Source organism: Vanellus vanellus, assembly GCF_965231255.1.
Source record: "Vanellus vanellus genome assembly, chromosome: 6".
Lineage (NCBI taxonomy): Eukaryota > Metazoa > Chordata > Aves > Charadriiformes > Charadriidae > Vanellus > Vanellus vanellus.
Genome location: NC_138911.1, coordinates 26,603,289 through 26,675,377, shown reverse-complemented (window position 1 = coordinate 26,675,377; position 72,089 = coordinate 26,603,289). Strand labels below are relative to the sequence as shown.

The 72,089-nt window shown below is 42.2% G+C and overlaps 1 protein-coding gene across 1 annotated transcript; it reads right to left on the bottom strand.

Moving 5' to 3' along the window:
- Positions 1 to 51,640: 51,640 nt before the first annotated feature.
- Positions 51,641 to 64,460, bottom strand: LOC309673326 (astacin-like metalloendopeptidase; the record flags this gene model as incomplete). The annotated part of the gene is made up of 12 exons (XM_082485069.1): positions 51,641 to 51,750; positions 53,738 to 53,963; positions 54,356 to 54,471; positions 56,395 to 56,522; positions 56,923 to 57,007; positions 57,134 to 57,312; positions 58,105 to 58,222; positions 58,885 to 59,019; positions 60,048 to 60,119; positions 61,767 to 61,838; positions 64,135 to 64,159; positions 64,392 to 64,460. 12 exons carry the CDS (start codon positions 64,458 to 64,460, stop codon positions 51,641 to 51,643), a joined length of 1,335 nt encoding a protein of 444 aa, XP_082341195.1.
- Positions 64,461 to 72,089: the final 7,629 nt, after the last annotated feature.

The following is a 72,089-nucleotide window of genomic DNA, read 5'->3' as shown; positions in this document are numbered from 1 at the left end:
TATGTTCATACTGCAATTAAAGGAAGAAGCAGTTCTGCCTGCAATGTATGAGTCTACCTCTGGAGATCCTTGGTGACTTTACAAAAGCAGCACTGGAGGTGGCTAGAAGCAGTTTTAATCCTTTTCATTGCACTGCTGCTGTTGCTAATGCCTTCTGGCTGCTGCTGTAAAGAATTGTGCCTCCTTCAGGGGATTCTTCAAGATTGATGAGGAGTGCTCTGGAGTCTTGTGGGAGGGTAGGTAGATCAGAAAAGGGAAATACGCCTCTGACCTTTTTAATTACAGCAAACAGATGTTCCTGAGGTAGTCCATATAGCTACTGTGTTCCTTGCCAGTCTGAACACAGGAAAGTTGATCTGCTGGAACTTTCTGTTTAATTTCTGTCACACAAGTGTGAAAAGAAAGAAATCTGAAGCCCATTTTAGGGATCACCCCATGAGGGAAGTACATTGCCATCTGGTCTCTGGCAAAGGAGTTCAAATCACATTCTTTCAGACATTTACAGGGAAATGGCAGAAGATGGGTCTCAGTCACATTTGCCTAGTTGCATTCCCAAATTATGTGGTCCAGACTGGTGAGGTTTGGGACTCCAAGTACAAAAATGATTCAGGAAATTGCACTTGTCTTTACTGAGCCATTGTCCCACCGTGGTCATCTAGCAGAAGGAATTCATTCTCTGCTAGAAGTACTGTACATGACATGTAATAAGAGTTTCTGACTAGTCATAGCAATTAAAAATCAGCAAAGGCATCACATCAGCTTCAGTACCTTCCATTCTTCTCTGCAAACCAGGAATACCGTTCTGTGATTTCAAGTGTTTACACTATCTACACTACTTTTTACTAAGAACTGCAATTTAGGGGTACTGGCTTACCAATCTTCCCCAGTTTAGTACAAATGCAGTTAACTTTAATTATGGGTACAGGAATATCTGCAATTTCATGTAATTCCAAGGCTCTTTAGATTCCTTTAGGATGAAAATGTGTGGGGTGCAAGTGCTGTTTGTTAACAATCACAAATTTCACAGATGCCACAGAAAAAAAACAAAAAAAACCCAAAACATATTTTACAGTATTCTGTAAGCTCACACTTCCCCCATTTTTCACCTAATTACATAATTATTCTTTCATTGATATAAGCTTTGCACAAAGGGTACTGAATGGGGCTACATAAAGGTGATACCAATTAATTACTAACAGTAACTGTCATTTCATAATCATGTTAAATTTTAATTTGCTGCTGCCGGCTTGTTGAAGTGTCAATCACCCGTCTCCCTTTTCATTTATTGAGAAAAAGAGTAATCATGCATTTACTGCTTTTATGATTCCTAAGTTGATTCTGCAGCAGCTTGAGGTATGTCTTCAGTACTCTGCAGCCATGCTGAGCTCTTTGAAGAGTCCAGTGAATGGGAAATTAACATACCAGAACGGCCTCATTAGAACCAAATAAAATGCTCACTCAGAACGCTTTAATCTCAACCATCTAGAAATATTCAGTGAAAGGAGATATGAAGTGACACCACAGCTTCACAGTGCACACCAGTAATCAACATGATGTGATGTTTTTGCTATATACCTTCCCTTTGTGGAAGTAGAGAGGAGAGACAGCATTTTTGAGGGAGGCTGTTCTGCCTACTTGGTTATGACATGAAGGCTCCTCTGTCATCACTGAGCTGAGGATGACAGTGTCAGCAGAGGGACATGCAGACAACTGTATAAGTTTGCATACTGTAACTTCATCCTGAAAAACTCCAGGCAGAAGGGGTTGTCCTGAACACATCACCTGATATGGGGAACACTATAAGGAAGTAGTGACGTCAGTCCAGGTTCCCATGCTTTGACTATAGGTTAATGCATAGTTTTGTTATGGTTGAAGTCCTCAGAAAGTAAGAGTCCTCCTACCATCCCCAGATAAAGAAGAATCTCTTTTAAATTAACTAGAACAGACTTCTAATATTGAAAATATATTTCTATTTACTTCCACTTTTCCTCATTATGGTCATGCACTGTAAAGTTATTACGTACCAGCACATACTAACATGTTTCAAATTTTGGTTGTTGGCTGGATTAATCCCCATGTCTCTGAGCAGTTTCCAGATTAGAGGGATATGGCTTTTTCTTAAAAAAAGGTAAGGTATGGGAAGGGAAAGGAAAAGGAAAACACAAAGATTTCCTTTCAGTCTTTCTAGATTCCAGCAGCCAAGCAGAAACTCTTCATTTCAATACAATATAATAAAATGTAAAAGTCACCAGCAAAACCCTCTTGAAAATAATACAAGAGAGTAGTTGAGGGTTAGAGAAGCTCAAGGGAAAATTTTGCTATGAAAAAAACGAAGTAACATTTTATTGCATGAAAAAAACATTGGGGAAAAAAATCCAGTGATGTACTTAGCATTTGTGACACAGGTGCAAGTTTCACTGAGCTCTTTATCATATCTCCTTTTTCTTTTAATACAGTGCAGAAAACAATGGTACTTTAAGACAATCTGAAGCTCAGAAAATTACTCTATGTGGTTTCCACCTTATGTTCAATTCCTCTTTTATTTTCTCCCATATTCTGCTGACGTTCTGTAAATTCTATTATTCTTTTTTTACATGGTCCTAACAGCAAGTTCTAACAAAACTGGCCAAAAGAAACACATTTCTGCATTTCACTTTCTCTTTATTTTCCTCCATTTTTTCACGTTTCCATTTCCACTCTTTTCCTTTTTTCAAGCAGTCAATGCAGGTAAAACCAAAGTAACAAAGAGGTTGTTTAGGGTTAAACAAAGATAAGAGAGGAGAACTAGGATTAATGCAAAAGATTAAGAAAGCAAATTTAGATTTAATATCAAGAAAAGTTATTGACAGTGAAATTTACTGGATTGTGAAATATTCTCCGACGGAAAGTGTCAGAACCTTCACTCTAAATCATTCCTGTAATACTCTAGGGAACAAGACAATACCAGCCTCCAAAAGGCAAGTTCACAATACCCTTGGTCTTCTCTGGTCACAGTACAGACAGAAGCACCATCAGATCTTGCCCTGCTTTGGCATTTTGTTACATTCCATTCTTCAATATTTTGGAATTACAGAACTAACCACAGAAATAAAATTTAGAATATGTTTACCAGAATTTCTCTGAGCTTCTACGAGTTTCAGGGGTTTAGTACTGATTTGAGTAAACAAAAATCTTCAGGTCAGTTCTACTTAGTTTAAGAAAATTACTTATTCTCAATGAAAATTATTTTCCTTATACAAAAGCATTACAGAATTACAGTAATTTCCAAGATAATTTTTGATCTCTGTGACTAAAGTTACTAGTGACTACTGACTGATATCATTGGTGCTGTTTACCATGCATTGTGGACAGTATCTTTTATGCAATATAAAGCAGTATTTCATTGAAACATACTGAAAAACAAGATGGAATTTTTAAGAGCTATATACCAAAGACTACTTTTAAACAGGTCTACAATTAAAAAAAAATTAAAATTACTGCTTTCTGGTCACATTTTTAAGCAAACTTCAGTTTCAGGAATCTTCAGGATATCTATTCAGTATAATCCATTCCATTTGCTTTTAGAGACTCAAGGTCATTTACTTTAAGACTGTACCACTATTATTGTTATTTGTTGTTAGTACCATAAAGAAGATAATATTCAGTTCACTAAGAGGTAAGACTTTATGAAGACCCACCAATTTATTCACTAGGTACGACAACATTCTACCTGGTTCCTCGGACTCCTCATGGAGAATGTTGATCACAGGTCCTGTCTTGCTCATTTCCATCACTGCAAGTTTTCTGACTCTGTAACAAAAATATAGCCAATTATTTCTCTGTTACAATACTCCTCAACATTTGGCCTGGGATTTCTACTAAGAATAATTTCTCTGGTAGCAAAATTTCCTGCAGTCTAGGAAATCCAATAAGAATCATTATTACCATGGTGTTCAGAGGCTGGACACAGCCTCTGTGAGCAGTGTTCCATGAATGTTTACTATACAAGGCTAATCATCTATGGGTTACTATACAGTCATAAATACTAAGAGTAAATGCAACAAACCTTCAAGAACAGCAGCATAAACAATAGGATATTCTCAAGTGAATTTGCAGTGGAGAATATGCTTCTGAAGTTAAATGACTGACATGTTGTTTTTTTTTCTAAAGCAGAGATTTGTCTTAGATAAAAAGGTCTGGGTGTGCTACAGTTCTACTTATGTGCTCTTCAAGGTTTTCGAAAGTCATAGTAATTTGAAAGAGAAGATTATTTCTTCACCAAAGTCTACCAGGAGGAGACATCACATATCAATACATAACAATTTCCTCAAGCAGAAACCATGCTAAATCCCTGCAAATCTCAGCTCTGGATGGAAATTTTCCAAGACAACTGTGTGCTTAAGTGCAATGGAGCTGTTGAAGGCAGTCACTAGGTGGCAGACTCCTCTACTGAAGGAGGCACTGAATTTACCTCAGAATCTGCTGGCAAGGCCCTAGTTGCAATAGCAGGTGGACTTTTTAATGCTACCTGTCCACTTCAATAATATTCAAAGACAACAGAATATGAAGAGAGACAAAACCATTTACAAAGCTGATTCTTTTTGTCATGTCCTTAACTTGGGAAAAATAATTTTCTAATAGTTTGTCATGTTTGATTGTTTTATAATTTACATTCCTGCTTAAATAATTTTCCTTTGTTCAAGCTGCACAATCTAGTCAGCAGCTTTTTTCAATATAACAGGACATTTCTTGGGTGGTGTGGTAGGGCCCATGCCATATTGTGTATAGGATATGAAAACAAGCGCACAAGGATAAACAAAACAATAAGATCTCAGGCAACACTTCCTGTCTTAAGTAAGTTCGTTAGAGCACTGGTAACATTCTAGTTCTGATATCATACTTCTAAGTGGGGACTACAAAAAACACAAAAGATGCCTGGAAAATATCTGAGCAGTTAGAACCACTCTGAACACTACATTGCCATAAGCACTCTGGCATCGGAGCTGCAACTACTAAGACTGCCCACACTTACATAGCCACTGCAGTAGATGTAGCTTTAGAAGAGTGCATATGCACAACTAAACACATTCAGTACTGCTAACAGTAGTTGGCATGTTCAACATCTTTGTCAGCGACATGGACAGTGGGGTCCAGTGCACCCTCAGCAAGTTTGCCGATGATACCAAGCTGTTTGGCGAGGTAGACACGCTGGAGGGGAGGGATGCCATCCAGAGGGATCTGGACAGGCTGCAGAGGTGGGCCCAAGCCAACCTCATGCAGTTCAACAAGGCCAAGTGCAAGGTCTTACATCTGGGTTAGGGCAATCCCAAGCACAAATACAGGCTCGACAGGGAATGGCTGGAGAGCAGTCCTGAGGAGAAGGACTTGGGTGTGCTGATTTATAAGCAGCTCAACATGAGCCAGCAATATGCAATCACAGCCCAGAAGGCCAACCGTATCCTGGGCTGCATTAGAAGTGTGGCCAGCAGGTCAAAGAAGGTGATTCTGCCCTTCTACTCCACTCTCGTGAGACCCCACCTGGAGTACTGCATCCAGCTCTGGAGTCCCCAACATAAGAAGGACATGGACCTGCTGGAGCGTGTCTAGAGGAGAGCCACGAGGATGATCCGAGGGCTGGAGCACCTCTCATACGAGGAGAGGCTGAAAGAGTTGGGGCTGTTCAGCCTGGAGAAGAGAAGGCTCTGGGGACATCTTATTGTGGCCTTCCAGTACCTAAAGGGGGCCTACAGGAGAGCTGGGGAAGGACTTTTTACTAGGGCATATAGCGATAGGATGAGGGGGAATGGCTTTAAACTGGAAGAGGGCAGGTTCAGATTAAACATTAGGAAGAGGTTTTTCACTTTGAGGGTGGTGAGGCACTGGAACAGGTTGCCCAGAGAGGTTGTGGATGCCCCATCCCTGGAGGTGTACAAGGCCAGGCTGGACATGGCCTTGGGCAACCTGGTCTAGTGGGAGGTGTCCCTGCCTAAGGCAGGGGGCTTGGAACTCGATGATCTTCAAGGTCCTTTCCAACATAAACCATTCTATGATTCTATGATGTATCTACATGCTGCAAGAAATCCTAAAATGTAAAATAATATGATTCTATGAGCAGGGAACAGGGTCACAGTTGGTCCTTCAGATATTTTAGATTAGGTGGGCCACTAAAATTATTTTGAAAAAGATACATTTCACCATCACTGAGTGGCAATAAAAATATATTGGGTAAAATCTCACCAAATTTTCAAGCCAGCCAGCTCTTTGATTAAAGTACAATAGGCTTGTCCAATTCAAAATTTGAAAGAAATAAGCAGTTAGATATGTACTATAACTATTGGTTATTGTGTCTTCACAGAATGGTCAGGGTTGGAAGGGACTTCTGGAGATCATCTAGTTCAACTTCCCCACCAGAGCAGGGTCACCTATAGCAAGTTGCACAGGATGGCATCCAGGCAGGTTTTGAATGTCTCCAGAGTCAGAGACTCCACCACCTCTGGGCACCCTGTTCCTGTGCTCTGCCACCCTCAAAGTAAAGAAGTCCCACCTCGTGTCGAGATGGAACTTCCTATGTTCAAGTTTGTGCCCGTTAACTCTTGTTCTATCACTGGGCACCACTGAAAAAAGACTGTTCTCATCTACCTGGCAACCTCCCTTTAAGCATTTATTGATATTGATAAGATCCCCCCTCAGACTTCTTTTCTGTAAAAAGTCCCAAGTCCCTCAGTCTTTCCTCATAAGAAAGATGCTCCAGTCTCCTAATCATCTCTGTAGCCCTTTGTTGGACCCCCTCCAGCAGATCCCTGTCCTTCTTGAACCAGGGAGCCCAGAACTGGACACAGTACTCCAGATGTAGCCTCACCAGGGCAGAGTAGAGGGGGAGGATGACCTCCCTCAACCTGCTGGCCACACTCTTCTTGATGCACCCCAGGATGCCATTCGCCTTGTTGGCCGCCAGGGCACATTGCTGGCTCATGGTCATCCTGTTGTCCACCAGGACTCCCAGGTCCCTTTCCACAGAGCTGCTCTCCAGGAGGTCAGCCCCTAACCTGTACTGGTGCACAGGGTTATTCCTCCTCAGATGCAGGACCCTACACTTGCCTTAGTTGAACTTCATTAGGTTCCTCTCTGCCCAATTCTCAATCCTGTCCAGGTCTCGCTGTATGGCAGCACAGCCTTCTGGCATGTCAGCCACTCCTCCCAGTTTTGTGTCATCAGCAGACTCTATCCCTTCATCCAGGTCATTGATGAATATATGGAGCAGGACTGGACCCACTATTGACCGCTGGGGAACACCACTTGTTACTGACCTCCAACTAGACTCTGCACCACTAACCACAACCATCTGAGCTCTATCTGTCAGCCACTGTTCAATCCAACACACTGTCCATTCATCTAACCCACAATTCCTAAACTTGCCTGTGAAGATGATGTGGGAGACAGTGTCAAAAGCCGTGCTGAAGTCAAGGTAGACAACATCCACTGCCCTCCCCTCATCCACCCAGCCAGTCACACCACCACAGAAGGTTATCAGATTAGTCAGACATGACTTCCCCTTGGTGAATCCATGTTGACTACTTCTGATAACCTTCTTTTCCTCCAGGTGCTTTGAGATGACACCCAGCACAAGCTGTTCCATCATCTTTCCAGGGATGGAGGTGAGGCTGACTGGCCTGTAGTCTCCTGGGTCATCCTTCTTGCCCTTTTTGAAGTTTGGAGTGACACTGGCTTTCCTGCAGTCCTCAGGCACCTCACCTGTTCTCCAGGACCTTTCAAAGATGATGGAGCGTGGCCCAGCAATGACTTCCGCCAGTTCCCTCAGCACTCATGGGTGCATCCCTTCAGGACCCATGGACTTGTGGGTATCCAGTTTACTTAACTGATCTCTAACTTATTCTTCTTCAACCAAGGGAAAGTCTTCCTTCCTCCAGACTTTCTCTGTTACCTGCAAAGTCTGGGACTCCCAAGGGCTGGTTCAAGCAGTGAAGACAGAAGCAAAGAAGGCGTTCAGCAACTCTGCCTTCTCTGCATCATCTCACAACAGCATCTTTCCCATTCAACAGCGGGCCTACATTTTTCCTAGTTTTCCTTTTGCCTCCTATATACTTGAAGAAACCCTTCGTATTGGCCTTGACAGCCCTCGCCATGTTCAATTCCAAGGCTGCCTTGGCTTTCCTTGTTTTCTCCCTGCATACTCTGACAGCATTTTTATACTCTTCCCAAGCGGTCAGCCTCTTCTTCCACCTATTGTAAATTCCCTTCTTCCACCTGAGCTTTTTCAGAAGGTCCCTACTCAGCCATGCAGGTCTCCTGCTTCCCTTGCCTGATTTCTTGCTCTTAGGGATACACTGATCCTGAGCTTGGAGAAAATGATGCTTAAATATCAGCCAGCTCTCTTGAGCCCCCTCACCCTCTAGAGCCCTCTCCCAAGGGATTTCTTCAAGCAATTCCTTGAAGAGATCTAAGTTAGCCCTCCTGAAGTTTAAGGTTTCAACCCTACTTGTCGTTTTGTGCATACTGCACTTAATCCTGAACTCAGTCTTCTCATGATCACTGCAGCCCAGTCTGCCCCCAACCTTAACATCCTCCACCAGTCCCTCCTTGTTTGTCAGTACTAGGTCCAGAAGTACACCTATCCTTGTAGGCTCCTCCACCACCTCAGTCAAAAAGTTATCAATGCACTGGAGGAACCTCCTGGACTGTACATGCCCAGCTGTGTGGCCTTCCCAGCAGATATCAGGGTAGTTGAAGTCCCCCATGAGAATCAAGGCCTGTGATTATGAGGCAATTCTCACCTTCAACTTCCCCATTCTGATCAGGTGGCCCGTAATAAACAACCACAACAGTGTCTCTCATGTTACCCTGCCCCTTAATCCTTACCCACAAGGTCTCAACTTGCTCTTCATCCGCTCCCAGGGAGAGCTCGATACATTCCAGTTACTCTCTCACATAAAGAGCAACTCCACCACCTCACCTCGCTGGCTTATCTTTCCTAAAGAGAACATAGCCCTCCATGACAGTGTTCCAGTCGTGTGAGCTATCCCACCACGTCTCAGTAATTGCAATGAGATCATGGTCCTGTGACTGCACACAGATCTCTAACTCCTCTTGCTTATTCCCCGTGCTGCGCGCATTAGTGTATAGGCATTTCAGAAAGGCCAATGAATGCGTAGTTTTTGCCCTAGAGGGGTGGCGGGCCTTCTGGTTCTGAAAAATACGAGCACTCTGTCCCACAAGTGCTGAGCTACTACAGCCGGGCGCCTCTCTAGTGAGCCCAGTTACATCCCATCCCCCTTCCAGTCTAGTTTAAAGCTCTCTCAATGAGCCCTGCTAACTGTAGTCCAAAAACCCTTTTCCCCCTGCGAGACAGGCTTTTCCCTTCTGCTACCAGCAGGCCTGGTGTTCTGTAAATCAGGCTGTGATCAAAGAACCCAAAACCCTGCCAGTAGCACTAGGTTCGGTGCCAGTCATTGACCTGCTGGCTCTGCCTGTTTACCCCTTCATCATTCCCCACAACTGGAGGGATAGAGGAGAACAAGATTTGTGCTCCCGGTCCCTTAACCAGTCATCCCAAGGCCCTGAAATCTTTCTTCATTGCCCTCAGACTTCTTCTCACTGCATCTTCGCTGCCTACCTGAAAAACTAAAAGGGGATAATAATGTGGTTGCTGCACCAGGGAAGGAAGCTGCTTCTTAACGTCATTAGCCTGGGCCCCAGGGAGGCAGCAAACATCCCTATATAGCGGGTCTGGTCCACATATGGGGCCTTCCGTTCCCTTCAGGAGTGAGTCACCTATGACAATGACCTGTCTTTTGGTTTTGGCTGTGGAGGTTTTGATTCGGGGGGGGTGGTCCGACTCGGCCTCAATGACACCTCCAAGCTGGGAGGATTATCATCCTCACCGTTGTCCAGTTCCCCTTGCAGAGCACTGTACCTCTTCTGCAATGGCACCTGGGAAGGTGGATTAGTCGGTGGGCAGATGCACCTGCGGCGCCCGTTGCATCGGGCAGGAACATCTCTCCATTGCCCCCTGTCCTCCCAGTTACCCCGATCAGTCAGCCGGGGAGAGGAGAGGGAGTTCTCCGCAGCAGCGGCTCTGTCTGCCTGCTGGGTTTCTGTCGTGGGAGACAGGGTATGACTCCAGCCATCAATCTCCCTCTCGCATTCCCTGATAACCCTCAACCTGCTCACATCCTCCCTCCGCTCCACCACTAAGCGTAGGAGCTCCTCTCCCTGGGCACACTTGCCACAGGCACACTCACCGCCGCCATCCGGCACAGGCGCGAGAGCCGGGTGCGCCCCTCAGCCTGACACGCGGGTGGCAGCGAGTTGGCACGAGAGCTCCGCCTGCGAGGCAGCATGAGAGCTGGTGCCACACGCAGTTCATCGGGGCCACGGTCTTCTGCCGGGTAGATAACCATGGTTCCCTGACCACGGTGGCAGATTTACGGCGCGCTGCTCGTCCGGTGGGTTCTCCCGCCCGGGGTGCCCACCCTCCCGCGCTATTCCCCAGTGCCACCCACTCACTGCTCCTTTGCAGCTCCTTTAGAACTGCCGCGGGTGGTGCTGGCTGCGCCCTCGCTGCCTCAGCAGCCCCCCCCCGCCCCCCCAAGCACGAGCACGTCGCTGTTTCCGGCTTCAAAAAGCCCCCAAAAAGGGCCTCTTAGTGGCCCTTTTCGCCTCGGTCCCCTTCCCCAGCGCAGACTCACCTGCACTGGAGCCGGTCTCCTCAGCGAGTGACCGTTAGCGTGTTCGCAGCTCCTTTAGAATTAGAGTGTCTTGAGACACTTTTATGCAGCTTTGCAAAACAGAATACTTAGGTTTTAATTTTACCGTGGCCCTTCTTTGATTAGAATAAATTAGAATGCTTCTCCCGAGCTTCTGTCAACCAGCGCTTTTGTGCTATTCCTTCTGTCAGAGAACAGTTGCTTAGTCTAATGTGTTGGAAGATTTATTATTATTTTAATAATAAGCAGATTATACTGGGTAGTCACCTTGCCACGGTGATACAAAGGGTGGGTTTTGGTGCTTTAATACAAGTACCGGTATTGTTGACATCAATAGGAATTACAATTTTGCAAACAAAGAACATCTTATACCATAACATGCAGAAGTAAAATTGAGGCAGCTAATCGTTTATTAGTATTTATAAACTCATTTAAAATTAGAATAATGGTGGGCAGAGGGATGTTCTTCTGTCTTTTTGTAGAGGGGATAATAAGCTTCATAGCTCTAGGGGCTGGTTACTAAAGCTGATCAAAGGTACATTGTTAACTAGTTCTTGATAATGATCTCTTCTGAACTTCTGTCAAAGTAAGGATTTAATCCAGAGGGTAATGTTTGTTCTACCTGATGTTAATGGGGAAGTTGCAATTTGCAGCAGCAAATTTCTATGTTCTTCTATCTCACTCAGAATCAAGAAGTAAGAATTAAACTAACTTTCCTTTACTAAAAAAAATTTCCAGTAATTTTTAAGATATTGTTACTCAGCATTATTCAGTAGAAAACCAAGTTACCTTTAGGATCAGCGCTAGTTTTCTATTTCTTTTGCATATGCATATTCATTTCTTTATTCCCCCTTCTACTGTCAGGCCTCAGGCCTGTTATCTGCCTCATTTTTTTTCTGCTTTTTATTTCCCTTATTTTCCATCACCTAAATGAGACAAGGGCTTTGTGGGAAAAAAAATCGCACGGTCATGTCAATAAAATCTATGCTTGACAGCATACATTATGACATCTATATTGTAATGTATATGCACTTGTGCTAAATCAAGCTTTCATACAGATCTTGAACTGTCAAGTTTCCTAACATTTGAGAACTTGACTTTGAAACTGTAAGGTTATTTTAATATTATTTTTAAAAAATTAATAGCAAAGAGTCAGAAAGATAGATGTATATAAAATAGAGAGAGAGATAACCATTCATCAAAATAAGGAACAAGAGATTCACAGTTTTCAATCACCATCAGAGCCAGTTTGCAGGTTTGGAAAAAGAACACCGTGCCACTTCATAATGTGTTTACACCCAAAATGTTACCCTTTCAATGACCACAGCTAAAAGTCTCCCTTGTAGTGAACAGACGCATTCTGAATACGCCATGTGGGCTATATAAACGCTTCAAGTGCACAACATCCAGACTATGAACCCAAAGCATTTGATATCTCTAGTTCAGATCATAAATTTTGGGAGCATGCATGAACACCTAAAATGATGTAATTCTGCTTTTAGCAGAAGTTTCTTTGAGCTACTGCTTTGTAAACATTTAAAAACAAACAGGAACTTACTGTCTGGGTGGTTTGTCCTACATCCTTCCTTGTATTGTGTTTAGTTCTTTAAGAAAATTCTTGCCAGGAAAGCTCACCTGCCTACTAAATCTGAAAAATAGCATTTCAGATTCTGTCCCCTGTATATAACTCCCTTCACAGGCAGAGCCAAGGAACTGCTGCTCTGGACGATTCTTTCATTGCTTGCACAAAGGCATTTCAGGTTTCTCAACCAGCGTTCTGAAAGGTCACTTAGAAAGAAGCCTTCGCCTTGCTACAGTCCAACTCACCATATGCTCAGATGAAAGCAAGCTGTCAAAAGCCAATTCTCCTTCTAAGAGTCAATACCTGAAATAAGGTCAGTGACTTAGAAACATAAGACATTTCTTGTCGTATCCAAGAAACTGAAGTGTGCCTTCCTTGCCTGTCAGTCTCTCTTGACAGTTTCAATGCTTAGTCCAACAGTTTCTTCCAATCTTGTTACCTCCCTTGCAAGCAAAATGCCAGAGGAGACAGACATTAGGATAGTTACACTGCGTCTAATTTTCTCCAAAGATCCAGTTGTAGTCCTGAGTCTGTGTACAGTTTCATTGCAAAAGGTTTCTGGTAGCACAGTGATGCCATGGTAATCCCTAGATGAAGTCTTTTAAGGTCCATTATAATATTTCATTATTATCTCAAAGTTAGTGTTAGATCCCCAACTGGAGTAATAGATATAATAGCTTACAAAGAGACAGCAAAAGAAAGCCTAGCTCAAAACATCTTATGTTAACACCAGTTAAAAGTGTAATATTTATATGAGTTCTTTGAAGATTTTCTGGATGGCTTCAAATGATGTAAGAGAGGAGTGTAATTGCCCCAGGGAGAATTGCTGAAACAGTGTGATACTACATTCCTTTTCAGATACACGGTAATAGAGCAATCAGAGTTCCAAGGACTAAAGTTGTATCAGGCAGTAGAATCTATAAAACTGAGCACCCAATAGATTCCCACGTTTCCTACTCAGCATACAAGTCATATGGAAGGATTAGTAAAACTGGCAGAATATGATAGGATGTGAGCTCAGTAGTGTAAACAATATCAGTAGAAGACAAAAGTGGATAAATCCTAACTCTTCCCCTAAAGTGCAGCCAACAGGGAATTAATCAATTTTAAAAGGAATCAAATTTTCTAAGTTGATTACTACGCCAAAGCATATCCCATTTAGCACTACTAAAGAGCAGCTACCTCTAAGGCAGCTGGTGTTCACACCACTGTTCTGAACAGCGAGCAAAGGCAGTTCTGGCTACGAACTCCAGCAAATTCCACTGTGATTACCGAGGGACACACAGCATGCTTCAAGTGAAGTTTTCAAAGAACTGCAACATTTTAGCAAAGAAGAGTCCCTGGTTATTAAAATCTTAACAAGAAAAATCAACACAGTACTATTGTACAGTATTCTCACTTCTTTTCCAACAGTCAATTTTCTTTGAATCGTAAGTAAGTTAAGACTAAACAGATAATAAAGGTCATAAGTAAGTCTGATTTTTTTCATTCCACACAAAATACTTCATCAACAAATAGTTGCTCTATAGTGGATGCTATATATACACCCACATGCTCTTTTTAGAGTACACAGGTGGCTCCAGAGAATCTGATAAAATATAGGCAACTGGCAACCCGTCTCGTTCTCACATCTCAGGACTGGGGTGAATGCCTACAGAGATCAGCTTTTTTCTCTGTGCTGTTTTGTCTTTCTGTGGCAGGCCGTAACCTAGACCAGAGAGAACTGTATACGAAAAACACAGTCAATGGTAGAAAAAAAAATGCTTAAATATTTCCATCTTTCAAATATTGCATTAATGTCTTAGCTTTCTCATTTGTGAAGTTTGGTGCAGCAAAAACATCCAACAGAAAATAAGGGGTTTTTTATAGAGATATCTGAAAAAAACAGTAATCATGGCTAAGCTGCTGAAAAGGCATGAATCATGAGAGATGTCAGGTTCATGGTTCCTTAACTTTCTGGATTAGGAACTGGGCTGGAACACGGTCCTTTCAGGCCTTCAGAGAAACCATGGTGCAGATAGGACTGATGTATGGCTCTCTGAAAGCCCTGACTACACCAAAGACTAATGGCCCTGACCAACCATATCTGAGGCTCTTGTCCATGGGAACTCTACCTGTTGGCTTGGGAGCTGAATTTAAGGTCTGGCCTTGGCTTTGGCCCATCTCTGAGCAGTGTTGCAGGTATGTTGTGCCTCGTGTTGTAGCTTCCTGCCTTGACACTGCAGACTGGAGATCACTGGACTATTAGCTCACCAGCTGACCTGGTCTGCTCTTCTTCGTTTGGTGTGGTGGCCACGTGTTCTGCCTGCCCTGCTGTCACCCTGGGCTTCTGGCTTGCCTCGCCTTCTGGCTTGCCAGTTCTTGCTGCCCCCTGGCAAGCCAAGTCTCACACCAAAATGGACATATGCTGCAGCTGTGATAGAAAGAAATGATTGCTTTTTTCCCCTTTCGGTGCTTGGCCTCTTTGCTGTAAAGATACCTGTTCCATGGCAATAGCTGACTGTAAATGGATGAATTCAGCGTTTCACAAAGAGTGAAAATGGGCATTTAAGGCTCAGTGATTCTCAAGAGCAGGGAAGGAAGGGAAGTTGCATAGGCTAGAACACAATGACACAATTAGTAGCATTTTCAATCCAAAATGAACTGGAAAAAGAAGCTGTCTTACAGCTGTGCCTGTAGAAGGCGAGGTTTATTTAATGGCGTGTGGAAGCAAGGAGCATTTAGTGGTGTCTGGAAGCCACACGTGTTCCGCTTTATTTGTCAGTACACAGAAAACAAAGTGCATGACAATACTTTTGCAACTATATACCTAACAATGTATCCACTTTTATGTTACAAAAAGCATTTTTGTTGTAAACTATCATGAAACCACAGAAGTGATATGTAGAGATTTATCTTACCATTCACCTGATACAAGCAGAAGTCACTAACATAGAGTTAAAAGCCTCTAAATTTTTTTTAGTTTTTCTGACCCATTCAGTTGCTTTTGGGTTATGATGGTATCAGCTTATGTGAATACCAAAGAAAACAATTTCCTTTTCTTAAACCTAGTCACTAGAATCTACCCTTTCAACCTTTGCTAAGTAGTTTGTATCCTATTTCTTACTCCTCCACTGATACTGCAAGCATTTTGCATTTTTCTACCAATGGTTGTTGGATTATTCCAGAGTAGAAAGCATCACACAGTCATTGAATAGAAGATACAAAACCAGATTTCAGGAAAAGTTTTGTTGTTTTTCTGATACATGGCATGAAAACTGACATAAAATTTTCACTCCTAAGATTTCATTTTTAATACACTGAATACAATATAATACTCAAGAAACTTTTGTCAGATACTACTGAATTCTAGCTCAACAGCCTTTCTCCATTTGTGTATCTTTACTGCATGAAATTAAATAGCAACAAGAAAAGAGATTTCTGTTTGTTTCAATTTTACTTTATCAGAAGTTTGCTCCTGTTTTTTTCACTTTTGAGGCACAAGTTGCCTTCTGTTGGATAAAAAGCACATGCGATTTACAAAAGAAAAAATCAGAATCTTCTGCCAACACTGAATGAACGAAGCTACATTAAGAATTATTTTCCATAGTAAGTTTCCTTTACTAGTGTAATGTGATAGATTACCTAGAATATTGCCAAAATACATAAATAAATAAATAAATAAATCTTGTACTCATTTTCAGATAACATTCTCCAGTGTTAAAATACCTTTTATACTACCTTGCGTACCTCCCCTGAGTAGCCTGTATTAGAAGCCAGATTGAAACGAAGGCAAGTCTTTTCTTTATTGAAAGTTAAAACAAGCATTGTGTAAACAGCAATTCAAACAGCACATTTAGTTCTGTTTCAGAGACAAGTGTCAATAACTCGTCTATCTTACGTGCATGCATCACTGAAAATGAAATCCATATAGCTGTCTCATTCACAATTCTTCACACAAACACGGATTTTCTGTGCTTTTGTAGTTAAAATGTCCCCAGGAAGCGCCGTAGCTTTTCAGGCCAGAAGACTGTTACAATAATTTTACCAGACCTTGGCTAGCATGGACCACTGAATCTTATCAACTGATTACTTTATAAAACCTATATCCTCCAACAGAACTGGATGTATCTTCCATGAACTGATCTTGTCTTTATTGAGAGACTTCAAGGAGATGAATTTAGCACATTCATAAAGAAGTTGTTCCAGCAGTTAGTGAACCTCTTCAGTAAAAATTTGGGTCTAATTTCTGCCTTCAGCATAGCTTTGTCCGGTAGATTGAAGAAGCCGTCTTATCCTAAAACCATACATATACAACCCAGGCAAGCCACCTCTAATGCATTCATTTTTGTCACTTTTTGTGATACTAACAACACCCTATGTACGTTGGATATTCCCCTGTAGCTACATTACACAATGCATTTTTGCCTCCTTTGGGTTACACCGCATAATCCTGAAGCACATCATTCACTGCTTTTCAAAACAACGCTTCTCATTCTAGTAGTCTGTCCTGCATTCTTGGCTCCAAGAGTTACTGTCTCCTATTCTGCTGTATTAAATTCTGAGCTCAAGAGGACCCTGTTTATCAGGACATTCAGAAAACTGTAGAATTCCCTTGCCCCTATAACTAAGTATGTCACAATCTTTTCCTGTTGTCTGTAACCTTCTGTAGCAGTGACTGCATTTCTACTTTTATCCTAGGACCTCCATAGCTAGGATGCAAAGAATCTATCCATTTAAAAAATAAAAGTAGGTAGAAATTAGTCTTATTAAATAAATCTTCCTCTGCCACAGTGCAGCACAACTTACTGAGGCACTGTGATTTAATACAGTCATGTCTTCAGTTCCTAGTCTTTCTTACTCTTTTGCAACACTTCCTACTCTACATGACATCCAATTAGGTCTCAGTTAAAAGTAAATACTACACTGTTTTACATATTTTCTTGTTTAGATTGCCATCCTTTGAGAACTGCCAGTATTATTGCTTCCTTGACCTACTTCTGTTATAATGATCCAGGCTAGCGTAAACATGTTTAAAATTGGATCCCTCAAATGGCACAAGGTAAAGGTGCAAATACACATGTGGCTTTGATCACAAATGTGAAGGGATAGCAGGATTCCGTAGCTGCTGGCAATAGCAGGCTGCAGCAGCCTCAACTGTAACTACCTCAACTTATGACTCCCGCCTTGGTTGACTGCAGCTAGGTTACTCCATTTCATTCTGCTGGTTTAGATTTGGTCATATTATCTACAGGGAGGGCTTTATTCCAGTAAGTGTATGCCAGATGAGGTCACGTAGTTCTCTAAGAAGATAAAGCCATTGTAAGATATAGACCTGGCACAAGCACTGTTGTGTTCTCTGGCCAAACCAAGGTCAAATGTGTACTGCCAGACAGCTCAGCACTTGCGTATGGATCAAGCATTAATAAACAACCTCAGATTTTATGCTGCCACAGAAATGTTATTTCCATACTTTAGTGATTCAATGGCAAAAGAGATACTAACATCCCTTCTGTGCCAAAGCTTGAGCAATGTGCAGGTTACCTGTTCTTCAGCCCATCCTTTATGTGGCAGTAGGAGTGTCTCCCGCTCAGCTGTGAGTATTCTAACTTTTCATGTAGTTCCTATACAGCTAATTTATATTGCTGACTGAACTTTTTGCAGCACTACATAACACTCAAGTGAAGATGTATTGCATTTATCATCCATATAAATGTGTGGAATACTGAATTTGTCTGTCACTCAAATTCTCTTGGTGTGAGTATATGGTTCTGTCCTTGAGTTTACTTGTGCTGTGTCCAGATGAGTCTACAGAAATTAGCAATGAATTCTGCAGTTATCAAGTCTTATGTTCTATAGCTTGTGTCTAATATTTCCAAGTACTGAGAGGTATTGAAATAAAATTAGCACCAGGAAAATTTAGGTTTACTCTTTGGAGAAACAACTTCACGTTTTAATTAATGAAAATGAAATATTCCTTCAGAAATAGAGAGGAATTTTGGAATCATTGAATGTACAAAGAGACAAAAAAAAATGCTGGAAATTATGATCGGGAATAATCCTTCATTAATCAGGGGCAAAACTGGTTAATTAGCTAGGTCTCACTGGTTTCTGTGCTAAAGATTGCACTTTCTGCTGAACTTTGGAGATGTCCTGGGGACAGAATATCTCCACAAAGATCAACTGAGATCACCTAGAGACTGGACAGAGATATCTTGCCTCCTCCATCTTCTGGAGTTTAGAGATTTTGTCTCTTTTCTTCTGGCTACCCCTGTGATTCCTCTCTGTAAGGTTTCCTATGGTACAGAATGGCTCGTTTTACAGTGATTGTCTTTCTCCCTGAATGTAGGGTAGAGAAAATCAAGATCTTTCCTCAGCTTTTTCTTTGCCTTTCACAGTCTGTTTTCTCCCTCTCCCTTTCTCTCTCCTTCTCCATCTCAAGCCTTAGAATTAGGACATATGAAACAACAGTGTAACTGTGAGTGTTTCGCTGGTACACTCTGGACTAGCTGCTGAGCAAAGAACAACAGAGCGGACTTCTTCAATTGTTCCTCCAAGAGTTGTTACTGCATTCCACCATGAGACTAAGGAGACTAAGTAGAAACATGACAAAACCCAATAATTAAATGGAGAACCCTCTTGTGGGGAGAGGTCAAAGAAAAGTGACAGAGAAAAACCTGCTTGGGGGTGAATTAGCTCCAATCAGAAGTCTCTCTCATTAAATCAGGTTGTCCAGCTATTGGGCTATGTGCTGGATATTTTTAAATGGTAGAATATTCACGCAAGTTGCTAAAAAGCTGTCTCTCCTGACAACCTTGAGTGGGATGGAAATGTGAGACAGTTCTCTGAGCAAGCAGTTAAAATCTTTATTGCTTGTGCTTTCCAGAATAACCTTAGCATTGTTAAAGGGCAATAACAAAGTTGGTAAGTGTTATCCTTTAAAGAGAGTTAGAATACAGGAATCTCTGCTACAAGAAGAAGAAAACACTGAGTGGCAGAGTGACTACTTAGATTTCCTTTGGCAAAAATGTGTTTATACTGAATAATTCACATTTGGTGCAGTCACAGCCTTTTCCTCTCAGAAGACTTGCACAGCCTGCAAACAATCCCATTACATTAAAAATTCTTGACACTTTGAAACTGAAAAGAAATCAATGCTCTTGGGTAACACATTACATTACAAGGAACAAGTCATATACTTTGTAAGCTCATTATTGGCACAAGACCCATTAAAACTTCATAAAGTTATCATGAGCACAGACTTTCCAGCTGACACTATTTCAAGTAACAGGCTACTTCTTAGGCAGGGACTAATGTCTCTTGACAGCTTTGTCCTACTGCTACCTAGTAGTGATGGATTTAGGGAAGGAAGCTTCATCATGAAGTTACTTGTGTACACAAAGTAGCACAGTCAGTTTCTCCTGTCCCTTAGGGCTTTTAAGGGCTCTCCAGCTGTATCAATGCAATTCAGAAATGCTTCCCATAGGACACATTCTTCTAGAGAATACTTCAGTTTGCTTCATGGACCTCTCAAGAAAAACCAACCTTCCTTCCTACTCTGTGCTTTCACTATGTTCCCACCTTTATTAGTACTAAAACCATTCTTTTTTTTTTTTTTGCTCCTGTTCTCTTAAGTTTACTTTAAGTCAGCTGCTCAAAGCCTAACTGAAATTATGAGATTTTGAAGTTAAATACTCGTTAATCCTAATTTTGATCAAGATAGACTTGCTGCACTGTATTTTTGACAAGTATTCGTTCACTGCAGTGTTCATCATCACAGCACAGTATTACCCACGACAATCATATGGAAAGTGTTGAGCAAGCAGAACTGCGGTGCAGTATGAGGGCCAGAACAAAATTAGGCAGGAAAAGACAAAGAGGAGTTCAGCTGGAGTGCAAGTTCATCTGTGGATGGAGAACGTTACAGGATTCTCAGTGATCACTTCCTCAGAAAATGACAAAATCCCTAAATTCTGCATATATCATAACCCGCTCCATTGGCAAGTGGCATAAACACGAACACAGCACAGACAGCTTGAAGGCCTCAGTGACAAATTATTGTCCCTTGAGTCTACATTTGCTGAACTGGAAGAGTTCAGGGAGATGGGAAGGTACAGTGCAGGATTTCAAGGACATCATAGAATTTAATCTCAGGCTAGCAGCTGCTTACTCCTAAGAAGTCTGAAAGTCTCTTGGCAGAAATCTATCAAGCTCGAAAGGGGGTAAATCTGACAGAAATGCCCATTAAGGCTATCTTCTTGCATTAACCATACCCTTCCAAAAGTTGAGGTCTCTGCTAAGGGTCTGCAGAAGACTGTGCCACTTGGAGACACAGCTCTCAAAGAAAACAAACAACTCTTTTGTGATGCCAGTGACAAATGTGTCATACTTCCCCTGCCAAATTCTACAAAACAGTCTCTGGGTAGATTCGGTGGTTGAGGAACATGGGAGTATATACAATACAGGGAAGGGTACAGCAGGTACTAGACTCAGAATGCAAGCTGTTAGAAAGGACTCTAAGGACTAAGAAATGTTCACATGACCACACACAGGATGAGGCAGGAGGATGGAAGTTGAGGTATCAGTGTTTAACTGAGAAATAGTTATTTGGCAGAGCTTTGGGAATACATGAAGCTGACAGATAATGGAAGCAAGCGGACGCCATTTAAAAGGTCGTGGGGAATTCTTCAGTTCCCCAATTGAAGATGTGGAGGGAACAGATATGTGCAAAAAAAGAACACAGTTCAGAAGAATGTATCTTCAAAGCATAAAGCTATAAAACCTCTTCATCCAGCAGAGGTGTTGTTTAAAGAGTTGATTACTCTTTGTTGATTATGCTTGTTTCCACCCTATCAGCAAAATATTTGTTCAAGTTTCTGGACCTCTGTTGCTTGCCTAAGGGGTCAGTAAGGATTATTTTTCACAGAATCACAGAATAACTGAGGTTGGAAGAGGCCTCTGGGGATCCCCCTGCTCAAGCAGAGTGAGCTACAGTAGGTTGCCCAAGACAGCATCCAGTTGAGTTTTGAATATCTCCAAGGATGGAAACTGCACAGCCTCTCTGTGCAACCTGTTCCAATGGTCAACCACAGTAAAAAAGTGTTTTCTTTTCCTGTCTTACAGTTTGTGTTCATTATTTCTTGTCACTGGGCACCACTAAGAAGAGCCTGCATCCACGCTTTTTACATCATCCCAACAGACATTTATACATTTTGACAGTATGTTCCTTGAGCCTTCTCTTCTCCAAGCTAAACAATCCCAGCTCCCTTCCTCGTACGAGACATGCCCTTGATCATTCTTATGGCCCTGGATGGATAGACCCAGGATGGTCATTTTCTGGCTGTTTGGATAATTCAGCTCCTTGAAGCGTGTCTTTTTTACCCTTTCCTGAAGTACTGACAATTCTAAACTGATATACCTACTAGTAGTAGGTTCTCAGATGTCTGATGTTTAGCTCACAAACTTGAGGTTAAACTCCTCCTCAAACTGAGGTTTAGGAAGAATTTTTTCCACAGGTCAGAGTGACCAGAAGCCATTTTAGGGGAATATCATTTGCATCAAGTATTTATATTGAAAATATCTCATAGACAAATTGGACTCAGAGGATTGTTCTCTTTCCTTTTAAACAGAAGCTCAGGTTACACAGGAACTGTGATTTTAACTACTTGCTACTCTGTAGAAACCTGACTGCCAAATTACGGCATTTCCATGGAAGTAGGAAGTATTACTGTAATTCCTTTAAACAGCTTTTTTTTCTTTCTGTCTCTAATGATATTTTTTCAACTACAATTTTCCATTGTTGCTAACAGCAGTTAACTGCAAAGAAGAGAGCATTACTGTAAGCAGTGCTGCAGGCAGTAACTAATATTTAAAGCAAAGCAGTTGAAAGTAGGGCTAAGCAACCCTCTATGCAACTATCAGCACTCCGTTTATTCTAGCACTTTTACCTCCGATGCTTCTGGCTGAGCTACTATCCTGGCTTGCCTAAACTTCAAATTATTAAAATGGACACTAGTGAATAATTGTTCCAGTATGAGTCAAGAGCTAATGCAAGCCCAGATTCCCACCAGGAGGTATTGCAGAATGCCTGTGCGGTAAGCTGAAGCTTGTAGACAAGCTTCTAGCATGGTTAGGAATTTTTAGCAACCGATTCTTGATGGAAACACAGTCTCCCTAGTGTTCTCATTTCTTGGAATCTTCTCACTGAGGAAGATTTTGTTAAGCAAGAAAGATGAATGCTGCCAATTTACCTCTGAAGAAAGCAAATAACCTAAAATAACTTAGAACCATTACATATGTATTGACCGTCTATTTCCTATGTAGTGCTGTAACACAGGACTGCAATAGGATATGAAGGTGAGCCTAGTTTTCAGCAAACAACTCATTCCTGCACTGCTGTGGAAGAGAAATTGACTGAAATAATAAGATACGGCTGAAGATTAAACACACGGTTAATAAATAAGATCTCCCAGAAACTGGTAATTAGAGGGGAGAAAGAGGTCTCAGTGGCTCTGAACCTAATGTTTAGAGGCATAACTGTAAGAAATTGAATGCTTTATGATCAATTTTGTGGTTTTGTTACATCTTCACCTTTTCTGTTAAAACCCGTGAAAGTAAAAAGACCTCAAAACCTAAGTAAAGCTCAGTTTTAGAAATGTCCCTTTTCAATTGCATAACTACTTGTCTTATCCTGTCAATTTGCACATGAAATCAGATTGAATTCCTTGGCACCAACAACTCACCATCTGATAGCTGCAGTAAAATATATCAAGTATTTAAGTAAATGAGATGCTGATAGGAAGTGGAGAGTAGTATAAACCTGGACAACAATTCCTCAAAGTCTATCTGCTGTTTATCGGAAAGATTTGAAGGACCAAAGGAAGTAAAATTTGCTGCAGAAAGAATAAAAAGCCAAAAAGATAGAATTAGGAGAACAATATGACAGCTCATCTAGTGCATCTGGGTGGTGAAAAGGCATAGCAAAATCTTTGCCATCTGGTAAGGAAGAAGACACCAAAGGACTGTGGAAAAGAAGAGGAACAGCTTAGTTTTCATTGAAACAGGTGGTCAGGCAGATAAAAACCAATATCAAAGATGTGAAGTTTGGAAGCCAGAAACAGTGATGTGTAGATATTCTCAAAGAAGAGCAAAGGATTTACTCATCTCTGCAAGGTTAAAGAAGTCACATTTAAAGAAAAATAACAGGTAAAAGAGCAGGGAGAAAACAAGAAGGCAAGAGACTGGGATTTCTGAACATTTTACATTCATTTATTACTTATGGACAATTTTATTGTGTGCACAATAATTTTTGGTGGGAAGAAAAACAGCTATTGCAATCAGTACTGCAAGTTCGGAGTAGTAAAATTCGTCTTAGGCCTAGACTTTGTGATTAACTTCTCGCAGTGTTTGGGTGTTCCATATGAGCAAAAATGGACTCATCACCTTTTCTGGGCCACTTGGTTTCTTAGTAACACCGTTCCTATTTTGACCCAAAATCTGAACTAAACTGTAAGTGATACATTTTCATATTTTACTTGAGCACTGTTTCCATTTCATTAGGTATAACTGAGCCTGAGGTAACAGAAACTGAAGGGAATCTTTGCAGTTTAACGCATTCTAATATGATATAAACGAGCTGAAGCAAACCTAGAAAGGTTATCAGAAAAAAAAAAAAAAAATTCTATAGCACCTGCATGAAACAGTATTGAACGCCAGTTTGTCAGAGGGCCAATATCATACCCTTCACTGAGATTAATTGCTAAGGTTCAGTATTAAGCTAAATCTGCGAAGTCTTTAGAATTCAGACGTGCTGGAAGCTTTCCTAGGCTGAGTAACGTTCTGAACATTTTGTCCAGACTCGCACCACATACACTGTAAAACCTGGAATTAATTCTTCAAGAGCCTGCCTACTGCAATTGTTCTAAAACCTTGATTAACAAAGGAGAAAGGAATGTGCGTGTCCCCAGTGATAGCTAAATCCCTGAAAATGAAAGAAAAGGATGAGATGTATTAGAGAGGGAGGAAAGTATGTAATTAGCTGTTCTCTGACATATCCTAAGCGGAATGATCAGAACCAGACGACCATTGCACACCGCTTCACGGTTAACCCAATTAGGTGCAGGCCTGTGTTGTGCTGTGTTGCGCTTACAGCTTGGCCTTCAGGACAGCGTTGTGGTGTGCGTGGTCCTGAGTCACAGGAAAAGCTCAGCCAGCTAATGGCAACAGAGGGGCCGGTAGGCAGCTCCCTCCCGGTAACAGTGACCACACCACCTGCGTGTCCGCGCCTTTACCTAGAAGTGCAGCAGCAAGTTTTCACGTGAACTTTTTGTTTGGCAGTAGAAATGATGAGCAAAGTTTTTTTTCTTTTAAGAAAATCCCGTAAGAGCTCAAAAGACCAAAATGCTGGGTAACCTTTCCATGGATGGGTTCTGCACGGTGCGCTGCTCCCTGACTGGAGGCCTGTTGACACTGTGCAACTCAGGGTTCCCAGACTCTGAAGGGATGTAAAATTATCTATACTATCCTCTCTTTCTTTATGGTGTTAGCTCAAATAAATGTCATTTTATGAGATATTTTACAGAGCCTGAGTGCCTTTCTTACTGGGATCATAATGAAAACCAGCACCTCCTGGGGCAAAATTGCAAGAATGTGTCTGCGAGAATGTGATAGGTCAGCAGGGAAACAGACAGGTTTGTTTAAGGGTTCAACATGGCATCTATTATAACACGATATAACATTTTAATTAAAATTGTTATCTGCCTACAGGACAGTCAAATTCACTCCAGGTAGGTGACAAGATGCCAACATTTCTCAGTTCCACACAGAAATACCTGTGCTTTTACCAATCCTAAATCTCAAGCTTTGCTCTGTGCAAGAAAATCTTTATGTGAAGCTCTTCACTAAAGTGTCATTCGCTAGAAGATCAATATTAACTCCATCGAGAAAGCTACAACACATACTGTCAGTCTCTACAAGTGTTTGAGTTAGACCTGCCCTCTTTCCCTGCTTTCATTTCTTTTGTTTGATCAGTGGAGAGGGAAGGAGGTGGACAGCCTGTGTCTCTGCCATTTGTGAATGATCACGCGTAGCCCGATGTACCAGACTCCACTGGGATGGCATTTTAGGAAGAAAAAAATAGCATGTTACAGGACCTTGTTCTCCCTACTTCTTTCTCAGTGACTCCATAATTTCATGCCTATGCCTTTCCTGCACCAGGCCAAATTATCCATTTTTCCTTTTTTGAAAAGTGCTGATGGAAGACACAATCTTTTAATATTTGGAAACCTTCTGTACATGCCTGCAGTAGTAAATCTGAATATACACGGCACAAGGCAGAAGTGCATCAGTCCCCCAGTAACAAAGAAGCTTCTTCCTGAGGAATCCTGAGTACCTGCTCATTTCTGTGTCATTTCTGTGTCATTTCTGTCACCAGATTTCTTTTAAATGACTTTCAGTTTAACCTTGTACTAACTGTCACTTTGGCATGCTGAATAATTTTTTTTTTCAAAATTTATTTCTGCTCAGAGTCATTCATTTTATTTAAATTGTTTCTTGGCCTGTCCTCTTTTTCTTGTATGCCTTCAGAAAGCGTGGCATAGTATGTGCTTTCCATTAAGTATTTAAGTGTCCTAGCAATGCTAATGCAAGTCAAGGAAGATGTAGGCAATACAAGTGCTCAGTGCTGTACCAGAGCAGCAGTTCAACTGTGTAGTTCAGACAAACCTTGCTTTTTTCAACTTGACAGATAGCAGCTTCTAAAACATAAGATTTAGGTCTACGTTGGATTTCTAAGTGTGAACATTACCAAACTTGGACAGCATTTGGATACACGTTCTTCTTTGGATCCAGCTGCTTCTATCTCACTAGTGAATTCATCAAAACTCAGGGCTACAAAGATGATTAGGGGATAGGAGAATCTTTCTTATTAGGAAAGGCTGAGAGACTTGGGTCTTTTCAGTTTAGAAAAAAGAAGACTGAGGGGGCATCTTATAAAAACTTTAAGGAGGTGAGCCAGGTAGATGGGGACAGTCTTTTTTCAACGGTTCCCAGTGATAGAGCAAGAGGTAACGGGCACAAACTTGAAAACAGGAAGTTCCATCTAAACATGAGGAGGGACTTCTTTACTTTGAGGATGGGAGAGCACTGGCACAGGCTGCCCAGAGAGGTTCTGGAGTCTCCCACTGTGGAGACGTTCAAAACCCAACTGGACGCTGTCCTGTGCAACCTGCTGTAGGTGTACCTGCTCTGGCAGGAGGGTTGAACTAGATGATTTCCAGAGGTCCCTTCCAACCTGTGATTCTGTGTGAAACACAAACTTGTAAACTTTGAGAAGCCATAAGTGCGCAGCAGGCCAAGAGTCCAGTAATCCAGTAATTTCTTTGTAATTCTGTATTTAGTGAGAAGCCATATGCTCTTTTAGAAAGTTTAACTGTCTCCTGAATACACCATTCCATTTAACAATATTTACATTACAGCTTTTGTAGCATTCCATATGGCCCCTCTCAGGGTTACCTGTGTCTCTTGGATTGGAAAAGTACACTGAAAACAATTTCCTCAATGGATTTTCTTTCTTATTATTAAGATAGGCTATCCCCTGGCTGTGAAATCAGTTCCTGAACTACCTCAACAAACAAAAAATATTTTTCCACACAGTTCCCCAAGAATAAATTCTAAGTACTCGGTCATTTAAAAGAAGCCTCAAACCACCAAGCTACTAATAGTGTGGTTTCCTTGCCCACAAATGGTATCTGTTGCTGTGCACATAAATTTGCGCTTCTGAATCAGTGCACCTGTCTGAGCCAGTCACCATTGCAACCTGGGATGCCCTTTTCATAGTTTTGAAAATGCCAGCTAAAAACCTACACCCTGATATTGTACTCTATTCTGCTGCTTTATTTCTTGATCTCAGCTTTGAGTGTGATGGCTTTTGAGGCTGCTCCCAGTTATTCTGCAAAATTCCCAGTGAGGATAAAAGCTCCGTTTATATTTATGTTTAAGTATATACATACAAATATATATATATATACACACAAGCGCACATCTGTACACAAAGACCTGGCTGCAAACTTTAACTGCTAAGGCTTTTCAAAGGCTGTCTCAGATCTCTCTGTACTTAATCACTCTTGCCCACACTGGCAGGTGGTTTCAAATGAATATCCTCAGATCTTGCATTGCTACTGGGTACACTTGCAAGGCTTTTCATTTCCTCAGAATTAAGTGGAACTTTTTGCTCAGAGACAGTGGAAGATAATTGTGTTTCCTCTTGAATGACGGTTGCTGTTGCCTTCAGGTGTCATGAATTTTTTGTTACTCTCTCTACTGGTCTAAACAACTCCACAGCGTAGAACTACCCAATCTAACTAGACTACTTGTCTGCTATTTCCATCCTGATCAGTTGAAAAGGTTTTTTACCTCTACTGTAAACTGTGACCAGTTTTCAGCTCTGGCAGCTGACGTTTAATTTCTTGATCACTTTGGTTTTACTTTGCAGTGGTCTCAAATTTGATGATTCATCTAATTTTGTACTAATAGACTGATTAGTGTAAGAGTATTCAGGTTTGTCCACACATTAGCTGTTGCTCAGGGGAATTAGTGATGTCTTCTGTTGGGTCACACTGCTGGGCCTGTGTAGGCTTCCAAGCACAACTACTGTCACTCTTGCTTTTGTTCATTTCTTCCTGGCCACCCTGACTGCTAACAGTGCAGTGTTATATTCTCTCTCTCTCGCTGACACGAACAGAAACAAACCAGAAACAATTTTCTGAGTGTCAGATCACAGGATTCCGGTATTTTAGGCAGCTGAGCTCCCCCTTTTTTTGTTGTTTTTCATTAATATCTTATTAAATCAGTAGTTGAATCACATAACAGCAGGTTTCTTTCAACAGCTGTTTCTTTATCCTGTCCTCTTATGCTGCTTATTCAGTAAAAAAAACCAACCAAACAAACAAAAAAACAAAAAAAACAGTTGGAATGCCCAAGAGAGTCATGGCAACAACCTCCCACTATGGGAGAAGGGATTTGCTGTAGAGGAAACAGACCTACAGTAGGAATGAATCCATGCGCTTCAGTGATGATAGCTGGAGTAATTTTCAGCAGAGTTGTTTCTCACATTACTACTTCGCTATTTTGCCATCGGGGGATAGCCAGTCAGTCAGAGGCACAGCATCCTCTTTGGGTTGTTATGAAAACAGCAAATGCCACCATTGGTTTTCCACTGGGAGTGAATGAAGTGAGCAGAATGGTCCTACCTAAGGCAAGTTTTATATTATATTGAGAGGTAACTGCCATTCCCTTGCTGTCTTTCATCAGTTTGCAGTATATGAAATAGTAAAACTGGTAACAATTTTCATAACACCTTTCATCTTAAAGCATCCAAAGGGTTTGCAGGGATCATTTTCCCTACTGTTAAAACACAATAATCTTTAACACCCAGTAATACTATACAAAATGACAGGACAGGAAATGGAACACTAAAAAAAATCCCATGCCCAGACTAATCGTACTGTCTTGGAGAAATAAATGTTCTGAACAACCCGACAGAGCTGTCCTATCCATGTGCTTCAAAATTACTCGAGACATCAACACCTTGGAATCAAAAACATGTTCAAGCTTCATAGACCACACTTACTTAGGCTGCCAGTAAACTATTTCATACTGCATCTTTTTTGATGAATGCAGCTCAGAAAGTGTGTCAAAATAGACAGCCATTTGCTAATAATTGGTCATTCAATCAAGGATCATATGCAGAGACTTCGTACATAAAGTAAGAAGGCATCATCGTTGTCTGGAATAAATTACAATATGAGCACAGAGATAAAGCAACGCTAGTGAAAACAGTAGCTTCTTTCTTGAAGACAGAGGAGGAACAGCCAAAATATTTCAGTGGAGCACAAACGTAATGGGTACTAAACTCTTCCTTAAGTGTAGAGGAACTACCACAACACGAAGACATTATAAAGACAGGTTTACCTGCATAAGGTTCCATTTGTTCATTATTCCTCTGGATTGCTTGTATCTTAGTAATACTGAATGTTAGCAACTGCAAAGAGATGATGAAGATGTAAAGATGGGTAATAAAAATTATAACATGGATTAGCATTAGTGAGAAAAAGAAGATAAAGGCATTAGAGCAAGGAAGAAAGAGCCTATGCAGCATGACAGGCTCGAGAAAACAGCTTAGGTCAACAGAGCTTGTGAAAGGAAGGGAAACAATATTTCATATCCAAGTAGATCAGCAGGGATATCTTTTAAGGTATTTGGAACCATCTGTTTATTCTGTTTCTGATGTGGTATCTTTAGAACTAGGTATTTTCCACCTGAAGGATTTTTTTAACAGTCACTTAAATTTTGCTACAGCTGAACTGGATATTATAGAAATATTAGTGTGCTGTGCTACTCCAAGTCAGCTCAGTCAAATTCTTGCTGCAAGCCCAAAGGATGCAAAATATTTTGGGGAAAAAAAAAAAAAAAAAAACCACACCTGAAATATTTGAAACAGAGGGATAGGAGACATCTGCATTGGGAACTTGGAGGGATTCCACAAGGCTCAAAGGCATCCTTCTGCTACTTGACAAGTATTAAAACTTTCCTCTTTAAACTGAAAATAAAGCATCAGTAACATGCTGACTACGAGCAAAACATGTCACTGTAATAGTCTATGAAAATCAGTAAGTGTAGGGGGTTCTGGCTCAGACTATACCAAGCACTGTGCTCTGGTGCTGAAGTTTAAAGCACTGCTGCCATCTGCAGGGGTTTATCCTTGATGTCATTTCAAACCTGGTGAGCTTGTGGGAATCTAAATGCTCTCTGGAAACTTCCCTATCCGGCATCACACTGTGGTAAGCATGTCAGACTCCATCATGGTTGCTCTTTTGTTTATACCACCCTCGCTTGGACCCAAAAAGGCCAAATATATCTAAGGCTAAACTTCAAACAAGTCAAATGTAAATTGGGTCTATACTTGGCAATTTCATTACAATTGTGCTTTTTTAGACTGTACACTTCCTGTGAACTTATTTCTATTTGTTGTGGTTTAGGCAAAATATATTATTAGTCTATTAGGAAATGCCGCAAACCTGATCAACAGTAATTTTATGAGAGGTGTGACTGCCTCTTAACGTGGAACAATCCTGCCGTCAGCTAAATGCTGGTCTTACATGTGCTCATGTACTTATATCCTATACTTGTATACTTATATCCTGTATACTTGAAAGAAAGCACATTATATAATAAAGAAAAAAAGAAGAATCCAGGTTAGGGAAGGGAAAAAAGTTTCCTGGACAGTCCAACTGCCTGATAAGTTCAGGGCTGACCAAAAGTTAAAGCATGTTATTAAGGGCATTGTCCAAATACCTCTTAAACACTGACAGGCTTGGGGTATCAACCACCTCTCTAGGAAGGTGGTTTGTGGTTGACCACCCTCTCAGTAAAGAAATGCTTCCTAATGTGCAGTCCTCCTCTGGTGCAGCTTTGAACCGTTCCCATGCATCCTGTCTGTGGATACCAGGGAGAAGAGATCAGCACCTCCTTTTCCGCTTCCCCTCCTCAGGAAGCTGTAGAGAGCAATGAGGTTGCCCCTCAGCCTCCTTTCCTGCAAACTAGACAAACCAAAAGTCAGTAGCCGCTCCTCATATGACATTCCTTCCAGCCCTTTCACCAGCTTTGGTGCCCTCCTCTGGATGCATTTGAGGACCTTCACATCTGTCTTAAATTGAGAGCCCAGAACTGCACATAGTACTCAAGGTGAGGTTGCACCAATACTGAATACAGCGGGATAATCACCTCTTTTGACCAGTTGGCTATACTGTGTTTGATGTGCTCCAGGATGCAGTTTGCCCTCTTGGCTGCCAGGCCACAGTGCTGACTTGTATTGAGCCTGCTGTCGACCTTTCTGCAGGGTTGCTTTCCAGCCACTCCTCTCCTGATTTATACTTGTGGCTGCTGTTATTCCATCCTAGGTGCAGAATGTGGCATTTCAATGTCTTAAATTTCATCCCATTAATCATAGCCCAATGCTCCAATCCATCTAGATCCCTCAGCAAGGCTTCTTGTCCTTCAAGAGAGTCAACAGCACCTCCCAGTTTGGTGTTGTTAGCAAGCTTGCTAACAGTGCATCCAACTCCTGCATTCAGATGATTGATAAATATATTGAACAGAACTGGCCCTAGAATTGAACCCCGAGGAACACCTCTGGTGACTGGTCACCAACCAGATGTATCCTCATTCACTACACTTTGAGGTCTGCCCTTCAGCCAGTTCTTCACCCAGCACACTGTGAACCCACTCATCCCACAGTTGGACAACTTGTCCAGAAGGATGCCGTGGGGGACAGTATCAAAAGACCTACTAAAATCCAGAAAAACTACATCTACTGCCTTCCTTTCATCCATGAGGCGGGTGACCTTGAAGGATATCGAATTAGTTAAACAGGACTTTCTTTTTGCGTATCCGTGTTGACTGCACCTGATGATTGCCTTATTCTTTAAATGCCTTTCAGTAGTGCCCAGTATAATCTTCTCCATAACTTTTCCAGGAACTGAGGTTAGGCTAACAGGTCTGTAGTTCCCTGGGTCTTCCCTCATGGCTGCCTTATAAATTGGAATAACTTTGGCTAGCTTCTTGTTAGCAGGAACCTCCCCAGACTCCCAAGACCTTTGGTAGATGATCGAGAGGAGTCCTACCATAACATCTGCTAGCTCCTTCAGGACTCTGGGATGACTCCCATCAGGCCCCATGGACTTGTGAAGATTCAGCTCATATAGCTGGTCCCTTTCAATTTCAGTGTCCACAAATGGAAAGCCACTGTTCCCACGCTCCAACTCAGGGGCCGGGGCTGCCCACGGTCTATCTGTATTGTTAAAGACTGAGGCAAAAAACACATTGAATACCTCTTTTTCTTCTTCATCCCTGTTAGTCAGATGACCACCTTCAACAAGTATCATTCCAATGTTTTCTTTAGACCTCCTCTTGCTATTAACATACTTAAAAATGCTCCTTCTTGCTATCTGACACAACAATGGCCAGTTTCAACTCTAATTGAGCTTTGGTCTTTCATGTCTTCTCCCTGCATAAACAAATCACAGCTCTGAGCCACACGTTCTAGGGATTTATTACTGAAATGGAAAAAAAAAATGAGTTCAAATATAAGGACGAGTATGGGTTTCTGGTGTGATCCCTCTACATCTCACTTCTAAGAGCAAATTAAATGAAAGAGAGCGAGCACACTTCTATTTTGCAGACACTAAAAGAATTTCTAGCCTTCTTTCCATGTGAAAGTACTGGCTGCTAAGGTACCATTTTTTCTGGCCTGAACAACGGCACTGAAGACAAATAGATTTACTTCCGATTCCATCAAAGTTCTGACATCTTTGGCATCTAACTGATTAATTTGTTTCTCACTTGGAGAGCTCAGTTTCAGGCCAATTTCTGACTCTTCTTGATCTTTTTGACAGGGTTCTCTATCCTACATTCAGCACAAGATCACTTTCACAACACAGATAATTAAATATTTAGGATAGACAGAAAAGATTTTTCTTTGTGTGAACTGAAGGTAAGGTTAAAAAGCAATCCTCACTTTCCAGTTTGTTTTATTTGGTAACTGTTTTGCTTCTCAAAAAGCCTAATTTCATGAACACCAGCAACAGAAGTATGTGGTGGATAAACTTTAGTTTTGTAAGTATTTGAGGTTAAAAAACTTTAGAAACTAGTGTCAAAACTTAATTTCCAGCTTTATATTTTGTGATGCAATCATTAGAGACTGCAGCCTTGAACCTGCTGTCAAAAAAACCCGGACTCATAACAAACCTCAGAATCTTTCCACTTGACTGATAGGGTGGTCTATAGAGCTCCTAAGTGACTGAAATAAGCCTAGAAGGGTCATTGTTAGGCTCTGGAGCCCTTATCCCTACAAACGCATGAGTCCTCCATAAGCTGTTACTTGGGCACCAAAGCAAAGCTGTGCCATTTTTTTTTCTACTAGTTGAACGTGAGCATGTGCTCCAACATGTGATCTCCACAGGCTGCAGTTCCTTTGGGAATATCCATCTGTTCTGATGTGGGGCCTCCTTGTGCTGCAGAAAATACCTGCCCTGGTGTAGGTCCTTCTTGTGCTGCAGCAAATATCTGCTCTGGTGTGGGTCACTGTGTGACACTTGTAAGAGAAAATGGCAGGCAGACAGTGCTGGAAATAGGAGGCTGAAGAGAAAAAGAGTCTTATGATTTGTGCAGTAAAACTTTACTCTGGAGAAACAGATTTAATCCCAATCTTTGCCATAAATTTACTAAGCAGTACTTAGCAGTTATTTAAAAGGAGGATGACAAAGTTCTCTAAGCTTGGGAGATATTTTTCCTCCAAGGTAGTGACTCACAGCTAACAAATTAACTAAATAAGTATACAATCCGATCTTCATTAGCCACAGTAGCAGATACACAGAACAAGTTATGTATTCTAGGTATGAAAGGACATACCAAGAAGCATGGCATAATCCTGAGAGGATTTATACAGAGTGAGCTCAGACCAATTGCTAGCTGAGCTCTATCTGGGCTTTTTACCTCAGTCTAAAAGTGCCTGCACTGCTGAGCTGGCCACTCCACAGCTCTTTTTGTACCACACTGCATCAAAGCTAACAAACTCCACAGACCCGAGCTGGCTCATCATGGAGTCTGAAGTAGTGTCTCTGAACCCGCAGCATGGTTAATCTGCAACCCAGATAAATCATCCATACGAAATCAACAACCACTCTTCTAGTCCAAGGATGCTCAGCTTGTTCCCATGTCCAGGTCCCTTTTCCCAGAACCTTCATTTTTCCATGCTCATTCTGCTGCACCCCAACCCCCACCACCCCCCGCCCCACTTGACTCTGAATTTTCTACTTCCATATATACATTGGCAACTAATAGCTAGTTGTTCAACCTCTTGCACACCATCTATTAAACAAGATTGAGAGTTTAAAGTTCAGGATTAGGTATCTCACTCTTGCTTTGAAGAATTTTCTTAAAGCTTCCATTATCACAGAATGGTAGGGGTTGGAAGGGACCTTCGGAGGTCATCTAGTTCAACCCCCCTACCAAAGCAGGTTCACCTAGAGCAGGTTGGACAGGAACACATCCAGGCGGGTTTTGAATGTCCCCAGAGAAGGAGACTCCACAACCTGAGTTGTGGGCAGAGGGGCATCCTGTTCCAGTGCTTTGTCAGCCTCAAAGTAAAGAAGTTTTTCTTCTTTGTTGAGGACGGATGTTGAGGATGTTGAGATGGAATTTCCCGTTTTCCAATTTGTGCTCATTGCCCCTTGTCCTGTCACTGGGCACCACTGAAAAGAGTCTGGCCCCATCCTCTTGACACCCGCCCTTTAGATATTTATAAGTGTAGATAAGATCCAGTCTCAGTCTTCTTTTCTCCAGGCTAAACAGACCCAGGTCTCTCAGCTTTTCCTCATAAAAGAGGTGCTCCATTCCCTTGATCATCTTCATAGCCTTCCGCTGGACGCTCTCCATTAGTTCCCTGCCCTTGAACTGAAGGGTCCAGAACTGGGCACAGTACTCCAGATGTGGCCTTACCAGGGCAGAGTAGAGGGGGAGGATGACCTCCCTCAACCTGCTGGCCATGCTCTTCATAATGCACCCCAGGGCACCACAAGGGCACATTGCTGGCTCATGGTCATCCTGTTGTCCACCAGGACTCCCAGGTCCCTCTCTGCAGAGCTGCTTTCCAGCAGGTCAGTCTCTAACCTGTACCAGTGTATGGGGTTATTTCTCCTCAGGTGCAGGACCCTACACTTGCCCTTGTTGAATTTCATTAGGTTCCTCTCTGCCCAATTCTCCAGCCTGTCCAGGTCTCACTGTATGGCAACACAGCATCCTGGTGTATCAACCACTCCTCCCAGTTTTGCATCATCAGCAAACTTGCTGAGGCTACACTCTGTCCCCTCATCCAGGTCATGGATGAATATATTGAACAAGACTGGGCCCGATACTGACCGCTGGGGAACACTGCTAGTTACAGGCCTCCAACTAGACTCTGCACCGCTAACCACAACCCTCTGAGCTCTGCCATTCAGCCAGTTCTCAATTCACCTCACTGTCCACTCATTTAAACCGCGCTTCCTAAGCTTACCTATGAGGGTGTAATGGGAGACAGTGTCAGAAGTTTTGCTGAAGTCAAGGTAGACAATGTCCTCCCCTCATCCACCCAGCTAGTCATTCAGTCATGGAAGGCTATCAGATTGGCCAAGCATGATTTCCTCTTGGTGAACTGATGTTATCTACTCCCAATAACCTTCTTTTTTTCCACATGCTTATAGGTGACATCCAGGATGAGCGGTTCCATCACCTTTCCAGGGATGGAGGTGAGGCTGACGACCGGCCTGTAGTTTCCTGGGTCCTCCTTCTTGGCCTTTTTGAAGAATGGTGTGACTTTAGCTTTCCTCCAGTCCTCAGGCACCTCACCCGTTCTCCATGACCTTTCAAAGATGATGGAGAGTGGATTCACAATAACATCCGCCAGCTCCCTCAGCACTCACAGATGCATCCCATCAGGGCCCATGGATTTGTGGGTGTCAGGTTTGCCTAAATGATCTCTAACCCGATCCTCCTCGATCAAGGGAGAGTCTTCCTTACTCCAGGCTCTCTCTCTTACCTCCAAAGTCTGGGGTTCCTGAGGATTGGCCTTAACAATAAAGACTGAAGCAAGGAAAGCATTCAGTAACTCTGCCTTCTCTGCATCTTCTGTCACCAGAGCATCCACCTCTTTCAGCAGCAGGCCCACATTTTCCCTGGTCTTCCTTTTCTACTGATGTACTTGAAGAAGCCCTTCCTATTGTCCTTGATATCCCTTGCCAGATTGAATTCCAAGTGGGGCCCAGCCTTCCTCGTTGCATCCCTGCATACTCTGACAATGCTCCTATACTTCTCCCAAGTGGCCAGTCTCTTTTTGCACATTCTGTAAACTTTATTCTTCCATCTGAGTTTTCTCAGAAGCTTCTTTCCCATCCACGCAGATTTCCTGCCTCCTTTGCCTGATTTCTTGCTCCTAAGGATGCAACAATCTTGAGCTTGGAGGAAGTGGTGTTTAAATATCAACCAGCTCTCTTGCACCCCCCATCCTTCTAGAGCCTTAGCCCATGGGATACCTCCAAGTAGGTCTTTGAAGAGCCCAAAGTCAGCTCTCCTGAAGTCCAGGGTTGAAATTCTACTTTTTGCCCTGCTTCTTCCACACAGGATCCTGAACTCCACCATTTCATGGTCACCGCAGCCAAGGCTGTCCCTAGCCTTCACATCCCCAATTATTCTTCCTTTATTTGTCAGCACAAGGTCCAGCAACGCGCCTCTCCTTGTTGGTTCCTCAACCACCTGTGTCAAGAAGTTATCGTCAACGCTCTGCAGAAACCTCCAGGACTGTTCATGCCTGGCTGTGTTGTCTTTCCAGCAAATATCAGGGTAGTTGAAGTCCTCCATGAGAACCAGTGCCTGTGAACGTGAGGTTATATCCAGCTGTCTGTAGAAGGACTCATTGACTTCCTCTTCCTGATCCGCTGGTCTGTAGTAAACACCCACAACAGTGTCTCCCACATCAGCCTGCCCCTTAATTCTTACCCATAAGCTCTCAACACATTCTTCCTCTACCCCTAGGCAGAGCTCGATATATTCCAGTTGCTTTCTCACATAGAAAGCAACTCCACCACCTCACGCCACTGGCCTGCAATGACAGCATTCCAGTCACGTGAGATATTCCACCATGTCTCTGCAATTGCAATGAGATCATGGCTCTGCGACTGCACACAGATCTCTGGTTCTTCCTGTTTATTCCCCGTGCTGCGTGCATTGGTGTACAGGCATTTCAGAGAGGTATTCGAGTGTGCAGGTTTCCCTGGAGGGGAGCAAGAGGATCCACCACAGCCATTCACACCCTGGACGTGGTTGGCCTTCTGGATCTTATCTTGGGAGTCAGCTAAGGAACATTTGTCACTGCTCTGGTTGTCCTTGCTTATTCCCCAGTTGGCTAAGTTGGTGTGATCATTGCCACCTTGGACCCCACCCCCCAAGTCCTTCAGTTTAAAGCCCTCCTCACCAAGTTGTCCAGCCTCCTGCCAAAGATTCCCTTGCCTCTTCTAGACAGATGGATCCCGTTCCTCCCTAACATGCCATATTCAAAGAATGTCCCGTTGTCATAAAAATCAAAACCCTGAAGACAGCACCAGCCATGTAGCCAGAAGTTGATAAGCATTATCCATCTGCTCCCTTTGCTCTAACTGGTAAAATGGAGGAAAAGATAACTTGGGCACCATTTTTTTTTTTTCACTTGCACAGCCAGGGCTTTACAGTCCTCCTTAATTCTGCCTAGGTTCCAGCTTGCAGTGTGATTCATGCCCACATGAAAGAGTAACAGTGGGTAGAAGTTCGTGTTCTTGACAAGCACCGTCTCAAATCTTAGCTCCGGGGAGGCAGCATACCTCATGTGATTCCCTGTCAGGATGGCAGATGGGTGCCTCAGTGCCCTTTAACAGAGTCACCCACTACTAGCACTCGTTGTTTTTTACCATATCTACTGTGCGCTGCTCGTACAGGTCCTCCTGGCAGACCTTGCTCCTGGGTGTCTGTAGCTGTGAAAGCTTCATACCTGTTTTTTGTTTTGATGCCAGAGGGTGGGGGTTGAAGTGTACTCCTGCTTTTGTGGGTCACCAGGGTCCAAGGTGCCTCATTCTCAGTGGTACCCACTACAGGAACATGGTTATGAAACCACCTGTCTGTGTCTCAGCTCCTCTGATACTACCCAGCCTTTTTAAGAGTTTCTTGCAACTCAGCCACCTGACACAGCAGATCATAGACCTGTGCACACCGTGTGCAGGTACTTAGCTTTCTGATAAGGGTTTGGGCACTCACTGCAACCTACCCCCTGTACTGAAGCGTCCTTCCTTACCAGTTCCGTCTGGGTGGATGCAGCAGACATCTAAGGGGCTTTCTCTGGAGGGGCACTGGTTTTAGCGCTGAGACGAGTGCCTCAGTGTCTGCTGACTGAGGAACTGTTCTTTAAAAACTGTAATGCAATTAAAGCATTGTCCATTTTAGAAGTCAGCAGTCAGGAGAACTTCCAAATGTTAAATGGTTTGGTAAGCTTTGTGGCAAAATCAATACGAACAAGTCAGATCAGAGAATCCAAACACCTGGAGAACCTTAGTTCTCTTTTTTTGAGACCTCAGACTATTTGGTAACCATTTTCTTCTAAAAAAGCAAGTCATACTTTTACTATCCATCTAGTCTGCACTAGCCACCCAACGAAAAAAAGATCACTCTCCTATCTCTGGAACTGGAAAAAACCCTATCTGTTTTTAGCAGAAGCAGCTTGCTTGAGGATGTTAGGCAGATTTCCCAAATTTTCAATTACGGAAATAATATCATATATTGGCTCATAAAGTACAGTGTTGTTTACAACATTATTTTCAAATGCAAATGACAATGTCTCCAGCTGAAAAGTGGTTCCAGCTCTGAAATCATTTACTATTTTCCAGTCACTAAAACAAACATGCTTTTCAGTAAATCGAATTGTTCATGCAAGTCCTGGGCCTGGATTAATGAGTTCAGGATGGTTTCCAGTACACGGATACTAACTTTCAGATACTCGTACCTGATAAAACCCGTAATTTTTCAGCAAAACTCAAGCCAATTCCATCAGTCACATTCACAGCAAAACCAAAATGAACACATTGCGGTGCTTTATTAATCTGTCACTGCTGCCTATTTTTTCCCATCAGGATAGGCCTCAGAGCTCCCACCTACGGCCCTGCTCCACTTCACCATGTGCCTTAACTTGCTGTACGTGTAGGATGCCATGATTACTATATATATGCTGCAGTAAGTTATTAATAAGGAAAGAAACTCAATTTGTATTGCTTTTTGTGTTGCAACCACGGTACCTCAGCAACAATTGTGCCTGCTTTTCTCTCTGCAGATGATTTGCTGACTCACCTGTTCACTGACACAGCAGCTTTATTTGAGTGATTGGCATTGTGTGCAGCACCCATGCACGCCTATATACAGCCTTTGCTTCTCCTTCCACGGAGCACTGAACTATACAACTGCTAGAAGATGAAATAAGGGTGGTTTTGCCCTTTGCTGGACATGTGCTGCTACAGGCCCAGGGAATAGAATTAAGGTACAGCAAGTGAATGAGTGCAATCTGTAAAGTCAATAACCTAAAAAGAACATTTTGGTTTTGTTTCATTGCCAACGGTTGGTGTTCTATACTTTTCTTCCAAGACGATGCAAAATTCCCTTGAATTCTCTAAAGATCATGCCAAGCATCAATAACTGTGTAAGCTGCCATTTAAAAAAGAGTTACTGGCAGTAAAACACTGCAAAATAACCTCCATGGATTTTGATTAAAATGTTGATGGTTTAAGCTGTAAGTTGTGGACACAAAAACTGTCTCAAACTTTGTAAAGTACTGATTTTTTAGGAGTGGCTTTTTTATATTACATCAGTCACTAAAATAGAAGATATAACTCTACCAGATGGACTGGTATTCTATGCACAAAAAATGCAAGAACAAGGAAAATTATACAATATATATGCAAAGAGTTATGTAGCATGAGTATCTTGTTATTTTAATCTTTTAGGTTTCTCCTTCCAGCTTTCACTGTTTGTATTGCTTCTGCTCCTTGCAGCTCTTTGTATTGTTTCTTTTAATCTCAAGGCTTTTTTTCTTGATTTAATAGTCTGTTCAGTTAATGGAAACATTATCAAAACCAAAAAATAAATAAAAAAACCAAGCAACCAAATAACTACAGAGCTTTGTCCAGAATACACTGGACTGAAAAAAGAAGTGGCAGAGTTAAGAGGTTAAACACAACTAATTAAATATGTCCTTATGTTTTCATTGCTTTCTTTTGTAAATTTAACTTATTGGGTAGCTTGTCTTTATCCACCAGACGGCTTTTACCAATTCCAACAGTATAACTATTAATATGACAAATGCTAATACAGCTGCCAGCTTCTCTCTTTCTGACCTCACTTTGTCTCTCATACAGAGGGTGACGGAAATGTCTGGAATATCTTCTCATCCCCTGAAGAAATGTAAGAATTGCTCTCCCAAATAGCAAACCCAAACTGCCCAGTGACATCAATATTTGGATGAGACTGATGCTAGAAAACATTACCTAGGAAACTGCTGGAGTTCTCATTTCTGTCTTTGTGGGTTTTGCACATAGAGAAACAAAAAGGCAGGAGAAGTCTGATATGAATATAAAGTGAAAAGAAATTACAAAAAGGAATTCACAACTGTACAGCAACAACAACAAAAAGCCCCTCAAATACTGAAAGCTACTACATCGTGGAATTAATCCTTAAAAGTAGTGAAGTGTCTAGAACTGTGGAGTACACAACCAGGTTTGAGCCAGCGCTGGAGAACACTAACCTGGGACTGATATTGCATAAAATATGGCAAAAAGAAGTATCCAGTGATGAATAAATGAGTTACAGGTATAGTGACTGTTATGGATTCATCTCTAGCAGGAGAATCAGTTCTTGGATGTCAGTTCTCCATAGACTGTTGCTTTAACTTCCTTATAATACTCCTATAAAGAGTATGAGACTCAGTCAGGGATTTCAGCAAACATCTGAGGAGAAGGTACATGTAAACGATTGTGAGGGTCAAACAATGACTCATACTGAAAATCCTAACCCTCAAAAATGCCAGTAAAAAGATCTGCCATATCATTCTGTATATACCAAATTAATTAGACACCTGAATAACTTCTTAAAAGGGCTATGGATAACCTCACCAAAAAAGCCTCTGTCTATGAGAATAATTTGCTTTGGCGGCTTCCATCATTCCTCTTCTGGATATAGATGGCAGACTTATGATGAATTTTGTGATTCAGTCAATATGTCAACGTTCTGCCTTTAAAGTTGGCTGTTTTGTGAGAAAACTCTCAGAGGCTGTGTTTTGGGACTAAGAGGAAAAGAGAATGTTTCCTGGAGAAAATGGGTATGTCGGATAGTACGGCTTCAGTTTTGCCCAAGTTGAGTTTGAGACAGCTGGTCTTCCTCCCAGAACTGATCCTCTTCAGATGTTGTAGCATACTTGCAGTAAGACTGGTTCTGTCGCTGGAAAAGGAAGAGGTGGATCTCATCAGCAGAAAGCTGGCATATTCCTGCACGTCCAGGAGAAGAATACACAGATTCTGTACTTACAGAATACATTACCCAGAGAAGTCGTTCCCGCAGTCATGGAATAAATATAGCAAATTGGAAGAAGTGAAATCATGCATCTGTTTGGAGGAAAAAAAAGCTTGGCAACATGCCCTGCTCTCCTGTAGATACGTGAGGTTCATAAACAGCTCTGTCATCAAAACGACATAATCCTTCCAAATGACAAGAAGAGACAATTAGTATGTCAGTTGAGAATGTCAGAGGAAGAAGACATTTTGATCAAGGATAAAAAGAGCATTTAGCTACTTTACAACAGTGCTGATAATAGTATCTGATGCTTGTGGTGCCAAAATGTTCAGTGTGAAGTAATCAATAACTCCAAATCATGTTATATAGGAAGAAAATTCATTTTCAGTTCCTGGACACTGACATATTTTAGGCCTTCCTCAACTCCCAAATGCTTTCTCCCTCCCAATTATGCTTTCACTGTACATTTGAAACACAACTGCCAGATTCTTTCCCTATTTCAGCATGCTGCTCCCTTTCCCACACCCACAGAATCACAGAATGATGGAGGTTGGAAGGGACCTCTGGGGATCATCTGGTCCAATCCTCCTGCTCAAGCAGAGTCAGCTACAGCTGGTTGCCCAGGACTATGTCCAGACAGTTGTTTAATATCTCCAAGGACTCCACAACCTCCTCGGGCAACCTGTGCTCAGTCATCCTTACAGAAAATGAGTTACTGAGTAAGCCTTGAGTTACTATCCCCAAACTCTTTCCTCTGTCTTCCCTAGTGAGTCTTTCACCACTGCCATGAGAACTTTAACGCGTTGCTAACATTGGATCACCACACTAAAGAGGTGGGTTTCTGAATTACACAGAAACAGATTAAATGAGCAATGCTTGCTAGCAATGAGGAATTCAATCACCTACAAAGCCACATCTTCAGTGGAAAACGTTCCCTGACGTTCTGTATTTCCCACTTGTAACCAACAAGAACAAAAGTGTTTTCAGACACTATCAATCTTTAGATTTACACGAAACTTATTAAAAAACTGTGAAAATGTATTGTCGTAGATAATGCAGCTTCTGCCCGTGGTCAGAATCTGCTTTGCACTCATGTCTTGTCTACCTTTGTCTTGATTATCTCAAAGCACTTTATGAACAACTAAAGCCTCACAGCATGTTGTAATGAAGGAAATGTAGAATTTACAGCTAGGGAAAAAAGACACAGTCATGCTAGAGCTAAATGCCTAAATATCAAAACTTGAATTTGCATTTATTTTAGTAAGTGTTGAGTATGTATGGAACCATCACTGGAACATCATAAAGGAACCAGAAAACAACCTAGAGCTTTAAAAAAAGAATTTCTATTCAACCATATAAAATACATCTATAAATGCCTGATTTTAAGAAATACATTCCTAGATTAAAGAAAGCTTGACTATCATCTTTAGAAAGTATACAGAAAAAAATTTACATCTTGGGGTACCGTTCATCAAAGTATCCCAAAGGGCTTCACTGGATAAACAGATTTCACTGGAATGAAGGTATATCTGCAGTGTACTGTGACAAATCCCATAGGAACTTTTCAAAATAGTCCAGAAGATTAAGTGAGGGGAGAAGGCTGTACCCAACTGAAACTGCTGAAAATGCAGGGAAAATCTAGGTCAGAAAAAAGCAATTACTAATGTTGAGTAAGCAACAGGAAAAAAAATCCAGTAGTATTCATTAGAAGTAAAAGAGAAGCCTTACTTTAACTTGCAAAAATAATTTTAAATGTGAAAGCTTAAGTAGTCCCCAAATATATGTTTGAATGTGGTTATTCACACTTTATATTCTAAGTGGGAAGTGTGTGGGTAAGCTGCACAAGTCACAATTACAATTCAGAAACTGTATTACTTAGGCACTGTACTACTTAGGCACTGAATTAATGCTATAATTTGAATCATAAACATCCACAACAAATTGCTCATAAAATATTCAGACAGGGAAAACATTTTTCAAACAAATTTACAAACTCGGGCAATAAAGTTATGTGAGAATTTTCTGAACATTTTGTGAACATAAGAAGGAAAATGATGTACTGAATAAATTATCCATCAGAAATAGCCTCTTATTTGGGGATTACCAACTAGATTAGCATAAGTAACAAAAAAATCATGGAACTGAGTATCAACATTGCATTGTACAATTAATTTAAATGGAAACACGTGGGTTTAAAAATTGCTGTAACTTGCAAGTCTATCTCATTTTACACAGTTGACTAGGACCCATTGCTACCACACTGGAATAGCCCTGTCCTAAACACTGTTCTAAGGAGAGAATTGTATATCCTGCAAGGCAGGGGCTGTTTTTTCTGTTTTGAAAACCACTTGAACTTTATTATCACTATCGAAATAGATTTTCTCCCAGGGTAGTTGGGGTAAGAGGTTTTATTGTGTGAAATCTAGGTGTAGGCCACTCTAACAGAAGCTGGTAGAAACAGAATCCGGTACAGACTTCAGACCTAAGCAAACTAAGAATACATTTAGTTTTGCAAAGATGTTTATTGGTAGTTATGTTTTAAGATGCAGAGTATAACATAAAAGATTTTGGGGTAATACCAGTGAGTTTAAATAGACTGTTACTTCTCTTTCATTTATATTACATTTTACAAACATTTCCCCTCAAACCAAACAATGCTACATATGCATTTCCCAAGGCTACCTAGTGTATCATGCACGTATCCAACACACACAGATGCGAGAAAGAAACATTACTAACAATTACAGTCTCTGGAACACTTTGAACTGGAGTGTTGCCCATCAGCTGAGGTCTGTGTATTGCTTAGGTACAAAAAAAAACATTCCAGATTTGCATTAAAAATTGCACATATTTTGGCTAAAGATAATAATAATATCTTCTTCCGGAATCAAGTCAAAGAGGAACCTAAATCTTCTTATATCAAACACGCTTAGTGTTATATCTCTCAAAGCATTTTGCCAAAGACTGTGAAAAGAGGCAGGATTAAAAACAGATCAAATTTAATGGGCTACTTATTTTGGTTTTTAAGTGTATCAATGATTTTATTTCATTCAGAAAAGAATATTTTAAGCTCTTTTGCACATCTGCATTCCTACCAACAGCTATTTTAGTTCCAAGAGCTTAAAAAGAGTATGTTTGGAAGTTTAAATTTAACTACAGCATCCATTCTTTCTCACTTTGGGGCATTCTACATTGCACTTCCCGTGGATGAGTCATATTTCAGATTCTAATAATATAACTCAAGCTTAACCTGTAATACCTTACACGATTCAAGTCTTGGGGTCTCATACAGCTTCGCGTGTTCATGTAAACAGCAGTTATCCTTTTATTCTTCTTACATAATATAATCCTGAGTTTGCAGTCAAAATGCAGCGTTGAATGTGGGTTTCCACAAGCCATGTCCATCGGCTACCCCAAAATTAATACTTCTACTCCACAGGCCTATGTCCTCATCCCGTGTTACTTTAGGCAGTAATTTCCAAATGTGATAAATTACATAAAATTGTGTTAGGCAATCCGATTAACAACATTCATATGTACATTTGACAAGTGGATCTAGGGAAGGCACAGTATAAGACAATGCAGAACCATTGAGATTTAGAAGCTGAGGGCTTTCAGCCAGTTTTGCACTGTTTTCTGCTAGAGAATTATTTCTGAATTTCCATGTTAAGATGTTCATGCGTCTTCCTAAAATGCATAAGATTCATAACTTCTTCCCAATAGAGAAGCTTCTCCAAGATTGCCATATACAAGAACAATTAAGTATATTACAAATGGAAGCCTAATAGTCAACAGAAAATAATTATAAACATGAATCTCCCTGTGTGCCTGTTCTTTCTAGTTATATTTTCTTTCAATGTAAATAGATTATGCACAGGCAAGTATGACTGGATTCAATCATTATAATCCCATAACGCAATGATGTAAAAGAAAATATCTATAGATTGAAAGTATCAGAACAGGTGCTCTAGAAGACAACTGTATTATAGACGTAGACGTTATGCAGACATGTCAAGGCACAGGACTGGGGAAAAAAAAGCAAAAGCTTCTTCCATCAAGTGGCTTGACATACACGAGTCAAAACAAGTAAGACTGATAAGTGCACAAAATGCCAGCAGGACAAGGTGGCAGCAAAATCACGGAAGAAACAGTCATGGTCTGTTGATGTTCACATGTTAACTTTTAATACAGGTATAACACTCGGCTGTCATAAAAAATAACTCCTATCACATAGTTACTGCCTAAAACAAAACCTCACAGCTCTGGCCTGTAATACAGACCGAGGTTTGAGAGAAATTGAAAGCCTAGTTAATCTAACAGCTACCTGAGCATTCTCCTAACTTTTAGGAGCTTTTGTTTTGCAGATGGTTTAGTGGTTCCGTGTTCATGAATCTCTATGGTACTTGCTGTCTGGTTACCTCAGGACGCAGCTGCAGAACCATCCCAAGCCTGTCCTAAACCACCCTGCTACCTAACAACCAGCAACACCTCCAACACCTTTTATTTCCTGCTCGCAGGTCCCTGAGTGTACTAATAGGCTTTAATTGCCCTGATCAGCCTGATCTGGGACCTCCCTTCACACCTTCCGCTCGTGGGCCCAGGAGACTCATTTAAGCTCAGACCAACACCTTCAGTCTCTGGTTAAGCTGCACAGTTGGTGTATCTACTTCCAGTGCTGTCACAACTATGTCTCTGCTTGGCCATGGACCCTATTTATCCTGACATATGGATGGACTTCCTGGCTTGGCCTTGGACCTACCTTGTCACCATGAACTTGTCTGGTGATCACTGGGCTGTGTCTGACTCTGGTTATGGCTACCATACTCAATCCTGATTCGCTGACTGGAATTCCTGGCTTGATCACAGACCTGCCTCATGCCATGGGCTCTTGGTTGAGCTTGGCCACAATTTCTGTGTCTGTCCCACTTGTCTCATCCAGGGTGAGGCCACTGTCCAGCCAGTCTTATTATCACTGCTGACTGCCAGTCCCTTTCTGCTTTCTGACACCCATCCTTGCCTTTCAGCAGCACAAGGTTGCACTCTACTGCCTTCACAACCAGTTCAGGGAGCTGACACAGTGGAAAAGTTTCTGTCTCTGTGTAGGCACTGAATCAGAACCTTCAGGAATCCACAAGTTACATTTGATTGAAAAAAACAGCTAGAGTAAAAATAAGCCTTAAGCATCGTCTTGGATAATATAGACTCAGATAAACACATTTAGTAGTTAAATGTGAAAGACTGGAGTTAAAACTTACTGGCATTTATACACTCCTCGTTTGTATTACCTTCGTAGTGTATGACCTTGGACAAGACAGTTGGAAAACCACAAGAGTATTTTCCAGTAGAGGAGTTGGACATTTCCTGCAAGACAGGAGGAGTGTTGTTTCTATGGCACTAACCAGGATAGAAATTTTTCAGATAGGATTTCCAAAGTGGCTTTAAAAGTTTGCACTTGATACTACTTTTTTTTATCTCTTTGAATATGAAAACTCTGACCTGTGCATAACTGACATACTTGGAGAGAGGAAATGACCGAGGCTGCTGGCTCTGGTGACAGTCATCAAAGTGATTCACATTTGTATTTCAAAGCTGGAAACCCATAAATGGAACTAAAGATTTGCTAAGAACTAGGAATAGGAACTCAAGAACAGGGTACCGCTGTGACCACCTCACTTGAAGACCTGCAGTACATATTAGGCGCTCCACCTGAAAGAGGCAAAACAACTAGTCAAGAACCCGGCTCTTAGACTGAAGCTCTCACTGAAATAAATGATTTTTCAAAAATCCATTGTTTTACCTTAAAACTTCATCTCCCGAAACTCGCAAGGGTTCTCCCTCGACCACCCTCCTACCCCTCGCAGCTGCCGCTCGCCCCTCCTGCCAAGATGGTGCCAGGAGAGGGAGAGGATTTAATGGGCTGTGGGCAGTGTGTGGTGCCATCCTCGTGGTTAACGGTGGGGGATGGTGGCGGGTTGACTGCAGGGGCCGAACCACGGGAGGAGGCAGCCAGGACAACTCATGTCTGGAGTGATGTGCATGGGAGATGTGAAGAAAGAAGAAAAAGGAGGAGGGCATGAAATGCACTGGAAGATTTTGGGTTAGGATGGGAAGATTTTGGTTTAGGGCTGATGGGGGAAGAGTGGTGTGAGGGCAGTGAGTGAAGGCAGGTTTAGTGTTACCTGCAGCGCCCGCAGTCTCAGGGCAGGACCTGTGAGAGACGGTCACGCAGCTGTTGTCGGGAGTTGTGAGAGACTGAGATATCCGTCTGGAAAAGGATTTAAATCTGCCTAAAAACCCCATCATTTAATGTTTTCATAAGGTTATGTAATTTTCAGTGTGAGTTGTTTAGACATTGGGTTAAAATTGGATGCCATATGGTTAAAGTTACAGAAATTATGAATCAGAGACTTATGTCAGAAGTGAAATTATATTGATCTTGAGATGGGTTTTACCTTGCAATTGCAACGTGGGGGGAAAGAGAAGCTGTCAGCTACTTAGGTGCAGGAAGGTCAGTTTGAAAAAGCAGACTGCTACAGAGGAAAGTACTGTTTGTGAAGAACAGAAACCTGCAGAGGGACAAGTGGCATCCGGTATATCATCACGCTGGTGTAAATGGAAAAAGGTGGTGAAGATGATGACTATTCTTAGATCTATCCTAAAACCCAGCTAAATGGGTTTTGGCTTTTTGCACAAGAGATTGGCTAAATTCTTTCAAATGTATCACCAGCATATGCATCAGTATGCACCAACAAGAAAAAATCAAGGGTAAGATTACAGATAAAGTGGAGCATAACCTCAAATGAAAATATAATCTATATAAGTAGAACTGATTTTCATTTTTGCTATGAAATCCAGATTGTTCCAGTTGTGGGTTTTTTTAGTATTCCATACCGGAGCTGTTTACAGGACTTTTTTATCCCTCGGGCAGTTGGATACAATTAGAATAGTGTTTGTTCTTTTCTTGTTCAGTTAGGTATAAAAGGTTTGTTGAAAGGTTAGTGTTGAATGGTGGGCACAAGTTAGAACATAGGAAGTTCCGTTCAAATACACGGAAACACTTCTTTACGGTGAGGGTGACGGAGCACTGGCACAGGCTGCCCAGGGAGGTTGTGGAGTCCCCTTCTCTGGAGATTTTCAAGACCCTCCTGGATGCAGTCCTGAGTAATGTGCTCTAGGCAATCCTGCTTTGGCAGGGGAGTTGGACTAGATGATCTCTAGAGGTCCCTTCCAACTCTGAAAACTCCGTGATTCCGTGATTCCGTGAATCTACAATACAGAACTTTTTTTTTTTTTATATAGAAATAGTCTGCAGACTGATCCTAATGTATAGAGCACCGCATTGCATTTCCACAAAGATGTATATCAGTCTCCTCCTTCAAGCACAGTGTCTTAACCCAAGTGGCAGCTGGTTAGGAAAAATTGGCTTTCAACAAGGTAGCACTTTCCACAGAAAGCAGCTGCCTGGAAAAAAAAAAAAAAAAAAAAAACCTCAATCACGTAGTGAAAACATTAACTTAAACAACTGAAGGAAAAGTAAAATTGCAAATAGTGCTTCTGGTATTCCCCTGCTGCTGTTGCAGAGGGGGCTTGGCCCACCCGTCACTGGGGAGAGGGCGGGGGGAATCTGGTTGGGGCTGGTGCCTCTGCTCTGGGGAGTTCTGCACATGCTGGAGGCCTGACCTGAACTCAGCTCTGTGTCCCTGTGCTCCCCTGCCTCAATGTGTGTCGGTGTCTGTGCTCCCTGCGCAGAGCACAGGGGAGCCAGAACCTCTCTGCATCCATCTCCCCACTCTGTGGAGGCCCCACGGTGAGCTCAGTGGGAGGGAGGGTGGGCGGTGAACAAGGACAGGCAGTGGGGTGGGCAAAGAGCTCCAGGACAGAAAGGAGTAGAGGGTGCAGGTAAGGGATGCCACACTCTCTGCGTTGTCACTGCCAGCGTGGGCAGTGTGGCAGGATGGGGCTCAGCCCCGGCAGTCTGCGTGTGCCTCAGGATTCTGAACACAAAGACCCCAGTGGGGTGCCTGGGGTGACAGTATAATTGTCCCGTGTCTGCATAGTGCCTAGTGAAGAAGAGTTTAGACCATGAGGGGGAACCACCATTGAATTAAGCATGGGAACTACAGCCTTGTGCCTCCCTGTAGAAGAGCCTCTCATGCTCAAACAACCTGTTTGTCATTGTTGGAAGGATATGTCTGTTTTCCTGATGGGGTAACAGGAAAAATGGAATGGCACCTTTAGTAGCTGCAAACTTGCTGGCACATGAGTGCAGGATCTTCCACTGACGAGTCATCTGTGCTGTTGCCTGAGTGGAGTATAGACCCCGTGGTCATGCCATAAACAATGCATTCCTCCATGATCCTCCTGGGTGCAGTGTCATGGGAGCGGTGTCATGGGAATGATGTCCCTTGTTATCAATACAGGCTGTTCTTGTAACCCTTGTTTGGCTGCTTCTTCCAGTGCTTCCTCACACATGCACATTTCCATCCCTACAGCATTCCTCCCAATCTTCGTATTTTTGTTAAGAATCTCTCTACAAGGACTGGCCTGGCTGGATTGCTGTGGATGTAATTTGGGGGAAGATCTGGTGTCTTAAATGAGATGTTCCTCACATCCCTGGAAGGCTTTGTATATGTGAAGTTTTCCATTTGCCCAAAGTGGATTTGATCCAGAAGCAGAAATCCCAACTTCACCCCTCTGGGGCAACACCTCAGAAATAGAGACCTGCAGAGGAGGCTCACAATATGCCTGATGCTCTGTTTTGCTGAAATAGCTTCCAGGCTAGGACTGCTTGAGGGAGATGCCCACTACTGTCCCAGAGGAGACCATACACGTGCCTGGATATGGTCTGGGACAATCCCAGCTCTGATTTATGACGCTGCTCTCCCCGCTGACATACTCCCTTGCCCAGCAGGCATTTTGTCCGGCAAGGTGGTGTCTTTGAAGATGATGTTCCTGCATTATCTGACGTTTCTGCTGAATATAATCAAGGATGAGGAAGAGGATGCAGACAAGGCCATGTGTGCGTGTGTGTGCATCTGACAATGAGTGTTTGGAACCACAACTGAACCTCCTCAGTAGCAGCCTCATGATGAAGCCATTCCTAGGCTGAGTCACTCACCAGTAGTCCTGCTGCCCTGTCTGTAGCCTAGTGCACGTCCATAGCACTGGAGAGAAACCCTCACCTATCTGAGAGAAAGGTTACACTTGTGCTGTAAGGCAATAGGTGGAGATATGATCCCTCTGAACAGGGTGAGGGTGGCTTCTACCCTCAGGCTGAAATTGGGGTGGGGGACATTTATGGTCACAGCAAGGAGATGTGAAAGTCCTCAGGCTAGAAAGCATTTCCAGACACAGACAGACAGGCTGCCTAGTACTGCTGTACACTCCAGCTGATGGCCAGGCACACAGCCTAGGTGGAAGCGGTGACTGTCCTGAGCTGCTCGCAACATCCTGAGCTGCGGGTACCTGTGGAGAGTTGCCCTCGGGCAAGCGAGTGGTTGTATGCTCGGGTTGAACCTTGGCTCAGTCTTTGTGACCAGCCTTACCCCTGCCCTGTGCAACAGGGATCAGACCAACCCCACATGGGCCTGGACTCTGCTGGCTGCCTCTTGGCAGGGAAGTGGCTCCTCTTCCAGTGGAATTAGAAAGGGAAGCCTCAAGGTCTTAATGTCCACTGGGTTTGTTTTTTCTTAACATGGATTACACATGGAACACCTCTTAATTATTTTAGCAATACACAGACGATCATAGCTTTATTAAATTCTCAGGCATTGCCAACAGTATTTCAGAGCTCTTTTCCACAAAGCTAATCTACTGAAATCACTATTCCTCCTTCAAGCATAAGCATCTGAATCACCTGAAACTGTCTTAATCCCACTGAAACACCTGGAACAAAGCTTGTCTACTGAAATCACTATTCCTCCTTCAAGCATAAGAATCTGAATCACCTGGAACACTTAATCCCACTGAAATTCCTCTCTCTCAAAAAAGGGGGCTAGGATGTTGGTCCTCACCCATCCACCAGCAGATTCTGGCTTTGCAGTATTATTTCCTCAATTTTGATTTGTTGGGGCTCAGGAATCACAGCTGTCCAGCAGTTTTCTCTAAAATTGCATTTTTAATAATATTTCAGAAGGACTCCTCCTTTTATGATGTGTTGATAGCAACACTTGACTGCTGAGAGTAACTAGAACAACATATCAGAATTTCAACCCATCTCGTAGTGTCTGAAGAACTGAAGAAATATCTCTTCTAAAGCAGACTCAAAATCGCTGTGTTCAGAGGCATTTGCACAGCCATTGTGGATGAAGAAGCAATCTTCAATGGAATTAAAGTTTTGCTACCATCAAGAAGTGACTGATTCTTCAACAAATAGTTTAAATACAGACTGGGCTTTGAGCAAAGTCTTGCAAATTAAGTCTTTTTGATGACTCCTTTAAGAAAAGAAAATAAATTAATAATTTGTCATTTGCTGCATGAGTTTTACTCTGAGGTTCAAATTCATTTCCCACTGTTCCTTTCTAGAAATGTATTTCTACAAGAAAAATTCCAAGGTTCCTAGTGTTACAGAGCAAGAACAGGAAAAGTATTTGCATTTTTCAGAGCTAAACGTACAAGTATTAAATACCCGGGTTAGCCATATGTTTGACTATCTGTCTATGCTACAAGAGTAAAATAGCAGCCTGTTGTGTTCTCAGATCTGTTACAGGCTTGTCTTGGTCAAGAGGATGTCCTTTTAAAAGTGCGATAACGGGATTGTTAAGGGAGATGCCATATTTGGAAGTTTGAATATTAGGCTGGGAAAAAAGCCTGTATCTAAGGCGTCTTTGTGGTCAAGACTGCGAAGATCATAAAATGAATTTGTAAAGTTTGTAGCTGGTCTCTTCAGGCGACTAACTAAACCTACAATGATGTCAGTGATATACCTGAGAGATATCCCTGTGGCTGAATGAAGGGCAATAAGAAGTAAGACCACATTGATAGTGTGTATGGCCAGAAGAGACTACTGGAAAATAGAAATGGAAACTTTTTTTTTTTTTTTATGAAGCTTTTTATTTAATTGTTAAATAGAAAGAGGTAATAACTTAACTGTGCAGACAAAAGGAGGCGCATGATGGATGTATAGAATTCATACATTTATATGGCTTGGGGAATAAACTTTCTTAGGAAGATGAAAACTTCGATTCTTAGTAGAATTAAATTTCATACTGATCCAAGCCAGGAAAGGAGCAAAGTAGGAAACACAATTTCAATATTCACAGAATAGGTTCTTCTTCATTAAGTCAGTTGTGGATACTAGCTTTTCTTTGGGTCCTCACTGTAAGTGAAATGAGAGAATATTTAGCTTTCAGAGCTCTCTGAACAAATTGTACTATCTCTAAAATATGTAAATGTTAAATCACATCTTATCTGACAACTAGGATTGTTTTATAGCTGTTGACACATCAAAGTGGCATGGGAAGTTTTCTTAGTCTTCATTCTGTCCATAGCTACAATGGGCAGAAATAGACACTACATACAGACAACGCGAAATTGCTGTTTGTGTTTGGGTATATTCAGTTAAGCTACTGCATTTCAGTGTATTTATGCAAATGCTGTGTGCTTGTTTTTATCCTATGGCAAATACAAGGTCATATGATGTAGCTGATCTTTCTTTCATTCTAAGGCAAGCTGCACTACTGTACAGGCTACAGATGTGCACATGGGCATTTCTTTATTCCAGCTGATACAGGCTAACTTGGAAGACTGTGGTAACTTAGTTGCATAGTTGTGGCCTTAGTCTTAATTAAATGAGACTGAAGAAATAAGCTTTAGGTGGTTACATTCCAGGGATCCTGACCATGGAAATACCACCTCTCTTCTTGCCATGGGGCTGGGTGACCTGGTTCACCATAGATCTCTCTCTCCCTTTCAGCTGTGTGATTAAAAACTACATCTTTTTCAGAGGAGCAATATATTTAAATCCCGCATTACGATTTATTCTCTTTCTACTGTGATGGTAACGCTAGCAGTAACGTTAAATTGATATTATCCTTAACGGCACATGCTTTGGAATAGCATATATCTGAGAGGCAAGACAAACAGTGAACCACCTGCCTAACACCACTTGTCCCGAGCGTGGCCTCATCTGCCTGAATAAATAAATGGTATCAACATACGACCATTCCATTATGCCAAAAGCAGGGTAGGAAGTGATGGCTCTTGTAGAGAGCAGTTCCTCAAACAATGTTTTTCCTCTGTGAAGAGGAAGGGTGATTTGACGCTGATTGGGCTTTTTTGCCATGCTCCTTGTTCTCAGACTTACCAGAAGTAAAGATGGCTTGAAAACCAGAAGCTGTATCAGCACCATCTGTGACGAACTCTACGAGCATAAGATTACTAGAAGCAACTACGTCACTGGGTAACTTTGATCCACAGGTCTTGTCCATTAGAACTGCAGAAGACTTGCTGGATCCATCATAAACTTTAACATAATCACCCTGACAGCCTCTGGTTGTCTGCAGCTCAAAGGATTGAAAGTGCAGGGAAATCTATAAGGGAAGAGAAAACCAACCATTAATATAATTGTATAGGACTACAAGCCCAAACTGGAACTGCTCACCCACCCTTGCCTCTCATCCCCTGAAGTTGCAGGGTTCAGGTCTAATGGACCTGTGACTGAATGCTCCCATGCTCAGACTGCTTTGTTTCGATTTTGCAAATTTGAAAGCCAACATATGGAGGTTTTTCAAAATTGCAACTCTGCAATTGTCTTTGCCCATACCTGGCTTAAGGACATGAAGAAGAAGTAGAGACTAGTCTGAAATCACTCTCACGGAAAAGATACTATCTGATGACTGATCGGCAGACAAAGTGTAAAATGCTTAACATAGAAAGAATTAAGTTCAACCATATTCCAAGACCACTATTAACCCACGATTACCTTTCTGGATCGGGTTCGGATGAGCCAGACGCAGTTGGTGTTATCCGAGTAATTTCTTGGGTAGTTGGCAGATCTCAGTGACCCAGATGCTGCATCGAGAATAGTGCTGCAGCGACCTGAGAAAGACACAACATTCGCTTCAGCACCAGGCTTGCAGAAGCTTCCACTCGTTTACAATTACAATCTCTCCAGAATGGACTGGTCTCGATTTTCTGATCTGCCAGCATTCATTTCAGATTACTGGTACGTCTTGATTAAAATGAAGAATCATGTTGTCCTAATTTTCACATAATTTATAAGTATCTGCATCAAAATGGAAAGTAAAGTGATGCTTGGAAAAAGCATTAGCTTTTGTTGATTAGCTCCATAGTTTAGCAAGGGATTTCTTTCTGCACCTCTATAAGGAGTGTAAGACATTTAAATTCACTGCAGTCGGTAACATTGTTTTCCACTGAGATGGGGAAGTCAAGAGACGTCAGAAGAGTCAAGCGCAAATATGATGTCTCTGCAATGCTTAAATTCTAAGCTTAGGAGGAGGACTGGGCTTTTCTCTGTGCAAGGGGCAATACTTCATTCATCATGTTTTTTCCTTTTGACTGAATGAATTTCTCTGATTGTATGGGAGAATTTCTTCTAGCAGAGGTTAAAATTAAAGAGTTAAAAATACATACAAATTTAGAATGACAGCTTAAACATTTGAAAACTGGAGAAGTCATCATGAAACTGTTCCCATTCAGAGGATCCTAGAACTGTATTGAGTCCGGTCTTGAATACAAACTGCAATGAGGAACAGAGATGTCTGGCTCTTTGTGGAGTTTATAGTTGTCTCCTGAGCTTTAAGAAACCAAATTACTCCAGTGAAGCATACGACAGCATTTAGGCCAGTTGCACAGCAGCCACTTATGCCAATAGTGAATGTGTTTGATTTAATTTGGAAGCAAAAAGCATTTCCTCACTAATCACAATGTGCCTCCAGTTTCACCTCTGCATTCGCAGACGACACTAAACTGGGGGGGCGTGTTGATCTGCTTGAGGGTAGATTGGCTCTGCAGAGGGATCTGGACAGGCTGGACAGATGGGCTGAGGCCAATGGTATGAGGTTCAACAAGGCCAAGTGTCGGGTCCTGCACTTGGGTCACAACAACCCCATGCAGCGCTACAGACTGGGGGCGGAGTGGCTCGAAAGCTGCCTGACAGAAAAGGACCTGGGGGTGTTGGTGGACAGCCGGCTGAGCATGAGCCGGCAGTGTGCCCAGGCAGCCAAGAAGGCCAACACCATCCTGGCCTGCATCAGGAATAGTGTGGTGAGCCGGACTAGGGGAGTAATCATCCCCCTGTACTCGGCACTGGTGAGGCCTCACCTCGAGTACTGTGTTCAGTTTTGGGCCCCTCACTACAAGAAGGACATTGAGGTGTTGGAGCGTGTCCAGAGAAGGGCTACAAAGCTGGTGAAGGGTCTGGAGGACAAACCTTATGAGGAACGACTGAGGGATCTGGGGTTGTTTAGCCTGGAGAAGAGGAGGCTGAGGGGAGACCTTATCACCCTCTACAACTACCTGAAAGGAGGTTTTAGAGAGATGGGAGCTGACCTCTTCTCCCTGGCGACAAGTGATAGGACAAGAGGAAATGGGTTCAAGTTATGTCAGGGCAGGTTTAGATTAGATGTTAGGAAGCATTTTTTCACTGAAAGGGTTATTAAACATTGGAATAAGCTGCCCAGAGAGGTGGTGGATTCACCATCCCTGGAGGTGTTTAAGAAAAGGGTAGATGAGGTGCTTAGGGACATGGTTTAGGAGTGGTGGTGTTTTTATCAGGGTAGGTTAATGGTTGGACTTGATGATCTTAAAGGTCCCTTCCAACCTCACTGATTCTATGATTCTATGATTCTATGATTCTCTCCCAGAGTAACCCTAATGGGTACCATCAATTTAGGAGAATAGTCTCGCAGTCTTTGATGAGAAACTGCTGCCTCTGCTGTGCCCAAACATCTCTGTGAAGGATTTGAGTAGAAGATGAAAGGATGGCTTTGAGATACTTACTGCAATTGTAAAGTTTGTTGATTTTGGCCACGTCCAAGTTGCTCAGTCCCTGCCTCTGTCCAATAGGTACTGATCCATCAGGGACAGGTACAATAGTTGCTTTTCCAGTGGTATTAGTGAATGTGTATCTGCAAAAAAAATCCATGAAAAATTATGTTCTTTAAGTGGAATTGTTTCTTTCAGCATTTAGTGGCATGCTTTGGGGGGAGTGCAAGAATTGTACACAAGTTGTTGTTGTGACTAACAGTGCTGTTCAAATAGGTTTGATTAACATGTCCAGCAGTAAGCAGAGTCAATCTCAAGATGCCCTAATTTGCTCCCAAGTTAAGCTGTGAATAGCTCCTTAATGGAAAGCTAAAGGATAACGAATGACAATGAATCTTAGGGAGTAGCTTGTCTGAACTGAGTCACAGTGTTTTTCTCAGAAGCCAAAATGGGGAAACTGGTGGTTAGGATGAAGTTATTACAGAAACGAATTCTAATGTAAGATATGACTTCCAACAAAAGCAATGTTATGCTGCTACTTACGGGCCATAGTGCATTACTGAGGAATAGTCATACGGAAGATCCAGGTTATTGGAGTTTTCAAATTTCTTGAAGTCTGGTCTGTCAGCTGTAATATAGGATATCGTACTTAGAGTATGTCTCCTATCTACTCCCTTCAGGGAAGAAGAAAGAGCCGGGAACAATAGGATGTATCTACACCACTTTCTACATTGAGGACTTCAAAGGAACTTACCCGGACTGATGTACTCCCACATGATCTTTACATGTTTATCCCTGTCACTTCGAGAATGTTCATGCAAAAAGCCCAGAGCATGGTCCAGTTCATGTTGAATTATTCCTTTCCACATGCAGCCTCCTTTCATCACAGAGACAGTCTGTCCACCTCCTACTTTCCCATAGTTGGACCAGCAGCTGAGAGAGGCATGAAACACCAATAGAAGACTTAGGGGATTTTTATTGTCAGGCAGGCAAAGGGACAGTACAGAGAACCTTGCTTCACATACGTCTTGTGGGAGTGGAAGGATTCTTGGATTGTTTCCTGTCCACTGTGACAGTCAGAGTCTACAGAAGGGCAAAACTGACCATGGCGTAGAAAACAACAAACTGTATCGTCATCGCTAAAGCTTCCTGGAAGACCTTCATTAGCATGGAGGCTCCTGCATTCTGACTTTCACTGTACACAGGGACTTTAACTCCCTAGAAATAACTTCCCCCTCCCCCAAAATATTGAACACTATCAGAGCTGGAGCTAAGATGAATAGCACTTTCAGGATAATGGGTGTTGAATGATTGCCTCATAGGCTCTAATTCTGACCTTGACAGCCAACTGTGTGATTCAGAGGACTGTTTATTTCATAAGCTGAAATTGGTTTTGCCTGTGCAAATAAGACCTACAGTAATCTGTTATATATTGTGCTCAAGTGTGCATTATACCACACAGAAAACTTGAGCTTAGATAGTCTTTCCAACTTAATGGTTCTTTCCCATGATCTGTGTCACTTCAGTGTCTTTGTTGAGTCCCTGATGTAACTGCTGAGTCCTTGTGCTAGCAAGGTATCCAAGGAGGATGCTTTGGCACTGTGATAAAACATCAAGTTTCTTCGCTAAATCCATTCCTCTTTCCTCTCTAAGGTCACACTCACTCTGAGTGTAAGAATTGAAATACAATGTAGAAATAACTTGTGAATTTATCATTCAACTCACCCATCAGCAGATTTAATGTTGAGGTAGTCACGTTCTGTCTTGCGCTTCACAAAATTTATACAAGTCAGTGTTTCAAATTCTGCCATGGCATCATGAATCCCCTTTATGTGGCTCTCCTCTGGAGAAGAAAGGGTTAATTTTGAGGGTTGCACAAGGACAATGGCATATGCCATTAAAATCTCACATGTGCTCAAAAACAGGGTAAATGAGGGACAGAAACATTATCCTAGGCTCTTTCTTGCTTTTTGTTCAGTAATGAATTTCATTTAAGATATTAATAGCCTGGCACAAGATCCTCTTTATACAGATATTTGTCCAAATGGATTCAGGTGGGAGCTTTTTTTTCTCAACTACTTGTTTTAAATTATAGTGGTGATTGTTAACCTATCTTCTGATTGGACACTTGGAGACAGCTATGGGAACCTATTTTGCTAATGAAAAGTAGGCCCTCGAAACCGCACTGCAGTAGGCACACACCTTATAAAAGCAGGTATTCTGTCAGGTACCATTAGAAGGAGTGATCATTCTTGTCTCCAAAAAACCAGACCCAAACCATCATGAATGCAAAAGTCTCAAGGAACTTTGATATCTTTTCTTTTTCCTGTTCAGGTCTTCGTAATTTACAATTCATCTGTGCTTGCACAGCACAAGTAAATCCTTGGAATTGATTTAACTGTTTTTGTGACCGCTAGAATAGGTTTCTATCTGAAGCTTATTGGACAAAATCCATTTTAAAAATAAATAACTTAAAAAAAAAGAATTATTAAAATTTGCACCCACCATAAGTAGGATCCAAAACATAGGGAACACGAACAATCCCATCACTGGACTGGGGCCAATTGCAATGGCGACAGTTGATGGCACTGCGTCTCCTTTGTGGAACTATGTCACCTTCTTGCAAGTACTGAGAGCTGTCTGTGGCGAGAGAGAAAGGGTGGAGATATCTGAGCCATAGATTGCTGGATGCTTGCTAAAGACATTTGGAAAAGCGTCACTCTCTACTCATCCTCCTTTTCTATTTTTCCCTAAGCACCTGCTCCTGGCTAACATGAGAAATAGACTATTGGGCTAGATGGACATTATCTGCTTCCCTACCTTTGCTGCTGTGTCCTTAGCTAAGAGGAGAGGTGAGAAGCTCCAGCTCTGTTGGATGGAGTTCAGGCAAGACAGGGAATGACTGAAAGCAGTTGCAATAGAGAGAGGGATGCTGTACTTTGGCACTATTTCATCATCCGTCATGTGACACTGAATGAATGGCATCAAATATCTGCCCAGGAAGGGTGCTGGGCAAAGGCAGGAGGTGCCAACAAGGGAACTCAAGAGGGCAAGCAAACCAAAGAGAGAAGTGAGTGTTGTCCAGAGACAACTGTAGGAATATCTGGTGCCCATTTCTGCAGACAGTAGTAATGTTTCTCGAATGACTGCTGAAAGGGAAAATGTGAGAACGACGAGCTGATAGAATGGGGAAAGTTTGGAAGAATCAAGGAACAGGAAGTCTGGAGCGGGGAGCATGAGCATAGAACTGACCATAGCTTATCTTAGGAGTCTGTGCTACAAAGCCATAGGATGACTGAATGCAAGCGTAGATTGCATTCAAGAAAAAGAGGGTTAAACAGTAAAGCATCCAAATATCTAGGTTGTCTTTTTATATCCAAAGAATGACAAAGATATTGAGAGCTAAAGCTGAAGAAGCTGCCTGGATAGTTCAGTTGCCTTCACAGCTGGTATCATCTTCAGTGTTGACACTACAGGTATGAGATGCCATGAGGCTTCAGCAGACCACACAGTAGTCCCTGGAGCCTGTCTCTGGGCATCTCTTACATGATGGTGTGTAAGATGGGAGAAATATTTGCACAGATTCTGGTAAGATATTGTACCTCCCACATCAACCCCAAAAAGCAACAAAGAGAGACCCATTATAAGCAAGGCTTTGTTGGCATTACCTTTGTTAACTTTCAGAATTCTGTTAAAAATAACATCTTCCTCAGAGTAGGTCTCTGTAGGCGATGGAGATCCTGCACAGAAATACAAGAGTATCACTTTCTCATTCCCAGGGAAAATACAAATCCTGATTTTTAACCTGATGAGTTTCCAGGAGCTCACTTGGATGGGGTTCTGGTTACAGTGATGCATGTAAAACTTACAAAGCCTATTTAGGGACTGGCACACTGTTCAGACATGTAGATATTTGCTCAGTGACACAATCTTGTGAACCTCCCAGTTGTGGTTATTTTGGCATTAATCCAGTCCCAAAAGCCATTCTCTTTCAATCTTTCCCTCTCTCTTTTTTTTTTTTTTTTTCCTTTTTTCCTTAGCCATCCCATTTTAAGGCCTGGACCTTTGGCTCTTGTAAATCTGTATTGTCCTGCTCAAGTGGCCAGCTGGCGGCACGGCTCCCTTCACGCACTCAGACAGAACAGTTTTCCTTTTGCATGCGGAGTTCACACTCAAACCCCCAACATAAGACACCAGGAGCAAAAAAGGATGGAGAGCAGTACTGCTGCTTGCTGCTGGATATGCTGACCTCTTGAAAAACCCTTGAAACCAATGAAATAGGAGCTGCATTCCTATTCCATGGGTCAGACCGATGTCCCCAGCATGAGGGACTCCTATGCCTTACAAGTAGAAACAGCCAACTCTGAGCGTTATGCAATAAATCTTGACATAAATAAAAAGCACAAGCGCACAGCCTCTGCACTTTTTGTAACCTTTGGAAGTGACTTAAGTCAGGACATTATCTAAGCAGAGCTATTTTTAGCAAAAGTAACAGCTGAGGTATTTAGCAAGGCCAAGTAATTGGCCAAAACAAAGAGACTCTGTTTTGCGTGAAATATTATGGTGAGTGCTTTCGTTTAAAATTTCTTCCTTAAGATTAATTTGTCTTAAGCATGTGTTATTTTCTGGGGTAACTGGGTAGCTAACAATCAGCGTATCATATCAAATACTTACATTTAGATGGAATAATACATACCGTATATATCCTCTTGGGTAGTAACCTGCAAGAGTGATGCATTGGTATTACCTCACACTGTATATTATAACATATAGATTAAATAATGTAACATACAAAGGATCAAAATTCTCCAGATTACCACTGAAAGTATCTTTCACCAGTGCAGTCTTGAGCTTTTACATACTGTGCCACGTGTAAAGAAGTACCATGGTGTGGTAGATATTCTTCTTTGATATGTTGGCAAATATGGATATCATAAAGGCAATCAGCATAGAAGACTTGGGATATGCAACCTGAAGTGTAGAGTAAGTTTCAGATCTTCCAGTTTTATTTAGGTCCCTGCTCGTAGGAGTGCAAGGTTGATGAAATCGCCAACGAAGTCCTCCCAGTATCACCTTACAACACGGCGGTGAAAGGCCATTGTACTGCTTCTGGGGAACTGTGGGGCTGGCACCCAGCTGTGGGAGTCATGTCTGTAGCAAAACAGATTGCCATGCTTCCCTTGTCTTGTATAAACGAAAAGTGAGTTTGAGTTTTCTCTATGACCCCAGATAAGGCAAAAGCCTCCTGGGATGTGGGCTATATCTGGGCATTGTGGAGCAATAAATGGAATGGGGATGGAAACTGCTCACACTGTTGCACTGTTGATCTGAGAAGACTTTCCTGCACAGATGGAGATACAGGTGAAGCACATGAGTCTTGCCCTCACTTTCTACAACGCTGAACCCCAAAGTGATCAAAAGAGCTGATTTAGCTGTTCTTACCTCAGTAGGTTCTGTTGCTGCAAAAAGCAAGGAAGAAAAAGACAAGCAAATTAGATTCTGAATGCAGCTTCACAGTGTTCAATCACACGGCCCTCCTCAGCCAAGGGAATGCCTTTGCTTGGAGCGGAACAGGGTGCACTAACCCATGCGTAGGCACAGAAATTAAATTGAGGTTTAGACAAACGACTATGAAAATTCCTAGCAGTTCGTGCTGAGAGACAGAATCCTGGTCATTTAGCATCTAAGAATCAACAAAGCATTTAATCAGCTTCAATGTGGAAAATGACAAAGGAAAGCAGGGACAAAAATACGCTTTGTCCCTAGAGTTCACTGCAACAGGTGCAGGCTAACCAGCTCAACAATCCTCTCTGGTTTCAGTGTCAAAGAGTAAAGTTATAAAATGGGGATGAAGGCTGTAATTTAGCATGGGGCAAATAATCTCAGCTTCAGCATGTACCTGACAGCAGCTCGGAACCATTCTGAGTCCTAAGGTGTTTTTCTAGTGTGGCGTCTTTTGATTTCTACCAAGTGTCAGTTTCTAGTACAAACATAGAAGTGAAAATAGAAGTGAAAATCCCATCTGATACTTAGATTTCTGAGCAGAAACTTCATTGCTATAATACCATAAAAGTTTAGAAATTGCAAGGACCTCCGGAGGTCATCCGGTTTGTCTGCTTTCCCTAAGGCAGAAACAGTTTTATCTATGTTGTTCCTGACCACAGTTTGTTTGACCTGTTCTTAAGTATGATGGATATGCTGCAAGCCTTTCTGGCAATCTCTTCCAGTTGGCCAATAATTGCACTCTTCCTTGTCAAAACAGAAAGCCATTATTTATTTATTTATTATCCATCAGTGAGACAGAGAACACTTATGCAAATAGTTTTTATTTCTAAGCCTATCCATGCTCCTTATCTTTTTGACGATGTGTTTTCAATAGAAGATGTGCCAAGCTCTGTCACACTTTGCAGCACCTCTCCCTTTTCATAGTGGTTATCACCCAAATGTACTGAGGGGACTTCTTCCTATTCAGAATCTATCTAGAACCTGCAACAGAATTGCTTTTAATGAGCCAAAAAGGTTTCAGTCTGTCTTTCCAGACTGTTACTTTGGTTACATGGCAATGGAAGTCCACTGTAACAATGGTAGTTTATTATAGAAAAGTTCAGTCAGTTCCCACCAGCTGCATCAGAGAGCTCCATGGCATCTAAAAAAATTCTGCAGGGAAGCACATTCTGAGATGGGTTGACCAGATTCAGGATTCATGCACTCAAGAGGCACTAGATTAATTGACTAGTCAAAGTCAGTGGAAATTAGGCTGCAGATTCCCAGGCACATAACGCCCGCAACCCCTTTTTAAAACCCAAATGAGACATCACAGAAGGCATCTGCCATGTCATCGATCAAATGAACATCTGGTGTGACACAGCTTTCAAAATGATACAGTTCACATTTTCCCTGCACTGTAAATATTGAAAGATGTCTCAAAAGGCTCAAAAAGCAGTAACAATGATAAATTAAAACTCACTGTATGTGTCTGTGCCAGTAACCCTGCAACTTTGAGTCTCAGCAACTGACTATGAACTCGAGCAAGTGTGTCCCTCGGCCGGCTCTAAATGTACTGAGCAGTAATTTTACAACATCCTTTTGCTTCCGTGCCATAAACGACAGCTCAAAAGACGAATTGGTCAGTTTACATTAGTCATTTAACTTTGCTCTGACTCTGTCAAACAAATTTTTCCAAGGCCTCTTCCTCTCACACAACACATCACATCACCCCTGACCTGGCAGTTTCTTGCTGTAGTTAAAGTCTACCTACAGATTTATTTCCATTGACCTTCTCTGGAGATCTGCAATTACCTCCTTCTATTTTGTCAATTGACAAAAGCTGTTCAGCTAAGCCTGTACTATTTGTTTTCTACCCCAGCACAAAGCAAAGCTTTCTCTGACTCCCTTTCTCTTACTGCTGCACTAAGGTAGGCAAGGAGGCAAAGGAGTAGCCGTCTTTTTGTAACACTCAACTTAATGGAAAGCTATCAAAATGTCTTATCAAAATTTTATTTTCAAGCCTGTGCAAGCACATAAAATTAACCTAACTAGCCATACCCCAAAAGTATGTGTAAAGCACATCTGTGTGAAAACACACCTGCACTCAGCCCAATATTCCAATATTCCACATTAGGAAACATGGCCTTATTCAAAAGAGTCAGTGCTTTCACTTGCTTTAAAGGTAAGTCACACACCAACAAAGTGTGTGATATACAGTCAGGAATTAACAAACAGTTGTCTTTAAAATGCAGTATAAATCCTACTTACTTGTTGTGCTGTTTCCATAGTTCTCCTGCAAAACCAATAGGTAAAAGGCATTATTCTTCCATAGCTCATAAATGCAGCAACAATAGCATCAAAATCAGGCCATAGGGAGGAACCAAATTATTAGATTGGCTTTATATATTATTATATTACTAATATTTTTCTTGCAGGAAATTTATCAAAATGGGTCTCCACAGCTTCACTCCAGGAAGAACAGGTGAATTAGAAGACGGAGCAGGGTTGCATGGAACTGCTCTCACCTGAATAGGGAAGGCCAGGGCAGCGCGAAGCAGAAATGCAGTGAAGACTAGGAACATCTTCAGATCCATTCTCCAGACCGGTGCGTGGCCTTATCTGTGCCGGTCCAGGAGTGCTGCCGCTAGATATACCAGCAGAGCCTGCTCTGCCAGGGCTGAAAAATCCTGCACCAGCCAATGGGGACCCGAGCAGGAAGCAAACTTCTTTTCCAGCCTCAACAGCCAGTTTAGCCCCTGGGCATCTCCCGGTGCTGTGCTATTGCTGTCACTGTGATCTATAGCATCCCTTGTCTTCACGCTGTCATTCATGCCCCTCTCTAAAGCTGGATCAGCCTCGTGCTCATGCTGCCACGCACTTCCTCTGTTTCTTGGAGGATCTTTCCTTAAGTGTTTAGTTTGACTGTTGCCCCCTCGGAAACTCTTGTTCCTGGATAACTTTCCAGAGTACTGTAGTGTTGGCATTTCAGATGGTAGGTGATTTTTTTCTTTATGTCACAGAAAGCACAGGAGGCCATGACAGTATCGTGTTGCTTTGGAACATACAACACATCACTACTCAGTGAGGTCATGTCTGTGTCTTCCCTGAGAAGATATCCGTCATCTTCTCAGCTTATGTTTCTGTAAGTAGAATTTTTGTTTCCTCCTCTGTGTTTTCTTGATGTTTCATAACATCAGGAACGTTTCCTGTGTTCCGTGATTTCTGGCAGTCTAACAGTTGTAGGTGTCCTCATAAGTTTTGTGACCAGCAGTCACAGATGAGAAAAATGACAGCAGCACCACTTTCTCATTCTGAGGATGATTAACAGATCTGCTGCTTGCTGGAGTGCACTTGTCCAGAAGTGGATGTAGGACACAGTGAGCAGACCTAACAAGAAATGCTTGTAGGAGGTAAACCAGCAGCCACTGAGCCTCTTTTCACAGCAACCTCTTGTTGCAACTTCTTCTCGCAGCAAAGGTCTGCTGGGTTAACCATGTGCCGATGAAGGTGCTGTAGCTGGGGGATTGTCTGGTCTCTGATACACACTTGTTTTGTGTCAGAGTACATTTTCTGTGCATGGAGAAGGAAACTGAACTGAGAATGTACAGATTCTGCCTCTGGATGATGCCAGCGCTTAATTACCCTCAGAGTAAGTTTTAAACCCACTCACACTCTTATTCCTTCCTTCTGTATTGGATAAAATGTTCTACAAGTTATCCATGTTGGTGAATGAATCAAGAAGCAGCAGAGGGCTTTCCACCTATTTGAATCCAAGTCATACCCGGTCAAGGCTAGGAGTTACATGGATATACAATCTGAATTGCATTGGTGGGGATTACTCTTCATTTTAATGGAGAAAAGTTCACAGTCACGCACTGCTGACTGTTTTAGGAAAGCCTGGACTGATGAAGTCCAGGGATACACTTTCATTACCCCCACAGGGAGGCAGCATAGGGGAATACTGCTTTTCCCTTTCTGTCCCTGCACTCTGGCTGAAGTAAGGTATGCCCTAGGCACCGAATAGCAAAAAGCAGGGTAGCACATGGTCCTTGTGGCCATGCAAGAACAAAGACCAAGCAGGCATTGTCAGCATGCTTAATCCTGCTGACACAAGCAGTTTGTGTGCCCTCTGTGCGCATAAATGTTTGCACTAAGCAATGCTAAGGGCCTTTCTTCACATGTGTGTTTCGTAGGGATGAAAATCTTCCTTGTGCTGAAGCCAAGTTGTGCAGCTCCGGTCTGCAGTCCTAGAATGGTTCTCCGGGTTCCTCACTCAATACAAGGGCAAAACAAATGTTCATGATGCCAGACGCCTTGGTATGCCAGAACCGTACCAAAAAGACACTGCAGAATGGGGGTTGCATATAATCTGCTTCCATTAGCGTTTAGGGGAAAAAAGGAAAGGTCAGACCACTTTCAGGGAAAACCAGTCCAGAAGCAGAAGGAAGGATCAGAGATAGCGAGCGAATAAAACAAAGTTAAAAAGCAAGTTAGGAAGGTTGGTGGCCTTAGCATCTTTGTAGCATGTTTTTGGGAAAATACTGCAGCCTCCGGAGTGACTGATTAACTGCCTGTGCTCAGCAAAGAGTGAGGGAACTGGGCTGGCAAAAAGGGTGCCACACATTTTATGCTGGACACGCTAATATGCTGACATATTAAGCAGTTCATCAGACAGATTGCTGCATGCCACCTTTTCCGTATGCTAACACTAGTGATGGCCGGGGAGATTGCTGTTATGATCAAGAATGTGGCTGTAAATGCTACAACTGGCAAAGTACACACAACAGAGCGAAGGGGAGTGCTGACACTCATGCCTGCTGCCTGTCCTGAAGATCCTATCAGCTTTGGTTTGTGCCTGATGTTTAGATTCAATATTTGGTTGTTTTCCTAAGTGTGGTGTTCATGGGGGAGGAATTATCGCCAGTCCTGTTTTCACTAATCAAAAAAAAAAAACCCACCCTAATTTTTTGAGATATTACAAAAATAGGACATAGTTTTACTAGATGCAGTAAGGTTGGTACCTCTAGGAGAAAAAGTGCCACAGAAATTGTCTTGAACCTTTAGGAACCAAACTAGGGCTTAGCAAAGAGAAGCTGTCTTTGCCTGTGTAGAAGAAAAGCATGTGGGAAATTTTGTCAGTTCCGCTGTCTATGTATCCCAGTTTCTGGTGGACAGTATGGACCACACAGATTTTGCAGATGTGAACAATGATTGGAAGGGGTCCAAAACCAACAACAAAATGTCAGGAATTACTTGGCCAGTGTCATAGTCTGCAAGAAGTCTTGTCAGCAAAATGAGCACTGCTCCTGAAAGACGACTACAAAACTTGGAGTTATGCCTGAGGACGTACGCTGATTTGCAGAGACCTGTATGCATAACCAAGAAAAGACTTTACAGACATACCGATGAAAAAAATGTATTTTCTCTTCTGTTGCATATGGAGTTCCCTGTAAAGAATACATAGCCAAAATCAAAACAGCAGATGTATAAAAGTTACAACAGTTCTGTAGACATCTTTCACATTTTGCTCAGTCATGTGTCATTTAGTCATATGTGTTATACAATTAAGATTCTCTTTGGAGTGTTTCATTGTAAGCAGCTCCCAAAATATAATGTAAACTATCAAGACCTAGTTACAAAAACGAAATAAAATGCCTATTACGGCTAACGACTAACTCTATAACTACTAATTACTACTTGCTGTGTAGTAAAATGCAGGAAAAAATTACTCCAGGAAATAAGAAAATAGACACTTTTATGTTGAACAGTTTCTGGAAGTTACATGGTACCTACGATACCCAATTCATGGTAAGGTATCAACAAATCTTAAAGGTTTAAAATCATCTGGCTTTACCAAAACCAACCCTTGAAGCAATGGTATGGTCGACAACACATAACTGAAATTGCTGTAGATTGGCATCACATAAATAAACACTACAAAATTACATTTACAGGCTGGGGTTAATGACACGTCTGAACCAGGAATATATTATTTTAGACAGAACGGCTCAATATAATTTCTCAGGAATGTCTGCTTTGTGGGACATTTCGGTATTTTGGCTGACTTATTTGGAAGAGGAATTCTGGTTTCAGCTCAGCTCTGGGCTCACTCATTCTGAACCCCAGTCCTCTGGCCAGGAAGTCTGCTCCTGTGCACTGCTTCCAGTTTAGCGCTTTTTTGCTGTCCCTCTCACTAATTCCAGGTGTAATAACACTGTCACACAGAGTTTGCTTCCTTTTCTGTGGTGTCTTTATTGTAGATACTTTTCAGATATAAATCAGTCCTCACACAAGTTTTTTCTATGCTGGCTTAAAGGGCTTTCAGCCCTTTAGTCTTTCTTATAATTCGATTTTTCTTGGTTCTGCAATCCCATTTTAATACCTTCCAAATTACCCATACCATTTTGGTAATGCAGTGATTAGGAATTGATAATTTCAGTTGAGTTCATTTCAGCCAGTACTGGACTTTGCTGGTTGAGGCTATTACTGAAGCGCTGGCAGCTTCTGAGGGTTTCATAGGTAACCAGCATAGACTTCAAGTCCCTGTTTAGAAGACTGACATGTGTCATAAAAGAGAGCTCTAGATAAGGCAGTGCAGTTAGAAGCTGTTTTCCCACACCCGAGAGCATACTTGTTGATTTACTTGCACTTCATATCCCTCTCCACACTTCTCATAGAGAAGACCTGGAATTGCTCAACATGATTCCTATTCCGCTTTCTGTTGTGCTCCCGATTTCTGAGGGGCTCCTGAGGAATTCCCATGTCCTTGCTAACACCATCTGTAGCAATGAATCTGCGGGGTCTGTAGATTCCTTAGCAGAGCACTTACACATCCTCCATGATATTAATGATTGGCTCCAGCTGTAGTCCTAGTCCCTGGCAGTGTTTCTTTGAGAGAAGTCAAACCTAAATGATGAACATAGGTTTGCTAGTGATTAGTCACTTTTCTATTCAAAGAGCCAAACCTAGAAACTTTGATCTTCAGTCTGTCATCAGAAGAAGAGGGACAATGAAGAAAAAGATATTTTTTTTTTTTGTGATGGATTGTTCTTTACAAACAAAAAATCTGCAGTTAGTAAAAATAAAATAAAAAAAAACTAAAAAACCTAGTAAAGAAACAAATTGGAAAAGTCAATACGTTGTAACTTCTAAAATAAATGTTGAAACAAAGCTTAATTTCATTTCAAAATCAGATATCAAAGCCAAATTTAGGGAAACAAAATTTAGTGATTAAGCTCGCATTTGTAATGACGTATGATCCAATGATTATTTGGGCTGCGGGAGGGGAACGGAGGTGATGAAGCTGGAACTTTAATTTGGACAACTCTAGTAATGAACTTCTGATTGTCTTGAAAAAAAAAAACAACAAATTCCTTTCTTTTATCAGGAGAAGCCATCTGATTTGTCTGCTGCCCTTAGGTGAAGAATGGACGGATCAAAGGTTTTACATGATGCTTCCAGCCTGCAGAACAATGTTATGCTGATTGCAAAGGAATCCGTGTGATGGGGTAAGGTGCGAGCTGTTGGAGCGGTGCCTGGGGTTATCTTTGGTCTCTCTGCCCTCTGAAGGGAGACATGCCATCACACCGTGCTGCCCCAGCTCCACACTACAGCACTGGGGAGGTCTCCCGTCTGCGTCTCCTTGGGACAGATTGTGCAACGCCAGCCGCCCCCCCCCCGTGCTTGGTTTCACCTGTGAGAAACAGTCTTCTCTTACCAACCGGTAGCTTTTGGTCACGTTAAGTGTGGCGTGACAGTTACCTTTTTGAAAGGTTTTTTGGCAATTTAACGAAGGGAATTGAAACGTCGTCTCATGTCTGCTGCTCAGATGAGTGCATGGGAGCCGACTGCGCGCGCTGTAAGAGAAAAGCACAACATCTCTGCCTTTACAGTACACAGATCTACCTGATAAAGAGACCACTGGTCACCTAGTCATTGGCTCTCTCCCTGGAACAAATATGCCCCCATACACTATCGTCATCCTCAGCTAGCTGCACTTCACTGACTTTTTTTTTTTCCTTTATACCTCATCAGAAAGGCTGTCTGTACTGCCTGTCTCCGCACCTTTGCTTGTTATTCACTTCCTGGCTTCCCAGCTGTCCTCTCTCTGCTTCCCAGCTGTCCTGTCCTCTGAAATATTTGTGAATATTTCAATGGGAGTCTCGAGGAGATGGTTTCAGTCTCACTGTGTTTTTCTGAAAGCCGGTTCCCTGCGCTGCGTGAGCCTTGCTGTGAGTTACACCCGGTACCCGGTTGGCATTCGGCTTCGCTTCCTCTTCTGGGAGGATAATTTGTAGCTCCTCTCATCCCTCCTGCGCAGGTGAGTTTGGACACCTTCCCCTGCTGCTTCTGACTTTATCTGGATCCACAGAAAAGTACTTTAGGAAAAGTTAAAGCATAGCCCTTGCAGCCCCTGTCTTGTTTTAAGAAACCTGCTATCCGGGCAGACAGAAGTAACTAAATATTGACATTGAAAAGATTGCCTGATAATAAACTTTAAACTACTAAATAACAAAGAATCTGCTTGTTGCTCTCGGGGCCTTTTGCCAAATAGAACATTTGGCTACAAAGAAGCAACCATTGATCTTTGACAGCTTTAACCACCATAACTGATGCAGCGTGGGTTCCTGGACACAGCAGGACAGCCAGAAAGTTTGTCTTGCTCGCTGTCTGTTGTGAACACGTTAGAAAAACACGGTGGGTCTAGGAGAGCCGGACTGGGGCGCACGGTCTGGCCTGAGTGCTGGGGGGTCCGGACTGGACCAGCAGGGCCTGCCACCCCCTGGGGTGGGACAGAAGTGCTGCAGCAGAACTGGGGACAACAGGGCGAGTGACTGGACTAGCAGGTTTGCTGCAAGGGAGGCTGGAGGAGCGCTGGCAGAGCTGCAGCGGGTAGGGGAAGATGGGCGGGAGGCCGAAGGCTTCCCTGCTCTGTGCCAGTGGGGTCCCTGGGGTGGTTTGCGTAGCGCAGCCTCGGCCTGGACTAACCAACCCTGTCACCTCTCGTTGCTGCCGTTTAGCTTTTACAAGGAAATAATTCACATTTTTAAAATCTACAACTACAACTCAAGATTTAACCGTGTCATCTGTCACAGAAAAACCCTCCTTCATCCTCTTCCAGCTTCTGAGGACTGTCTGTTCCTCAAGGAGCAGAAGATGATTGCCTCTTTCTCTGTGCCGTGCTAGGGCTCCTGCTATCAGCACGTACAAATGTGCCATAAATCGTTACGGATTTACCCTTCCAGCCCTCCCATCTGGAAAGGAAATAAGATTTTTTCGCCCGTTTCACAGCAGAAGGAGCTGAATGTGTAAACACGTGCGTGCACCCTTCTCCCCCTCCCACTACTGATTTGCTCCTGGTCACACAGAAATTGTGGGATTTTCCACCGCGGGGCCTGGAAGGATCCCGGAGGAGGTGGGTACCAATCCAGTGCCTTCACTGTTCCCTTGGGGAAAAGGGGACCTAACAGGGAACCAAGGACGGCTGCTACCCAAACTGTGGCCAATCTATCCATGATGCTTCCCAGGGGAGCTGTGGCTACATTAACCTTGGCTTACAGCTGTGATTACATTAAAGAAAAAGCTTCCAAGGGGGCCTCTCTTTTCCACTCATCTCCAGTGAGTCTGCCATTAGTTATTGAACACATTAAAGGGACATTGCCACATTACCTACAATTACCATTTTTCAAGCACTTACCAGTGTTCTCTCTGTTGCTCGATGAACTTATCCCTCTCCTTAGAGAACATGCAGCTGAAATAAATCAGAGATGCTGCCTTGAGATCTTCTGCTGGAGAGAAAAGCCTAGCTATGTTTTCATATTTCATTTATTTCAGATTTATGTAATTAGCTGATAGAAGCATGCATGGCTAAACTTTAATCTGAGGGCTTTCAAGTCTAGCCTTTTGGCTTCAGATTCATCTTTGCTATGGTTTCAATTCTGCTCAGTGGACTCAGCTTTGGCTCTCAGTTCACAGGCTTTATGCAGGAAAACCATTTATTTGTACTGGAAGATTTGAACTGCAACTCTGATTTCTTCCAGGGATGTTTCTGTTGAGGATCTGCAAATGATACAGTGTGAGTTCAGCAACAAATCAAGGTCAAGACACTCTGAGAAAGCTTCTCAGAAAGGACTACTCCCATCCTTTGAGTATGTATCTGCCTTCTGTCTCTGATAAGGAGTGTCATATACAGGATCTGCAAGGATATTTGTATTCCTCCTTTA